This window comes from Amblyraja radiata, chromosome 37, assembly GCF_010909765.2.
Source record: "Amblyraja radiata isolate CabotCenter1 chromosome 37, sAmbRad1.1.pri, whole genome shotgun sequence".
NCBI lineage: Eukaryota > Metazoa > Chordata > Chondrichthyes > Rajiformes > Rajidae > Amblyraja > Amblyraja radiata.
Genome location: NC_045992.1, coordinates 21469347 through 21540185, shown reverse-complemented (window position 1 = coordinate 21540185; position 70839 = coordinate 21469347). Strand labels below are relative to the sequence as shown.

General features: G+C 47.7%; 1 protein-coding gene across 1 annotated transcript; it reads left to right on the top strand.

Moving 5' to 3' along the window:
- The first annotated feature begins 11507 nt into the window (after positions 1–11507).
- Positions 11508–56776, top strand: LOC116966562. The gene is made up of 10 exons (XM_033012936.1): positions 11508–11747; positions 17283–17449; positions 18707–18764; positions 22049–22131; positions 27879–27915; positions 31905–31967; positions 37873–38112; positions 47320–47390; positions 53481–53722; positions 54070–56776. The coding sequence occupies exons 1-10, from the start codon at positions 11637–11639 to the stop codon at positions 54078–54080; spliced, it is 1083 nt and encodes a 360-aa protein (XP_032868827.1). The 5' UTR covers positions 11508–11636; the 3' UTR covers positions 54081–56776.
- Positions 56777–70839: the final 14063 nt, after the last annotated feature.

Genomic DNA, 70839 nt, shown 5'->3' with positions numbered 1-70839 from the left:
TAAATTAAATACACAAGATTTTCAGTGTCATCCTGAATGTTCATTCTAACAATAGGCACTACATGCTGGAGTAACTTAGCAAGTCAGGCAGCATCCCTGGAGAACATGGATAGGTGAGGTTTTGGGTTAGGACCCTTCTTCAGACACTTTTTTTAAATAAACCAGCAGCCGTAGTTCCTTGTTTTTTTCTCTATGTTGATTGTCTGACTTGGTCATAGCCATGGATTCCCAGGATTTGGTGGGAATGATTCACAAAGAGAGTTTGGATACATTTTGTCTGTATTTTTTGAGGATGTAACAAGTAAAATGGATAAGGGAGAGCCGGTGGATGTGACTTTCAAAAAGCCTTTGACAAGGTAATGTTTTTGTCAATAGCAGGAGTGTCTATTTTGGGAGTTTGGTACCCAATGGAGCCAACAGATGGCGATGGTGAGCTCCTCCACCATGTCTGTTTACGCGGAGATATGGCTCCTGAGGAGAGGGGTCAAGTCAAAGTGTGTTTTATTGTAGGTAGACAAATTGCTGGAGAAACTCAGCGGGTGAGGCAGCATCAATGAAGGGAAGGAATTGGCGAAGTTTCGGTTCCAGACTCTTCTTCGGACGGATGAGTGTTTTATTAATAATAATAATACACTTTATTGTCATTGTAAATACATAAAACAAAATTTCAGGCGCACTGCCCGAGCGGAGCTCCAACGTAACAGATAAATAATAATGACAATGGAAACAACAAAAACGGCAAGAAAAACCAAGTCAAGTCAGAATGTACAATATTTCACAGTCTAGTGTTGTGGCTATGGGGGGTTCAGTGCAGAGTTCAGTGGTGATGGCCTTGGGGTAGAAACTGTTCATTAATCTTGTGGTGTGTGATTTGATGGATCTGTAACGCTTTCCTGAGGGCAGAGGCGAAACAAGTGATGCGCGGAATGAGTTGAGTCCTTCAGGATGCGTGATGCCTTCCGCAGGCAACGAGAGCTATAGATCTCTTCCAGGGCAGGCAGGTGTGTTGGTGATCTTCTGGGCTGTATTGATGACTCTCTGCAGAGCCTTCTTGTCTGCTGCAGAACTGTTGCCATACCATAGAAACATAGAAAACAGGAGTAGGCCATTCGGCCCTTCGAGCCTGCACCGCCATTCAATATGATCATGGCTGATCATCCAACTCAGTATCCCGTACCTGCCTTCTCTCCATACCCCCTGATCCCTTTAGCCACAAGGGCCACATCTAACTCCCTCTTAAATATAGCCAATGAACTGGCCTCAACTACCTTCTGTGGCAGAGAGTTCCAGAGATTCACCACTCTCTGTGTGAAAAATATTTTTCTCATCTCGGTCCTAAAGGATTTCCCCCTTACCCTTAAACTGTGACCCTTGTCCTGGATGCCATGTGTCAGGACACTCTATGGAGCAACGGTAGAATGACACTAGCAGCTGTTGTGGTAAGTTGACTTTCCTGAGTGATCTTACGAAGTAAAGCCGTTGTTGTGCCTTCTTTACCAGGGAGTGCGTGCTAGTTGACCATATAACCATATAACCATATAACAATTACAGCACGGAAACAGGCCATCTCGACCCCTCTAGTCCGTGCCGAACACATAATCTCCCCTAGTCCCATATACCTGCGCTCAGACCATAACCCTCCATTCCTTTCCCATCCATATAACTATCCAATTTATTTTTAAATGATAAAAACGAACCTGCCTCCACCACCTTCACTGGAAGCTCATTCCACACAGCTACCACTCTCTGAGTAAAGAAGTTCCCCCTCATGTTACCCCTAAACTTCAGTCCCTTAATTCTCAAGTCATGTCCCCTTGTTTGAATCTTCCCTACTCTCAGTGGGAAAAGCTTTTCCACGTCAACTCTGTCTATCCCTCTCATCATTTTAAAAACCTCTATCAAGTCCCCCCTTAACCTTCTGCGCTCCAAAGAATAAAGCCCTAACTTGTTCAACCTTTCTCTGTAACTTAGTTGCTGAAACCCAGGCAACATTCTAGTAAATCTCCTCTGTACTCTCTCTATTTTGTTGACATCCTTCCTATAATTAGGCGACCAAAATTGTACACCATGCTCCAGAATTGGCCTCACCAATGCCTTGTACAATTTTAACATTACATCCCAACTTCTATACTCAGTTTTACATCCCAACTTCTATACTCAACCACCTGAGACCTGCTGAGATGTAGGTGCCCAGGAACCTGAAACAATACAATACAATACGGTTTTATTCATCACATTGCACATGAAGTGCAAGTGAAATGAATTTGCCATCAGCGGTAAAAATGATAAAGAACACACAAAAACACAATAAAAATATAACACAAACCTCCACCACAGCATTCATCACTGTGGTGGAAGGCACAACATTTGGCCAGTCCTCCTCCATTTTCCCCCGTGGTCGGGACCTCACCCCTCCAAAGTCGCCGCTGCGGGCATCCAGATGAATGAATGTCAAGAAAAGTCCTGAATCGGTGCCCCACCCACCGGAGACCGCAGCTTCAGGCTGGTGTAGGCCGCAGGCCGGCGTTCGGTGATTTAAAGTTCGCGCCGCAGCCAGAAGCACCGCAGACCGCAGGGCCGACAGACGAAGCTCCCCTCCAGGGATCCCCAGCGAGGGACCCCGCTCCCGATGGTAAATCCATGCTGCGCCCGTGGTAGAAGTTGGCCGCAGGCTGGCAGTCGGAGTGGTAGCTTCTTCCTCTCCCGGGTCCCCAGTGAGGGATCCCAGGCTGCAGGCGTCGCACTGGCTGGAGCTCTGCAGACTGCGTCTCCAGGCTGCCGCGTGCCAGCGAAACGGAGCGCTCCCCTCCGGCGAGCCCCAGCGAGGGCTCGCCCGCTCCACGCCGAGAGTCCACGCTGCGCCCGCTGCTGAAGCCCCGGGCGCGTCACAGGGAAAGGCTGCCCGATCCTCGTTGTTAGGCCATGGGGGAGGTGACTGTCGTGGTTTAGAGACTTAAAGTTGGATAAGATGACACAGACACGGAGAATTCTTCAAGAAGACGAAAGCCTTTATTTGCAAACATCAGCTGGAAAATTCAGAGATGACAGATCACCTGTCTGTTCTCTAACTGCTCTCCGTTTCACAGAAACGAGTAGCTTTTATTTCACTCTTTCAGCCTTATCTCTGCTACACCATCTTTCATGCTGTAGTCCTTTGCATCGATCTGTCTTTGATTCTAGTATTCACTGTCTCGCTACCATTACGTCCGACCTTGGTTCAGTCTTATTAAACTTTACATTTCACATCCATAACTCGGCCCTCACTCGCCACCCTTAAATTAACTTCTAATTTCCCAGCTTGTCCTGCCACCATTATGTTTCAGTTAAAGCCAAGGCAACACAAGCCAAGGCTACCCACACCATTTTACATTGTTACATATTGGTTTATATGTTTACACACAAGGATACAAATGTATTTATTAAGAATACAGATACACTGCACAAAAGTAAAAATAAGTAACTTGTTTAGTACCTTGATTACTAGATAAATGTTAAGTGCTGCAAAACTAACAATCACGTGAGTCTGAGTACAATAAGCTGATTACGTAAAATAGCTGACAACTGCTGTGTATGATAGATGTCTTAATCAGCAGTCTCATCAGCCAAAGAAAACCACACACACATCGGCAAGGTCTAATCACCCATAGAGCCCTAAAATGGAGACTCTTTTAATTAAGTTTGCTTAATGCTGTGTAGTGTTCTTTCTCTGGCTCCCTGAGAAACTGGCCGAAAAACCCACTCCCATTACGTGAGGCAGGTAAAAAGACCCAGCCTCCCTCACAGACTTCATTTAGCATTTTCCAAACACTTCTTCACCATCGTAGTAGTATTCTATCACCGAGGTCCACTTCCCTTTAGGGCCGGATTCATCTTCACCCATTAGCATTGGCAGTTGCTTCACAGTAGCTTTCAACAGGAGATACTTAATACAGGGGAAAACACAGCACAACATGATTGCCACTGCAAGTATTATTACGTATGAAGATGAAGCATTGTTCCCCAAACAAGACACATACACCCCTTATTCTGACCTTATTTACACCAGTCTCATAGTCACTAATGTCACCAAAAAAAAACCTCACATTATATTAACCATATAACAATTACAGCAATGAAACAGACCAACTCGGCCCTTCTAGTCCATGCCGAACACTTACTCTCACCTAGTCCCATCTATCTGCACTCAGACCATAACCCTCCATTCCTTTCCTGTCCATATACCTATCCAATTTATTTTTAAATGATAAAACAGAACCTGCCTCCAACACTTCCACTGGAAGCTCATTTCACACAGCTACCACTCTCTGAGTAAAGATGTTCTCCCTCATGTTACCTCTAAACTTCTGTCCCTTAATTCTCAAATCATGTCCTCTTGTTTGAAACTTCCCTACTCTCAACGGAAAAAGCTTATCCATGTCAACTCAGTCTATCCCTCTCATCATTTTAAAGACCTCTATCAAGTCCCCCCTTAACCTTCTGCGCTCCAAAGAATAAAGACCTAATTTGTTCAACCTTTCTCTGTATCTTAGTTGCTGAAACCCAGGCAACATTCTAGTGAATCTCCTCTGTACTCTCTCTATTTGTTGACATCTTTCCTATAATTTGGCAACCAAAATTGCACACCATACTCTAGAATTGGCCTCACAAATGCCTTGTACAATTTAAACATTACATCCCAACTTCTATACTCAATGATCTGATTTATAAAGGCCAGCACACCAAAAGCTTTCTTTACCACCCTATCTACATCAGATTCCACCTTCAGGGAACTATGCAGTTATTCCTAGATCCTCTCTGTTCAACTTAATTCCTCAATTAGCAACCATTTACCATGTGCGTCCAATTTTGATTTGTCCTTGTGGAGCCCCTATGCTGAGTGTCAGTGGTGGGGTCCTATCCTGACTGACTGCGGCTGATCCGTTAGGACGTCCTTAATCCAAAGGCAGATGTTGTGTTCGAAGCCAAGGTCGAACAGCTTGGAGACCAGTCTACTGGATACGATTGTGTTGAATGCAGAGCTGTAATCCACAAATAGCACTTATGCCTATGCTCCCCATTGTTCTAGGCGGAGCAGTACATTATGGTGGGCAGTGGCAATGGCGTCATCTGTAGATCTTGGACGCATATTGGTGTGGATCCAGGGTTGTTGGGAGAGTGGCCTTGATGTGCTTAAGGACCAATCTCTCCAGGCACTTCATGATTATTGGTGTTAGTGCAACCGGCCTGCAGTCGTTGAGGCAGGTTATGGCTGTCTGCTTCGGAACTGGCACTATTTCCGATGTTTTTACCAAAGGGCTGTTTTTCCAAAGGGAGTTGAGGGAATGCTCTGTGTTCTGTTTCACAGAGACATGACTCATCCCCCAGCTCCCCAGACTCAGCTGCCCAGCCTGAAGGGTTCTCTATCCACCGTATGGACCGTACCCGTGGGAAAGGGAGAGTAGGGGGGAGGGCGTCTGCCTCATGGTCAATTCTGTGTGGTGCTCAGACATGGCAATCCTATCCAACTCCTGCTCTCCACACCTCGAATATTTGGCGGTGAAGTGCCGTCTCTTCTACCTACCGAGGGAATTCTCCTACATCATCCTGACCACTGTCTACATCCCACCACAGGCAGACATCCGTCTGGCACTGGAGGAGCTACACGCCGTGGTCAACAAGCACCAGACGGCTTACCCTGAGGCATTTACCACCGTAGCCGGAGATTTCAACAAAGCCAACCTGAAGAAATCGCTCCCTAACTTCCACCAACATGTCCCCTGCAGCATCAGAAGATCAAACACCCTTGACCACTGCTACACGACCATCAAAGATGCCTATCGCTCTATCCCTCTCCCTCACTGCGGAAAGTCCGACCATACTGCAGCTGCTTCTTCCTGCCTACAGCAATTGAAGAGCGCACCCCCAGAGATGAGGACTGTACAGAGCTGGTCTGGGGTGGGGGGGGGGGGGGGGGGGGGGGGGGGGGGGGGCAGAGGAACAACTCAAGGACTGCTTGGAGTCTGTAGACTGGGCATAGAAACATAGAAAAATAGAAAATAGGTGCAGGAGGAGGCCATTTGGCCCTTCGAGCCAGCACCGCCAATCATTTTCATTATGGCTGATTGTCCCCTATCAATAACCCATGCCTGCCTTCTCCCCATATCCCTTGACTCCACTAGCCCCTAGAGCTCTATCTAACTCTCTCTAAAATCCATCCAGTGACTTGGCCTCCACTGCCCAGTGTGGCAGGGAGTTCCATAAATTCACAACTCTCTGGGTGAAAAACTTTTTTCTCACCTTAGTCTTAAATGACCTCCCCTTTATTCTAAGATTGTGGCCCCTGGTTCTGGACTCGCCACACATTGGGAACATTCTTCCTGCATCTAGCTTGTCCAGTCCTTTTATAATGTTCAAGGTTCAATGTTCAAGGACTCGGCATCGGACCTGAATGAATACGCCACAGTCGCTACAGACTTCGTAAGGAAATGTGTGGAGGACTGCGTTCCGACAAAAACCTTCCGAGTGTTTCCTAACCAGAAGCCTTGGATGAACCATGAGATCCGCATTCTTCTGAAGGCAAGATCTCGGGCATTCAGGTCTGGCGATGCAGAGGTCTATAAGAAGTCCAGATACGACCTTGGTAAGGCCATCAAAAAGACCAAAAAGGACTTCAGCTCTAAGCTGGAGGATGAGACGGATGTACCGCAACTGTGGCAGGGCTTGAATGCCATCACCTCCTACAAGGTGAAATCAGGAGACGGCTCAAACGACAGTGAAGCATCACTCCCTGACGAGCTCAATGCGTTCTACACACGGTTCGATACGGTGAACACTGATTAGCCTTCCCGAGTCCCTAATCGCCCTGACAGTGTTACAGTCCTAGTCACAGAGGCCGATGTCAGAAGATCCTTCAGGGGGGTGAACCCTCGGAAAGCGCCTGGACCTGATGGTATACCCGGTCGTGTTCTAAAAACCTGTGCGGACCAACTGGCTGGAGTTTTTACGGACATTTTCAACCTCTCACGTCTGAGGTCTGAGGTTCCCACCTGCTTTAAGAAGGCATCAATTATACTGGTGCCCAAGAAGAGCAAGGTGACATGCCTCAATGACTATCGACCAGTAGCACTGTGGTGATGATGTGCTTTGAGAGGTTGGTTATGGTGCATATCAACCCCTACCTCGACAAGAACCTCGACCAACTACAGTTCGCATACTGCCCCAACAGGTCAATGGTAGATGCAATTTCACTGGCTCTCCACTCTGCACTGGACCACTTGGACAATAAAAACACCTAAGTCAGGCTGTTGTTTATAGACCTCAGCTCGGCATTTAATACCATCATCCCTTCTAAGCTGGTTACCAGGTTGCTCCTGGGCCTGGCCAAGCTGGCCATCCGCGAGTCACGGCGCCAGACGGTGGAGGGCTCTACCCGAGCCGGCTGCCTGCCCCTTTTCCGGGGTTACGTCCGTGGCCGGGTGGGATTAGAAAGGGAATACGCCCTGTCTACGGGCACCCTGAGGGAGTTCCGGGACCGCTGGTCTCCGCAGGGTGTTGAATGTATCCTCAATAAGGATTGTATCATAGTTGTATAGTAGGTTATTACATGTTTGTATTGTATTATGGTGGTGGGTTCTGGCTTGTTTTATTGTAATGTAAATATTATTTTTAATATTTGAATAAATATTTTGATTAAAAAAAAAAAAAAAAAAATCTGGTTACCAAGCTCTCAGAACTAGTCATCTGCGCATCCCTCTGCAATTGGATCCTCGACTTCCTCATCCATAGACCAGTCTGTACGAATTGGAGGAACCACTTCATCCTCAGTAACAATCAGTACGGGAGCACCTCAAGGCAGCGTGTTCAGCTGTACTCACTCTATACCCATGACTGCATAGCCGGTCATAGTGCAAATTCCATCATCATGTTTACCGATGACACCACTGTGATTGGAATCATAAATGGGGACGAGTCAGAGTATAGAAGTGAGATCGACCGACTGACCAAATGGTGCAAGCACAACAACCTGGCTCTCAACATCAGTAAGACCAAGGAACTGATTGTGGACTTTCGTAGGGGAAGAATGAGGTCCCACAATCCTGTTTATATCGATGGTGGAGAGGGTCAATAACTTGAAATTCCTGGGCGTGCATATATCAGAAGATCTTACCTGGACCCAGCACACCGATGCAATTATAAAGAAGACACATCAGCAACTCGCCTTCCTGAAAAGATTACGGAGATTCGGCATGTCGAAGAGGATTCTCCTAAACGTCTACAGGTGCACGGTAGAGAGCATTCTGACTGGTTGCATCGTGGCCTGGTTCGGCAACTTGAACGTCCAGGAGCGAAAAAGACTACAAAAAGTTGTGACCACTGCCCAGTCCATCACCGGCTTCGACCTCTCCACCGTCGAAGGGATCTATCGTAGTCGCTGCCTCAAACGGGAAGCCAAAATCATCAAGTGCCCACACCATCCTGGCCCACACTTATCTCACCACTGGCATCAGGAAGAAGGTACACAAGCCAGATGACTGTAACGTCCAGGTTCATAAACAGCTACTTCCCCACAGCCATCAGGCTATTCAACACAACAAATAAGCTATGAGCTCTGAATTGCAAAAGACTATATTATTATTTGTTATTTGCACTATATTTGTTATTTATTGAACTTTTTCTTTTTTTCCCCCCCCCCGTTATATACAATGTTTAAATATTCACATATTCTGTTGTGCTGCAGCAAGTAAGAATTTTATTGTCCCGTCCGGGACATATGACAATAAAACACTCTTGACTCTTTTAGGCATGTGGGGACCATGCATCGTGCCAGGGATTGATTGAAGATTTTTGTCAATATGTCAGTTAACTCAACAGCACAGTCTCTGAGAACCCATATAACCATATAACAATTACAGCATGGAAACAGGCCATCTCGGCCCTTCAAGTCCATGCCGAACACTTATTTTTCCCTAGTCCCATCTACCTGCATTCAGATCATACCCCTCCATTCCTTTCCCATCCATATACCTATCCAATTTATTTTTAAATGATAAAATCGAGTTTTATCCACTGGAAGCTCATTCCACACAGCTACCACTCTCTGAGTAAAGAAGTTCCCCCTCATGTTACCCCTAAACTTCTGTCCCTTAATTCTCAAGTCACGTCCTCTTGTTTGAATCTTCCCTACTCTCAATGGGAAAAGCTTATCCATGTCAACTCTGTCGATCCCTCTCATCATTTTAAAGACCTCTATCAAGTCCCCCCTTAACCTTCTGCATTCCAAAGAATAAAGACCTAACTTGTTCAACCTTTCTCTGTAACTTAGTTGCTGAAACGCAGTCAACATTCTAGTAAATCTCCTCTGTATTCTCTCTATTTTGTTGACATCCTTCCTATAATTAGGCGACCAAAATTGTACACCATACTCCAGAATTGGCCTCACCAATGCCTTGTACAATTTTAACATTATATCCCAACTTCTATACTCTTGATAAAGGCCTGCACACCAAAAGCTTTCTTTACCACCTACGTGAGATTCCACCTTCAGGGAACTATGCACAGTTATTCCAAGATCCCTCTGTTCAACTGCATTCCTCAATTCGTTACCATTTACCATGTACGTCCAATTTTGATTTGTCCTGCCAAAATGTAGCACCTCACACTTATCAGCATTAAACTCTATCTGCCATCTTTCAGCCCACTCTTCCAAATGGCCTAAATCTCTCTGTAGACTTTGAAAATCTACTTAATTATCCACAACACCGCCTATCTTAGTATCAACTGCATACTTACTAATCCAATTTACCACACCGTCATCCAGATCATTGATGTACATGACAAACAACAGTGGACCCAACACACTGGGACTCCGTCCGGACTTTGGTCCAGACCGGCTGCCTTCCCCATTCCGGAGTGTATGTGACATCAACAGACTGTATGATGAGTGTCTGGCTGTTGGGTGTTGGAGCTGGAGAAGTGGGCATGACCGCCTCTCTCCTCTCATGATGGCCAAAGAAGCGGATGACTGTTCTGCCAGAGAGGCACTGTTGCTGCTGGATGAGTTGGTATTGTTTTGTAGTTCGTGATGTGCCGTATACCTTGCAATATACGCGACGGGAGTCTGAGTTGTTGAAGTGACTTATAAGGCTGCTTTGGCGTTCCTGATGCCACTCTTTAGGTCAGACCTGGCTGCACTATAAAGCTCTGTGTTGCCGGACCGCAAATCCATATTGCAGCCTGTTAAAATAAGTCGGACACCTTTGGTCATCTATGGTTTGTTGTTGGGAGGGGATATGGATGCCTACATTGTCTACACAGCTAAAGGTACAGTAAAAATGTACAGTGGAGGCGTAGGTGTCAATGTCCATGTCCTCAAACAAGTCCCAGTCGGTTCGGTTAAAGCAGTCCCATAATTGTCAGAAGCTCCCTCAGGCCACACTTGAAAGTCCCTCACAGCTGGTTTGACCGCATTGATGAGTGGTCTACATGCTGGAGTTAAAAATAGGGAGATGTGCTTAGATTGGCCCAGATGGGGGAGAGGTGATGCTTTGTACCCATGTTTGATATTGTATAAACATGGTCCAGTATGTTTTTACCTCTTGTGGGGATTGCACACTGTTGATAGAATTTAGTGAGGTCAGTCTTTTCTCTCACTTGGTTGAAATCCCCTGCTATTACAAGGACCCTTTCAGGATGGGCGCTCTGTTGTCTGCTGATGGCAGTGAGCAGGTAGCCCAAAGCACTAGTGGCATTGGCATCTGGCCACTATACAGCTGTGATTATTACAACTGTGAATTCCAGTGGCATATAGAAGGGGTGACATTTTATGCATAAATATGTCCTGAAGCGGAACAATGAAAATTGATACTTGCAGCAGCACAGTAGATAATAGGTGCAAGAGTAGGCCATTCGGCCCTTTGAGCCAGCACTGTCATTCAATATGGTCATGGCTGATCATCCACAATCAGTACCCCGTTCCTGCCTTCTCGCCATGTACCCCACAATGTGGGGGGGGGGGGGGGGGGGGGGGGGGAGGGGGGCAATATGGGGGGGGGGGGGGGGAAATGTGTGGACAGCTGGTGACGAGAGGGATGAGGAAAGTAGGGACAACAGAACGCGGTTGAGTGTTCGAGGAGGAAGACAGCGCGGCTGGAGAGAGACAACCGTGTGGCCGAGGGCGCAGTGGAGCGCGGTCCCCCGTCCAAGGGAGAGCCGAGCATTCATGGAGCAGCCGAGCTTGACCGAGGGGAGTCGAGAGCCGAACGTTGCCCAGTGTTTGCGGAGGAGCCGATGGAGTTCCGAGTGGACCCGAGCACTTCCGAGTGTGCCCGAAGGGAGACGAGTGTTCGGGGAGCGGGGCCGAGCGTGTTCGGGGAGCGGGGCCGAGCGTGTTCGGGGAGCGGGGCCGAGCGTGTTCGGGGAGCGGGGCCGAGCGTGTTCGGGGAGCGGGGCCGAGCGTGTTCGGGGAGCGGGGCCGAGCGTGTTCGGGGAGCGGGGCCGAGCGTGTTCGGGGAGCGGGGCCGAGCGTGTTCGGGGAGCGGGGCCGAGTGTGTTCGGGGCCGAGCGTGTTCGGGGAGCGGGGTGAGGACCGCGAGCGCGGCGGTTGAGCCCGAGCTGGAGCCCGAGGCCGGCGCCGCGTTGTCCGCCCGCCTCTCCCCGGCATGGAGTCTCACAGCCTGGAGACTGAGGAGGACATGGTGCACAAGTCGCCCATGATCCACGGCAAGGAGCAGCTCCGGCACGGACACAAGGCCGCCGTCCTGCTGCCCGTGGTGAGTGTCAAAGCCGGGCTCTGGGCCCCCTTCTCTTCCTCCTCACCCACTCCCCTACCCCCTCTCCTCTCCCTCATCCCCACCCCCTTCACTGCCCCCTCCCCCTCTCCCAATCCCACCCCCTCCCTCATCTCTACCCCCTTCACTGCCCCCTCCCCACCGCCTCTCCCAACCCCACCCCCTCCCTCATCCCCACCCCCTCCCCTCCCTCATCCCCACCCCCTTCACTGCCCCTTCCCCCACCCCCTCTCCCAACCCCTCATCTCTCTCCCCCTCTCCTCACCCCCTCCCCGACCCTCACCCCCTTCTCTCCCCCACCTCATCCCCTTCTCTCCCCTACCCTCACCCCCTCCTCCCCCCACCCACTCCTCTTCCCCCATCCCCTGCTCTCTCCCACCGCCTTCTCTCCCCCACCGCCTCCACTTCCCATCCCCTCCTCTCCCCCACCGCCTCCACTTCCCATCCCCTCCTCTCCCCCACCCCCTCCAACCCCCAGAAAGTATTGTGCATTTTCTAGAAAGCAGATATTGCAGGCACTGGATAAAATTAACATTAAAACAGAATTCAAAATAGACTTTATTCGAGAAATAAATATATATAATACATGATCCTTACAAAACTCCATCGGACATTCTCGGAGGCTATACATACAGTTTCCCCAAAATGAACACTAGCATGGTGGATTGACGACTACTCATGCTGCCTGCTCTGCTTATTGAGTGTTATGACAGCTGCACACATTTGGGAAAGTGGCGAGTTTTCCATGATGTTCCTGACTTGTACCTTGTAGATGGAGAAAAGATTTTGAGGGGGCAAGTCACTCATCTGGGCATCAGCAACCTCATTTCGACTAGAGAATACAGCTAGGAAAAGGCACATTGACCCAGCAAGCCTACGCTGACCAGCGATACATTACTAAAACTCTGATCTTGTTTTCTTCCGATTTGGCGGTCTTTCTATTTGCGCAAAAACGTTTCGCAATAGCGCTACGACTTTTCGCCAGTTCACTCGCCATTCTCCTGTGCTGCGAATGCGCCAAGTTTCGTTCCGACCGGTGAATGTTGTAAAAGTTAGCGGGGGTAGGGTGTTGACGTGGATAGAAAATTGGTTGGCAGACAGGAAGCAAAGAGCAGGGGTGAACGTGTCCTTTTCAGAATGGAAGGCCGTGGCGAGTGGAGTGCCGCAAGGCTCTATGTTGGGGCTGCAACTGTTTGCCATATATATTAATAATTTGGAAGAGGGAATTAGGAGCAACACTAGCAAATTTGCAGATGACACAAAGCTGGAAGGCAGTGTGAACTGTGAAGAGGATGTTAGGAGGTTTCAGGGTGACCTGGACAGTTTGAGTGAGTGGGCAGATGCAGTATAATATAGATAAATGTGAGGTTATCCACTTTGGCGGCAAAAACAAGGGGGCAGATTATTACCTCAATGGGGTTAGGTTGGGTAAGGGGGAGGTACATCGAGACCTGGGTGTCCTTGTACACCGGTCACTGAAAGTTGGCGTACAGGTACAGCAGGCAGTGAAGAAAGCTAATGGAATGTTGGCCTTCATAACAAGAGGATTTCAGAATAGGAGTAAAGAGGTTCTTCTGCTGTTGTATAGGGCTCTGGTAAGACCACATCTGGAGTATTGTGTACAGTTTTGGTCTCCTAAGTGGTCTCCCAGTTTTGTCTCCTATCATCCTTGTGATTGAGGCAGTGCAGGGTAGGTTCACGAGATTGATCCATGGGATGGCGGGACTGTCATATGAGGAAAGATTGAAAAGACTAGGCTTGAATTCACTGTAGTTTAGAAGGATGAGGGGGATCTTATAGAAATATATAAAATTATAAAAGGACTGGACAAGCCAGATGCAGGAAAAATGTTCCCAATATTGGGCGAGTCCAAAACCAGGGGCCACAGTCTTAGAATAAAGAGGAGGCCATTTAAGACTGAGGTGAGAAAAAACTTTTTCACCCAGAGAGTTGTGAATTTGTGGAATTCCCTGCCACAGAGGGCAGTGGAGGCCAAATCACTGGATGGATTTTAGAGAGAGTTAGATAGAGCTCTAGGGGCTAGTGGAGTCAAGGGATATGGGGAAAAGGGAGGCACGGGTTATTGATTGGGGACCATCATTGGGGGATCACAATGAATGGCAGTGCTGGCTCGAAGGGCCGAATGGCCTCCTGCACCTATTTTCTATGTTTCTATCCATCGGTGTGCTGGGTCCAGCAAAGATCTTCATATATATGCATGCCCAGGAATTTGAAGTTATTGACCCTCTTCACCATGTAGACAGGACAATGTTGATGTAAACAGGATTGTGGGACCTCATCCTTCCCCTACTAAAGTCCACAATCAGTTCTTTGGATTTACTGATGTTGAGAACCAGGTTGTTGTGCTGGCACCATTTGGTCAGTTGGTCGATCTCAATTCTATACTGACGTGGAAGCAGCAGAGGATGTGGCTAGGACATTCCTGCCATGATGTTCTGGTGCTGGGCTGAGTGACTTGAGTTCGGACCACCATAGTATAGGAATGGTATTGCAGAGGAAAATCACATAGATAGTTTAGTTTATTTAATTATCACGTGTACCGAGGTACAGTGAAAAGCTTTTGTTGCGTGCTAACCAGTCAGCGGAAGGACAATACATGACAATCAAGCTATCCACAGTGTACAGATACAGTGCCCTCCATAATGGTTGGGACAAAGACCCATAATTTATTTATTTGCCTCAATACACCACAATTTGAGATTTATAATAGAAAAAAATCACATGTGGTTAAAGTGCACATTGTCAGATTTTAATAAAGGCCATTTTTATACATTTTGGTTTCACCATGCAGAAATTACAGCAGTGTTTATATATAGCCCCCCCATTTCAGGGCACCACAATGTTTGGGACACAGCAATGTCATGTAAATCAAAGTAGTCATGTTTAGTATTTTGTTGCATATCCTTTGCACGCAATGACTGCATCGTAGTTGTTGGCAGCTTGCTCCAAATCTCGGCTAGAGCAGTGTCGCTTGTGGCTGAAGAGACCAATGCCAGAGTGACAGTCTCTGTCGCACATTTGTGTGTGGTCTCTGGTTTGTTGAAGTTGCTGCGCTCCTTTCTGTGTGCCAGCTTGTCTGCCGCTGCGTTCAACAGTTTCTCTTCCCCGTTTTGAGATGTTGGTTCAGGGTACCTCTCCACCTCGTGCGGTCAGCTGCAAGGTTCCACATCGATGTCGCGCCTCTTCATATCTCTCTGGCAGACATCCTTGTAACGTAGCTGGGGGCGGCCGATGGTTCTCCCAGATGTCAGCTCTCCATAGAGGATGTCTTTTGGAATAGGTCCATCCTCCATGCGGTGGACATGGACCAGCCACTGCAGTCTGCGCTGCCTGAGTAGAGTACATACTGTGAAGGCCAGCGCGAGACTGGATCTCGGCATTGGACACTCTGTCTTACCAGGATATGCCCAGAATACGGCAGATGCTTCTCAGGTGGAAGGTGTTGAGTCTTCTCTCCTGTCTGGCATATGTAGTCCATGTCTCACTACATACTGCTAAACATACTGCTAAAGCAACAAAAGAGTTTTTCAAAGCTAAAAAATAGTCAATTCTTGAGTGGCCAAGTCAATCACCTGATCTGAACCCAATTGAGCATGGGTTTTATATGCTGAAGATAAAACTGAAGGGGATTTGCCCACAAAACAAGCATAAGCTAAAGATGGCTGCAATACAGGTCTGGCAGAGCATCACCAGAGAAGACACCCAGCAATGTCCATGAATCCCAGACTTCAAGCAGTCATTGCATGCAAAGGATATGCAAATCTCAAATCTGTACAGAGGCAAATAAATAAATGATGGGTCTTTGTCCCAAACATGATGGAGGGCACTGTAGATGATAAAGGGAAAAGTACAAGATGACGTCCGATTAAAGATAGTCCGAGGGTCGCCAATGAGGTGGATAGTAGCTCAGGACTGCTCTCTAATTGGTGATAGGATGGTTCATTTGCCTGATAACAGCTGGGAAGAAACTGACCCTGAATCTGGGGGTTTGTGTTTTCACACTTCGGTACCTCTTGCTCGATGGGAGAGGGGAGAAGAGGGAGTGATCGGGTCGAGACTTGTCCTTGCTAATGCCGGTGGCCTTGCTGAGGCAGCGTGAGGTATAGATGGAGTCAATGGAAGGGAGGTTGGTTTGTGCGATGGTCTGTGCTGCGTCCATAAGGATATTTCCTGGGATGGAATGGTTCAGCTGAGGTTGGGATTGATTTGTTTGGAACGGAGGCTGAAGGGAACCTGATTGCAGATTATGAGGAGCAAAGATAGGGTCGAAGGTGAGAAGCTTTTCCACACAAAAGTATATTTAACCAGGGGCATCTTGTTTAAATTTGTGGGGCGTGCAAAATATTTACACTGCTGTGCATATGTGACAATAAACATAGAGACATAGAACATAGAAACATAGAAAAATAGATGCAGGAGTAGGCCATTTGGCCCGTCGAGCCAACTGATGGCTGATCATCTAAAATCAGTACCCGTTCTAGCTTGTTCACCCATATCCCTTAATTCCTTTAGCGCCAAGAGCTAAGTCTAACTCTCTTGAAGAGCCATTGAATTGAATAAAGAATCATTGAAGATAAGGGGTAGGAACACTGTTTGCCATTCAGCCTGTGGTTGAAATCTGGAATGCACAGCTTGAGAGAGTGGTAGACTCAAGTACTCGCACCATATTCAGGAAGTCAATAGATGAACATTTGAAGCCACATGGCATAGAAAGTATTGGGCTGAGTGCTGGAGAATAGGATTGTTACAGGAAAGTATTTGATGACCAGCAAGGTCATGGTGGGCCAAAGGGCTGTTTCTATGCACTGACTCAAATCTTGTTGGAAATCTTGTTGGAAATGTTGAAAATTGTAAGGAAGATGAGCAATTTATAATCTAATTGACCCAATAGCTTAACATTCCAAACACGTACAGGTTTGTAGGTTCATTGGCATGGTATATAAATATAAAATTGTCCCTAGTGTGTAGGATAGTATAATGTGAGTGGGGATCGCTGGTCAGCTCGGACTCGTTGGGCCGACAGGCCTGTTTCCACACTGCATCTCTAAACTAAACTAAACCTTGGGTTCTCTCAGAGTGTTTCCCAGTGCACACTGTTCAGGCCTTGAATAAGCCGACTTGTTCGAGAGACTCACCACTGATCTACGAGATGTTTTATTTTGTGTCAGTGCATATCTGAGCTAGGCCCCAAGTAAACCAGATACTACAGGTATAATACAAAATTCCCTCCTACAAAAAATTACGATATCGATCCTATCACACTTCATCCAGGCTAAGAATAGAATTTGTATTTGCCTGTCATTTACATGTCTCTTAATAGTTTTACCAGAAAAGTTTAGAAAAGGAAGTTGGTGTGTAACCATGTGTCTTTTGGTTTTGAGTTATTAATACAAAGCATTTGTGCTCTTCTGTTAAAATCAGACTCTGTTCAGGATATTAAGTGTTTATGAAGTCATTTGTATTAGTAGGATCTACATTTGTTTCCCCTTTGAACAGTCTGCAAGCAGTCATTCTCCAGAGACGTCGCTATCTCCGATAGACACCATGAATTCCCTCTCAAATTTTGAATCTGAAATGGATCACGATGGACAAGGGAATTATTCCCTTTTCCCAGCCCTTGATAATGTGACCATCTTGCCTGCAACCAGCGAAGCACTGGAAACGTAAGTTTTATCATCACTACTTTCATATGGATGGGGGGGGGGAGTTACCACAAACTCTCTTAATTGGAACTTTTAGTGCAACTTCTTGTGTTTCTTAATTACCCATTTTCCCTTGTGTTTATACGGGTATGATCAACATAACTTTCCATCAGTGGCAGTTCACAGGGCTCTATGCATGTAGCAGGATCTTACTGTCTAAATTTGCAATTATGTTTTACCATTCAATTTGTGACCACATTAGGACATTTTGGATACTTTTATGTAAAATGTCCTTTTATTCTATTCCTTTACACCAATATCTATCCAATATTAAGTATATTTAGTTTAGTTTAGAGATACAGTGTGGAAACTGGCTCTTAATCCTATCGAGTCCATGCCGACCAGCGATCCCCGCACACTAACACTATCCTACACACACTCGGGACAGCTTTACCAAGCCAATTAACCTACAAACCTGCACGTCTTTGGAGTGTGGGAGGAAACCGGAGCACCCGGAGAAAACCCACGCAGGTCACGGGGAGAACGTCCAATCTCCATACAGATAGTACCTGTAGTCAGGATCAAAACCAGATCTCTGGCACGTAAGGCAGCAACTCTACCGCTGCGCCACCGTGCCGCTGTGCCACTGTGTCGCTGCGCCATCGTGCAGCTGCGCCCCTGTGACACAAAGAATTTGAAAACCCAAAAGCAGACATTTTCCCAAACATGAGGAAATTTGAGGCTCATTTGAGGTTGTTGACTTGTTGGGCTATTATGCTGCCTGTTTAGAATTGAGCATCATCCATTCATATCTGATGCTGCCCCGCACATGAAACGCAGGGCAGACCTTGCTAGAAAATGTCGCAAAATTGCCTCATGTCCTCCTGTGTAAATTCCCACGGGATAAGGCGAAGAGTAGATGGGGTTAATATTAATCGTAGCATCACACATTGTGGAAACACTGTTTCCTGCACACACAGGGACAATTTACAATTTTACAAGCCAATTAACTTACAAATCTGTACGTCTGTGTAGTGTGGGAGGAAACCAGAGATCCTGGAGAAAACCCACACAGTTCACAGGGAGAACGTACATATTGTACGGACCAGCACCCATCGTCAGGATCAAACCCGAGTCCCTGGCGCTGTAAGGCAGCAACTCTACCACTCTATGTGTTATCATCACTCTTGACGTGCAGATTATTTTGAATGTATTCTCATGTCATTGATGAGGGAATGAACACAAAACAAAGTGTTTATTTTGATTTCTTCCCCCAAGTGAAACAACGACTGACGTGAGTGACAAGCCAAGCATGACGTGGCTGGATGCTGCTCAGGTAACTGCTGTTAGTTGGTCAACTTTTCATCTGTATTGTAGGTTGCTCTTAATGCTGAGCCTATGCCCGCTATCTCTACCCTGGGGAAATGCCCTCGTAATCTTGTACACCTCAATAAGGTCATCCCTTGGCCTCCTATGCTCCAAAGAGAAAAGTCCCAGCATATTCAACCTCTCCCTATAACCCAAGTCTGCAAGCCCAGGTAACACCCTGGGAAAGACACAAAGTACAGAAGTAACTCAGCGGGCCAGGCAGACTTCTCTGGAGAACATGATAGAAGAAGGGTTTCGGCCCGAAACGTCGCCTATTTCCTTCGCTCCATAGATGCTGCTGCACCCGCTGAGTTTCCCCAGCAATTTTGTGTACCTTCGATCTTCCAGCATCTGCAGTTCCTTTTTGAACATGATAGTTGAATTTTCTGGTTGGGATCTTTCTTCAGACTCCTACGTCGCCTATCCATGTGCAAGGATGCTGCCTTATTCGCTGAGTTACTCCAGCATTTTCTGTCTCTTTGGTAAATAAGCATATGCAGTTCTTTGTGTTTAACATCCTGTGAATCTCTTCTGTATTCTTTTCAACTTAATGACCTCCTTTATTTCATTTTGTTTTCTATATAGGTGCTGGAGGAGGCCATTCAGTCCTTTGAGCCAGCGCCACCATCATGGCTGATCGTCCCCAATCAATAACCCGTGCCTGCCTTCTCCCCATATCCCTTGATTCCACTAGCCCCTAGAGCTCTATCTTAACTGTCTTAAATGCATCCAGTGATTTGGCCTCAACGGCCCTCTGTGGCAGTGAATTCTACAAATTCATAACTCTGGGTGTAAAAGTTTTTTCTCACCTCAGTCGTAAATGGCTTCCCCTTTATTCTAAGACTGTGGCCCCCTATTTCTGGACTCGCCCAGCATTGGGAACATTTTTCCTACATCTAGCTTGTCCAGTCCTTTTATAATTTTATATGTTTCTATAAGATAACCCCTCATCCTTCTAAACTCAAGTGAATACAAGAAAAGGAAGTATTTTCAATCTTTCCTCATATGACAGTCCCGCCATCCCATGAATCAATCTCGTGAACCTACGCTGCACTGCCTCAATCACAAGGATGTCCTTCCTCAAATTAGAAGACCAAAACTGTACGCAATACTCCAGATGTGGTCTCACTAGAGCCCTATACCAGAGCCCTATTTAGTTGGGTGACCAGAACTGCACAATGTACACAAATTGCGGTCTCACCAACAACTTTGTACAGCTGCATCGTGGTGTCCCAACTTGTCAAATGCTTTCTTCACCACAATATCTACCTGACTTGCCAGTTTTCGGAAATGTGCACCTTTCCTCCCAGATCTCTCAGTTCTGCAACACTCTCCAGGTCTCTATCATTTACTGTGCCTTGATTTGACATAAAGGTCTCTTCAAATAACTATTTGATTAGCGAGCCACCATTGGCCAAACACAAAGGCATGCTGACTATCTCTAATCAGTCTGTTCCTATTCAAATGGTGCAGTCCCTGCCCCTAATAATCCTCTCCAACCACTTTCCCACCACTGACGTCAGGCTCACTGATCTATAGCTCCCTGGCTTGTCCTTGCTGCCCTCAAATAACAATACAACATAAATCACCTGTCTTCTAGAACTACACCTGTGGCTTATAATGATCCATATCTCTCTGCATGGCCCTCCCAATTTCCCACAAGGTCCAAGGATGTTGGTCAGGCCGTGGGGATTTATCCATCTTCATTGGCCTTAAAACCGCCAATCCCTCCTCTTTGGTAATTCGTATATGATCTGAGACATCAGAACCCTTTTATCTCATTTCCTTAGCTTCCATGATCTTATCAGTAACAGATGATGGGAACTATTCATTTAATATCTCCCCCAATCTATTATGGATTTGCAAAAAGATGGATATGCTGACCTTTCAAGGGATCTAATCTTTCCCATGCCACTTTTACTCTTAAGAATCCCTTGGGGTGTTCCTTTAGTCTGGTGGCCGACTAGGAAAAGGGGAGATGCAGCGAGACCTGGGTGTCATGGTACACCAGTCATTGAAAGTGGGCATGCAGGTGCAGCAGGCAGTGAAGAAAGCGAATGGTATGTTAGCTTTCATAGCAAAAGGATTTGAGTATAGGAGCAGGGAGGTTCTACTGCAGTTGTACAGGGTCTTGGTGAGACCACACCTGGAGTATTGCGTACAGTTTTGGTCTCCAAATCTGAGGAAGGACATTATTGCCATAGAGGGAGTGCAGAGAAGGTTCACCAGACTGATTCCTGGGATGTCAGGATTGTCTTATGAAGAAAGACTGGATAGACTTGGTTTATACTCTCTAGAATTTAGGAGATTGAGAGGGGATCTTATAGAAACTTACAAAATTCTTAAGGGGTTGGACAGGCTAGATGCAGGAAGATTGCTCCCGATGTTGGGGCAGTCCAGGACAAGGGGTCACAGCTTAAGGATAAGGGGGAAATCCTTTAAAACCGAGATGAGAAGAACTTTTTTCACACAGAGAGTGGTGAATCTCTGGAACTCCCTGCCACAGAGGGTAGTCGAGGCCAATTCATTGGCTATATTTAAGAGGGAGTTAGATGTGGCCCTTGTGGCTAAGGGGATCAGAGGGTATGGAGTGAAGGCAGGTACGGGATACTGAGTTGGATGATCAGCCATGATCATATTGAATGGCGGTGCAGGCTCGAAGGGCCGAATGGCCTACTCCTGCACCTAATTTCTATGTTTCTATGTCTATGTTTACTTTGCCTGCCAACTCTATTTCATGTCCTCTTTTAGCTATCCCGATTGCTTTCCCAACACTTCTTAGACAAGTGGAGATTCACTTGATCTTGACCACCTAAAGCTTCCTTTTCCTGACCAGAGCCACAGCATTTCTTGTCAACACTAGTGTGAGGTGTTAAACTATAAAAGGGAGGACCCTTAAGATCATCAATGACTGGCACAGACGTTGTGGCCAAAGGGCTTTTTTCTGTGGTGTCCTTTTATATTTTTGTGTTCCTGTGTCATAAATTCTTAGATTTTTTTTAAAGGCTTACAATCTCTCCATGCCCATCAATCCGACCACGTGGCTTAGTCCTGCCCTATCAGTACACTGTAAGTCTCTCCTAGTCTGTTGTGCTGAATGAGTTATATCACTCCAGTGGGACAAGCCCTGTTGAAAGGCTGAGAACTTTAATAAGAATGTTCCTCACTGTAATACTTGCCTGTTATTTTTACTGTTATGTATTAATGTTGTCACTCAAAGCTGCTGAAAAGGTTCAATTGTTTTTGCTGCAGATAGTTCTGGAGGAAGCTGGGAGACCTCTGCACATCAAAGAGATCAAGCAGCGGATATTGGACGGAGGACTGGTGCAGTCAAAGTGAGATCAATTATGAGTTTGAGTTTAGTTTATTGTCATGTGTACCAAGGTAGAGTGAAAAGCTTTTACTGTATGCTAACCAGTTACCGGAAAGATGATATATGATTACAATCGAGCCATTCATAGTGTACGAACACATGATAAAGGGAATAACGTGAATGATGCTTAGTGCAAGATAAAGCCAGTAAAGTTGTGGTAGGATGGTTCAGTTGCAGGGGTTACTTCAGTTACTCATGCCACTGGGTTGTAAGCTTCCCAAGCGAGATATAAGATGCTGTTCTCCCAATTTCCGATTAGCCTCACTCTGACAATGGAGGAGACCTAAGACAGAAAGGTCAGTGTGGGAATGGGAAGGGGAATTAAAGTGTTTGGCAACTGGGAGGTCAGGTAGGTCCAGGCGGACTGATCAAAGGTGTTCAGCAAAACAACTGCCCAGTCAATAGACAGTAGACAATAGACATTAGGTGCAGGAGTAGGCCATTTGGCCCTTCGAGCCATTCAATGTGATCATGGCTGATCATCCCCAATCAGTACCCCGTTCCTGCCTTCTCCCCATATCCCCTGACTCCGCTATTTCTAAGAGCCCAATCTAGCTCTCTCTTGAAAGCATCCAGAGAACCTGCCTCCACCGCCCTCTGAGGCAGAGAATTCCACAGACTCACTACTCTCTGTGAGAAAAAATATTTCCTCATCTCCGTTCTAAATGGCTTACTCCTTATTCTTAAACTGTGGCCCCTGGTTCTGGACTCCCCCAACATCGGGAACATGTTTCCTGCCTCCAAGCCCTTAACAATCTTATATGTTTCAATGAGATTCAATGATCCCCTCTCATCCTTCTAAACTCCAGTGTGCACAAGCCCAGCTGCTCCATTCTCTCAGCATTTGACAGTCCCGCCATCCCGGGAATTAACCTTGTAAACCTACCTGCACTGCCTCAATAGCAAGAATGTCCTTCCTCAAATTTGGGGACCAAAACTGTACACAATACTCCAGGTGTGGTCTCACTATGGCTCTGTACAACTGCAGAAGGACCTCTTTGCTCCTATATTTGATTCCTCTTGTTATAAAGGCCAACATGCCATTTGCTTTCTTCACTGCCTGCTGTACCTGCATGCTTACTTTCATAGACTGATGTACAAGGACCCCCAGTGAGTGGGCGGGGCGGGGGGATGTGGGGGCGGGAGGGGGTTGTGGGGGCAGGGGATGTTGGGGGAAGAGGGGTGTGGGCGGGGGGTTGTGAGGGGAGGGGGTATGGGCGTGGGGGTTGGGGTCTTGGGTTGCGAGGAGGAGGGTTGTGGGGGAGGGGGGAAGTGAGCTCGGAGAAAAGACGGGGAAGAGACATCGGGGAGAGGGGGGTATCACGGGGGAGGACAGGAGCCAGCGAGGGGGACCAGAAGTGAAGGGGCTAGAGCTGGCGGTGCGATGGGGACTCACAGCGGGCGCTGGTTGCTGGTCGTTCTCCGCCGGGATCAGTCCCCGCTTTCCGTTTGTTGACATCTCCGACTCCGAGCTGCTTCCGGTCCCTCCGAAAAGTGTGTGGAGACCTCCGCCGACCATCCTCAGCTCCAGTAAAGATGCGATGGCGCAGGAAGTGGTAGACCATCCCGGGAAGTGACAGGAGAAGAGACCAGGCAGGAGAGGAGATCGATCTGCGCACGTGCGGTTTTTAATATTTTTAAACCTCGCTAACTTTTACAATATACCACCGATCAGCACAACACTTTTTGCACTCGCAGCACTGGGGAACGGTGAGTGAGCGGGCGAAAAATCATAGTGCTATCGTGTACCGTTTTTGCACAAATAATAAAACTGAAAACCGGAAGAGCACAAGATCAGAGTTTTAGTTATTTACTAGACCAAGTGGGACCCGTTGGGTCCCGTCCCCTCAACGCGCGGTTGCGGGGGGAGGGGCAGCCTGCTGGCGTCACACACACATTAACCACCCCCCACACACACGGGGGGGAGGGGCGGGATGGGGGGAGAGGGGGAATGGGCGGGGTAAGGGGGTGGGAGGGGAGGAGGTGGAGGGGGGCAGAGAGGGGGAGAGAGAAAGGAGGTGGAGAGAGGGGAAGGGAGGAAGAGTGGGGGGAGAGGGAGAGAGGAGGGGCGAGAGGGGAGAGGGGAGGGGTTCAGAGGTAGGGGAAGGGAGAGGGGGGAGAAGAAGGATGCGCGGCGGAGGAGGGGGAGAGGCGAGGAGGGGGAGAGAAGGAGGAGGGGGGAGAGGAGGATGGAGAGCCGGGCAAGCGAGCGAATGTGGGCTGCGAGCGAGGCTGCGGGGGGGTGATCGAGGCGTGCTGCGAATGGGTGGGGCGGGTGAGCGAGCGAAGAGGGCAGCGAGCGGCGCGGCCCGGGCGACGTCACTCGCAGCGCGTGGACACAGCGTGCAGCCATTGTGATGTCAACGTCATCAGCCAAAACCAGCAGTTTTATTTTCTAAGATATTTGAGATTTTTGTACATCTTGATTAATAACGAGAAATAATGCATGAATCTTTTTAGATAAGGCAATTTTTGACTTCACAGGATAAATCTCTGCAGGAATATGTAAGAATTTTACCGGTGGGCGTCGTTTTTTCGAGCACATCTGTTCACACACACACACACACACACACACACACACACACACACACACACACACACACACACACACACACACAGACATACACACACACTTTTATGGTTATAACGACAGATAGATTATTTCAATAGAGAAAAACTGGAAAGCTGTATTTGGGGGGTCCTTGTGCACAAAACACGTGAATGGCAGGAGAATAAGGAAGAATAATATATTGCTGGTCATTATTTCAGTTTGGTTGCAGTCTAAAAATAGGAAACTAATGCAAATCAAATAAGCCCATGTCTATAATATTGCGAGCAGCTTAAGCCCCCTGTTTAGTTTAGAGACACTGTGTGGAAACAGGCCCTTCGGCCCACAGAGTCCATGCTGACCAGCTATCCCTGTATACTAGCACTATCCTATGCATTAGGGACAATTTACAATTGACAAGGTTCAGTACAATGCTCCTGAGTATGGGTGGACTGCCAACCAGGTAAATGAAACAAGTGGGTCTCCCCTCATTGGAGTTTAGAAGAATGAGGGCCAATCTTATTAAAACTTGTGTTGTGCTTGTGGAGTAGACAGGGCAAACGCTGAGAGAGCTTCTCCTCAGGGGAGAGTTCAAAGCATGGGCACATGGGGTTATCCACTTAAGACTGAGGCCAGAAATGGTTTCTTCTTTCAGAGCATTGAGTCTTCAGAACTACGGGGCGGCACAGTGAGCAGCGGTAGAGTAGCTGCCTCACAGCGCCAGAGACGGACCGTGTAGGTTTTCTCTGGGTGTTCCGGTTTCCTCCCACACTCCAAGGACGTACAGGTTTGTAAGTTAATTGGGTTTGGTAAAAAAATTGTAAATTGTCCCTCAAGTTCAAGTGAGTTTATTGTCATGTGTCCCTGTATAGGACAATGAAATTCTTGCTTTGCTTAAGCACACAGAAAATAGTAGGCATTTACTACAAAACAGATAAATGTGTCCATATACCATGATATAAATATATACACACATGAATAAATAAACTGGTAAAGTGCAAGTAACAGAAAGTGGTTATTAATAATCAGAGTTTTGTCCGAGCCAGGTTTAATAGCCTGATGGCTGTGGGGAAGTAGCTATTCCTGAACCTGGTTGTTGCTGTCTTCAGGCTCCTGTACCTTCTACCTGAAGGTAGCAGGGAGATGAGTGTGTGGCCAGGATGGTGTGGGTCTTTGATGATACTGCCAGCCTTTTTGAGGCAGCGACTGCGATAAATCCCCTCGATGGAAGGAAGGTCAGAGCCGATGATGGACTGGGCAGTGTTTACTACTTTTTGTAGTCTTTTCCTCTCCAGGGCGCTCAAATTGCCGAACCAAGCCACGATGCAACCGGTCAGCATGCTCTCGACTGTGCACCTGTAGAAGTTAGAGAGAGTCTTCCTTGACAATACGACTCTCCGTAATCTTCTCAGGAAGTAGAGGCGCTGATGAGCTTTCTTGATAATTGCGTTAGTGTTCTCGGACCAGGAAAGATCTTCAGAGATGTGCACGCCCAGGAATTTGAAGTTCTTGCCCCTTTCAACCATCGACCCGTTGATATAAATGGGGCTGTGGGTCCCCCTCCTACTCCTTCCAAAGTCCACAATCAGTTCCTTGGTTTTGCTGGTGTTGATGGCCAGGTTATTGCGCTGGCACCATATGGACAGTTGCTCGATCTCTCTTCTGTATTCTGACATCCCCATCAGTGATATGCCCCACAATAGTGGTGTCGTCAGCGAACTTGATGATGGAGTTCGCACTGTGGTTCGCTACGCAGTCATGGATATAGAGTGAGTACAGCAGGGGGCTGAGCACGCAGCCTTGAGGTGCTCCCGTGCTGAGTGTTATCGAGGCTGACACATTTCCACCAATACGAACAGACTGTGGTCTGTGGACGAGGAAGTCGAGGATCCAGTTGCAGAGGGATGCGCACGGACCCAGTTCTGCGAGTTTGGTAACCAGTTTGGAGGGGATGATTGTGCTAAATGCCGAGCTGTAATCAATGAATAACAGCCTGACATATGAGTTTTTGTTGTCCAAGTGGTCCAGTGCGAAGTGGAGGGCCAGCGAGATCGCATCCACCGTTGATCTGTTGTGGCGGTACGCGAACTGCAGTGGGTCCAGGTTTTTGTCGAGGTAGGAGTTGATTTGCTCCATGATCAACCTCTCAAAGCACTTCATCACCACCGGCGTTAGTGCCACTGGTCGATAGTCATTGAGGCACGTCACCTTACTCTTCTTGGGCACCGGTATAATTGATGCCCTTTTAAAGCAGGTGGGGACCTCAGACCTCAGAAGTGAGAGGTTGAAAATGTCCATAAAAACTCCCGCCAGTTGGTCCGCACAGGTTTTTAGAACACGACCGGGTATACCATCAGGACCAGGTGCTTTTCGGGGGTTCACCCCTCTGAAGGATTTCCTGACATCGGCCTCTGTGACTGAGACTGAAATCCCATCACAGCGAATGGGGGATCGGGAAGGCACATCAGCATTCTCCCTGTCAAAGCGTGCGTAAACTGCATTGAGCTCGTCAGGGAGTGATGTTACACCGACATTCGAGCCGCCTCCTGGTTTTGCCTTGTAGGAGGTGATTGCATTCAGGCCCTGCCACAGCTGCCGAACATCTGTCTCGTCCTCCAGTTTGGAGCAGAAGTCCCTTTTGGCCTTTTTGATGGCCTTACCTAGGTCGTACCTGGTCATCATGTAGGCCACTGTATCATTGGAGGTGAATGCCCTGTGTCTGGACTTCAGGAGAGTGCGGATCTCAAAGTTCATCCTCGTGTGCATAATAGTGATAGTGTATGAGGTAATCGCAGGTCGGTGCGGACACGGTGGGCTGAAGTGCCTGTTTCCGTGCCCTATCTGCCCACTGTAGGGCATAGTACTTGGTTCCAAAGGTTGAGATAGATTTCTATTTAGTAAAGCATCAGTGATTATGGGGAATTGGGCAGTGATTATTAGGCATGATCATTGAATGGTGGAGTAGACTTGTGAGGCTGACTGGCCTCAATCATTGGGTTGTAAAGACAGTGAAAGAGGCCATTTGCCACACTGAGTCCTTATCAGGGCTTGGTGGAGAAATGTCAGCATTCATATTCTGCTGCCAAAATGTAAAGAATCTGTACCAATGTCAGTGTGAAGTGCATTAATTATTGACCGAGTCATCTCTTCCATCCTTCTAGCTCTAAATCCAGCCTGGAAGCTGTTCTCTATCGAGAGGTAGGTATTTTTTAGATTTATTTCTGTTTAAATTTACACCAACACTGTGTTCATTTCCTCTAGTCAAAGGTGCTGTTTGTAGTGTCCTAGCATGGTGGCTTGACCACAGTGGGCATGGAATGGTTTCCGGTCCCCTGACCACAGAAAGGATGATGTTTCCCATGAGAGGGACAAGACTGAGGCCCTGGTATTTCTATGAATATCCCAACATGAAAGTGGAAAGATTGATGAAAATACATATTTTGAAAATTTCCTGATGATCAAATGCTTCAAGATAACCCAAGGAATAGGTATGTAGGAAGGAACCTCAGAAGCTAGTTTACACCGAAGATAGACACAGAATGCTGGAGTAACTCAGCAGTACAGGCCGCGTAGGTGGAGAAGGAATGGGTGACATTTAAGGTCAAGACCTTCACATTGTTGTTGCGCAAGAATTGTCGAGGCCACTGTCCAACCACCCACTATGATCAGCTGCTTCACCTTCCTTCTATCGTGAAATAAAAAGTGGGATGTTTGTTGGTGATCGTGCAATATTTGGTTCCATTCACAACTCCTCAGAAAGTGAAGCAGTCCCTGCCTGCATGCTGCAAGCCCTAGATACAGGATGGTGAGTGGCAAGTACCATGTTATAGGAAAGATGTTGTCAAGCTGGATCGAGTGCAGAGAAGATTTACACGGATGTTGCTGGGTCTGAGGCCTGAGCTATGGGTAGAGGTTGAGCAGATTAGTGCTCTATTCCTTGGAGTGCAGGAAGATATGGGGTGATCTGAAAGAGGTGCACAAAATTGTGAGAGGAATAGATCGGGTAAACGCACAGAGTTGGGGAATTGGGAACCAGAGGACGTAGGTTTAAGCTAAGGGGGGAAAGATTTAATAGGAACCTGTGGGGTAAAATCTTGACACAAAGGGAGATGGGTGTATGGAACGATCTGTCGGAGGAGGTAATTGAGGCAGATACTAGCACAATGTTTAAGAAATATTTGGACAGGTACATGGTTAGGATAGGTTTAGAGGGATATGGGCCCAATGCAGGCAGGTGGTAGTAGTGTAGATGGGGCAGGTTGGGCCGATGGGACTGTCTCAACACTGTATGACTCTATGACTAAGTTACATTCACAGCACAAATGTGCTGGACAGCGACCAAATCAAACATGAAACAGTGTGACCAACTACCCATGGCTTTCAGTGGCAATACCTTCACTGAAGTCTCCCAGTGTAGACAGCAAAAAACACACCGCTGCAGGAACTCAGTGGGTTGAGCAACATTTGTTGAGGCAGAATAATGGTCAGAGCTTGTCGGCCATGTTGCAGGGTCTCGGCCTGAAATGTTGACCATCCACAAATGCTGCTGAACCCACTGAGTACCTCCAGCAGCAGCTTTGTTGATCCAGATTCCAGCATTTGCAGTCTCTTGTGTCTCCCATTAACCAGAAACATAACAAAGTCGTGTGTGTGTGTGTGTGTGTGTGTGTGTGTGTGTGTGTGTGTGTGTGTGTGTGTGTGTGTGTGTGTGTGTGTGTGTGTGTGTCTCTCTGTCTCTCTGTCTCTCTGTCTCTCTGTCTCTCTGTCTCTCTGTCTCTCTGTGTCTCTGTGTCTCTGTGTCTCTGTCTCTGTCTCTGTCTCTGTCTCTGTCTCTGTCTCTGTCTCTGTCTCTGTCTCTGTCTCTGTCTTATGTATACATACAGTGCCCTCCATAATGTCTGGGACAAAGAACCATCATTTATTTATTTGCCTCTACTCCACAATTTGAGATTTGTCATAGATAAGATTCACATGTGGTTAAAGTGCACATGGTCTGATTTTATGTATTTACACATTTTGTTTCACCATGTAGAGATTTCAGCAATTTTTATACATAGTCCCCCCCCCCATTTCAGGGCATCATAATGTTTGGGACACAGCAATGGCATGTAAATGAAAGTAGTCATGTTTGGTATTTTGTTGCATATCCTTTGCATGCAATGACTGCTTGACTTGAAGTCTGCGATTCATGGACATCACCAGTTGCTGGATGTCTTCTCTGGTGATGCTCTGCCAGGCATATTGCAGCTGCCTTTAACATCTTTAACTTTTCATGCAGTCCCTGCAAACATGTACTGTCCCTGCCTGCTTCAAAGTCTCCACTATTGCCCCTGTACCCAAAAAGAAAAGGATTACTGGTCTTAATAACCACAGGCCTGTGGCACTGACCTCTGTAGTCATGAAGACCCTTGAAAGGCTTGTACTGGCCGAGCTGAAATATATCACGAACCTCCTGCTGGACCCTCTGCAGTTTGCATATGGGGCCAATAGATCTGTGGATGATGCAGTCAACCTGGGCCTGCACTTCATCCTCCAGCACCCAGACCCCAGTTTGCATATGGGGCCAATAGATCTGTGGATGATGCAGTCAACCTGGGCCTGCACTTCATCCTCCAGCAAGGATTTTGTTTGTGGATTTTAGCTCTGCATTCAACACCATTGTGCCAGAGCTACTACACTCCAAACTTTCCAAATTGACTGTGCCGGAATCCCTCTGTCGATGGATCACCAGCTTCCTGACAGACAGGAAGCAGCATGTGAGGCTGGGAAAGCACATCTTGGACCCACAGAGCCTCAGCATAGGAGTACCGCAAGGCTGCGTACTCTCCCCTCTCCTCTTCTCTCTCTACACCCATGACTACACCTCCACAGACTCCTCTGTCAAGCTTCTCAAGTTTGCGGATGACACAACCCTGATTGGACTGATCCAGGATGGGGAAGAATCTGCCTACAGACAGGAAGTGACAGCTGGCGTCCTGGTGCCATCGCAACCTGGAGCTCAATACTCTTAAGAGTGGAATTGATTGTGGACTTTAGGAGAGCTCCTACTCCCCTCACCCCACTCACCATCAACAACACCACAGTCACATCTGTGGAGTCTTTTAAGTTCCTGGGAACCATCATCTCCAAGAACCTTAAGTGGGGGGACACCATCGACTCCACAGTTAAAAAGGCACAACAGAGGATGTACTTCCTGCGGCAGCTGAGGAAACACAATCTGCCACAGGCAATGACGGTCCAATTCTATACGGCCATCGTAGAGACTGTCCTCACCTTCTCCATCATGGTCTGGTTTGGCTCAGCCACCAAACATGACACCCGGAGGCTGCAGCGAATCGTCCGATCAGCTGTGAAGGTTATTAGCTGCAGCCTTCCCTCCATTGATGAACTGTACACTGCAAGGGCCAGGAAGCGAACGAGTAAGATCATCTCTGACCCCTCTCACCCAGGCCACAAACTCTTTGAATCACTTCCCTCTGGAAGGCGACTCCGGACTGTCAAAGCTGCCACAGCCAGACATAAAAACAGTTTTTTTCCCCACGAGGAGTAGCTACACAATAACCAAAAATCCGTAGACTCCTTTTGCTCTGGTATTTTATTTAATTTACATGTTTAATCAATAATGTTTTATTAATGTTTAACGTTTTATGTGTCATTCTTAATTGTCACTATGTCATATTGTCACTTGTGAGCGCAGCACCAAGGCAATTTCTTTGTATGTGAACATACTTGGCCAATAAACGTATTCATTCATTCATGCTTGTTTTGGGGGTTAATCCCCTTCAGTTTTCTCTTCAGCATATAAAAGGCATGCCCAATTTTGTTCAGATCGGGTGATTGACTTGGCAACTCAAGAAATGACCCTTTTTTAGCTTTGAAAAACTCCTTTGTTGCTTTAGCAGTATGTTTGGGATAAACACTGCTGTAATTTCTACATGGTGAAACCAAAATGTATAAAAATGACCTTAAATGAAAGCTGACAATGTGCACATTAACGACACGTGGTTTTTTCCTACACAAATCTCGAATTATGGAGCACAGAGGCAAATAAATAAAAGATGGGTCTGTCCCAAACATTATGGAGGGCACTGTATACATCAGCATGTATTTAGAATGATTGGCAGTGGTTTGTGCATGCGCTAGCTGAGAATGTGTTCAGTGTGACTATCTCTGCTGCTCTATTACAGACTCAGAAAGGCAGCAGACGATTCAAGAGGCTGGAAAACAAAAATGGAGTGTTTGCTCTACAGGTACGTCCATTCCCCTGTGTTACTTTCATTGCCTGGATGTGTTTGGCCTTTGTTTTCTTCCTCCTCTCCTGGAGGCATTGATGAGGCATTTCCTCACTGGATATCCATTTCACAGATAGAAGGCATTGAAATATTGTAATACTGAGACCTCCCCCATGATAGAGATCCCTGGGGAACATTGCATCGCATTCCAATAATCATAGGAATGTTTTATCCCCACTGTGTCTCCTATCCCAGGTTCTCTCTTCATGACATGTTATGCCATGTGTGGAACCTCCTTGCACACTTTGTGAAAGCTTGTACAGTCAAGAGCCAAGATCTATTACCACTATCGAGTCAACATGATCAAACTGTGAACTCTTGACATTCACCCGATTGCCCAATCTCCTGCAGTCAACGTCATTAGGGGCAATATAAACTCAACACACAACACCAATGTTACAAAAAGCAGAATTGACAGGCTGAATATTCAACAGTATGGCTGTCCCATGGATCAAAATATGTCACAATAGACAAAAACATGACCAAAGTGTACTGGAACACTCTTCACATGCTTGAATGAGTGCAGTTCCAACAAAGCTTAACTCAATGACATCTAGTCCAGCATTACCATTCAATTTGGCAACCCGTCCAACTCCTTCAATCACATTATCATGGGTGACTTTAATCTACATTTAGATTGGGCCAAACAAATTGGTAGCACCGCTGAGGTGGAGGATTTCCTGGAATGTATACGGGATGGTTTTTTAAACCAATATGTAGAAGAACCAATATGTAGAAGAGGGCAGGCCATCCTAGCCAGGGTATTGTGTAATGAGGAAGGATTAGTTAGCGATCTTGTTGTGCGGAGCCCCTTGGGCAACAGTGACCATAATATGGTGGAATTCTGCATTAGGATGGATAGTGACAACGGTTAATTCAGAGATGTGGGTCCTGAACTTAAAGAAAGGAGACTTTGAAGGTAAGAGACGGGAATTGGCTAGGAAAGACTGGGAAATTATACTTAAGAAGTTGATGGTGGAGATGCAATGGCAAAGATTTAAAGACCGCATGGATAAACTCCCAGAATTGTTCATCCCAGTTTGGCGAAAAAATTAAATGGGGTAGGCGGCTCAACCATGGCTAATGAGGGAAATCAAGGATAGTGTTAAATCCAAGGAAAAGGCATACAAATTGGGCAGAGGAAACAGCAAACCAGAGGACTGGTAGAAATGTAGGACTCAACAGAGGAAGACAAAGGGTTTAATTAAGAGCTAAATTAATTAAGAAAAAAGTGCATGAAAGAAAGCTTGCGGGGAATATATAATCTGACTAAAAGCTTCTTTAGATATCTAAAAAGGAAAAGATTAGTGAAGACAAATGTAGGTCCCTTACAATCAGAGACAGGTGAATTTATAATGGGAAACAAGGAAATGGTAGAACAGTTGAACGAGTACTTTGGTTCTGTCTTCACTAAGGAAGGCACAAATAATCTTCCAGAAATAATAAGGACTGAGGATCTAGTGGGAGGGAGGAACTGAAGGGAATCCACATTAGTCAGGAAATGGTGTTTGGTAAACTGTTGGGACTGAAGGCAGATAAATCCCCAGGGCCTGATGGTCTGCATCCCAGAGTAATCAAGAAGGTGGCCCTGGAAATCGTGAATGCATTGGTGATCATTTTCCAATGCTCTCGACTCTGGATCAGTTCCTGTGGACTGGATGGCAGCCAATATAACTCCACTTTTTAAGAAAGGAGGAGAGAGAAAACGAGAAATTATAGACCAGTTGGTGCATCGGTAGTGGGGAGGATGCTGGAGTCGATAAGCGAGTTTGGTATTCCGAAAAACGCAAGGAATCATTGGATTTGTGAAAGGTCCCTCATGATAAACACTCTCTAGGTATGTTACAAAACTTACCTTCAGCGGCGCTGTAATTCTGCCACTGGCCGTGTGCACGATTTTGGCGCGTTTGAGGGGGGGGGGGGGGGGGGGCGGGGTTAAAACGGGGTTTTTTCCCGACCTGGTCCTGAATTATAGTTGTTGGAGTACAAGATTTTGCTAAAGAATCGTTCCTACGGCCGTTCTGTGTGTTTTTAAAAAAAAATCACCCGACAAGTTAATCGCTGGAGTCATTTTAAAAGTAGCTTCTGAAGCCGTCAATGCCGACAACAGGGACGGATTTTATGCAGGACCAGGTAAAAGAAAGTTTATTTTTATGTATAAAAGTGTTGCTTAAGATGTATTTAATTCACATTTTACGTTGCGAAACGGTGATTTATTTGCTGCAGATATGGGGGTATAAATTCACCGCATCTGAACGTTCTAAATGGTCGCGTTCCAGTAAAACCCACTCGCAAGCTGATTTAAATGGCCATTAATTTACAGATATTAAAGGTTCAAAGGTTCAAAGGTTGATTTATTGTCACATACACCTAGATGTAGTGAAATTCCTTTTGCCAATGCAGCACATAAGAAAGAATACAAACATAACAATAATAAATAGCTTTAACATAAAAACATCCCCCCACAATGGTTCCCATTATGGGGGAAGGCACAAAGTCCAGTCCCATCCCCAATGTCCACCCATAGTCGGGCCTATTGAGGCCTCCACAGTTGCCTCTACGGAGGTCCGATGTTCCAGGCCGTTCTCGCCGGGTGATGATATTCCGGCGTCGGGAGAGTCCTCTCAGCGGCATGGCAACCCTGGAACGGCCGCCTCCCTACTCGAGACCGTGGCTTCCGGAGCCGACAAGGCCGCGCCGAATGGAGCTCAACTGGCGATCTCGTCGAGAGATCCCAGGCTCCTGATGTAAGTTCAGCGCCGCCGCCCGCAGCTCCGCGATGTTTTTAACGCCGTTCCCAGCTCACCGGAGTTCAAGCGCGGCGACTCAGGCAAGGCACCGCCCGCCCCGCAATGGCGCTCCAGCGCTGCACCACCGTCCTCAGACCCGCAGCTCCGCCGGTGCCGCCGCCGCCGGTGCCGCCGCCGCCGATGCCGAGGCTCCGGGCGGTCCCCTCGCTCCTTGGACCCGCAGCTCCGCAGCCGCCGCCGATGCCGCCGCTGCTGATGCCGAGGCTCCGGGCGGTCCCCTCAGGAAATGCCGCTCCAGGCCCGCTGGTAGGCCGCGAGGACGGGTCGAAAGTGCAGCCCGGAGAAAAGCTGCATCTCCGACCAGGTAGGGACCCTGAAAATTAGTTTCCCACTTCCCCCCCCCTCCCCCCTCCCCCACACATAAAAAAGCTAGAACTCCTTAAAAACAAAACACTAAACTAACTAAAAATAAGAAAAAAGAAATGAAAACACAGCTGCAGGCTAGGCAGCCATACCCCCTACAGGTCGGCGCCATTAAACATTAAATTCCTTCCATTTGGCCTATAAACCCATGACAATGAGATTTAAAAATTATGTTATATTCTGAATTATTGTGTGAATGTTATTTGGACACTTAGGCTATTTAAAAATGTTAATCTATTCTTAAGAAATGGATAGATGTTTAGATCTAGTAATTGAATTTTGTAATTAGCTACAATAACTAATTATATTCTTTAATTTCAAGTCATCTAAGTAAGATTGTTTCATATTTGTTTCAGAATGCTTCAATCTATAATAACTGAAAATTTCTTTCAGTTCTCTTAAATTTTAAGAAAGTTATCGGCCTTTAAATGTTCTCGATCACAGCTTTTGTGTTAAGTCAATGAAAAAGCAATAGGGAACAAGATGCCAATTTCCGAGTATGAAAATAACCATAACTTTTTTAATACTGAAGATATGAAAGTGAATTAGGTGTCAAATTAAACTTATTTTTATGCTTTATCTGAAGGGATAAATTAAAGACTTGATTTTTTTAATCTCAAAATTTTGTAACATTGCTACACTCTCGGCAAGCATGCACACAGACCTGCACATCATCCGCAGCCAAGATCGAACCCGGGTCTCCGGCACCACAAGCTCTGCCGAACCGCCACTGGACCAACCCCGTCCCCTCTTGAGTGCCCCACCCCTGTTCTGGGGCGGCCGGAGACGTCCGGGGCGACCCTGGACCGACGGAAGTCTGACGGTGGCGGCGGCCCAGGCCCACAGCCAGCGCAGACAAGAAGCGCTAACTCCACTGCTCCGGGCTGGTGTCCCGTCAGTCCAGTGCTGTGTTTAACCCAGCGGGACAGGCAGAGCTGTTGGGAGGAGACGGGAATGGTCCAGTGGAGGTTCAGCAGCGCATGTGGCGCCAGAGACCCGGGTTCGATCCTGACTACGGATGAAACGCAGGTCTGTATTCATGCAGCAGCACAGTTTCCGAGAATGTTTATCGCGAGTGACCTATGACCTGGGCAGTTGGAATACCAAACTCGCTAATAGTTAGAGATGTAATAGCAGCGCATTTGGAAACCAATAAAAGGATCGGCCAAAGTCAGCATGGATTTATGAAGGAGAAATCATGCTTGACTAATCTTCTGGAAATTTTAGAGGATGTAATTTTTATTAGAATGGTAAGGGAGAGCCAGTGGATGTGGTGTATCTGGACTTTCAAAAAGCCTTTGACGCACATGAGATTAGAGTACAAAATTAGAGCATAAGGTATTGGGTGTAGGGTACTTGACATGGATAGAGAGCTGGTTCGCAGACAGGAAGCAAAAAATAGGAATTAACAGGTCCTATTCAGAATGGAAGGCAGTGATTAGTGGGGTGCTGCAAGGCTCTGCTTGTGCCCCAGTTATTTACAATATATATTAAAGATTTAGACAAAGGAATTAAATGTAACATCTACAAGTTTGCGGATGACACAAAGCTGGGTGGCAGTGTGAGCTGTGAGGAACATGCCATGAGGCTGCAGGACGACTTGGATAGGTTGGTTGAGTGGGCAGATGCATGGCAGATGCAGTATAATGTGGATAAATGTGAGGCTATCAAGAAGGCAGATTATTATCGGAATGGTGTCAGATTAGGAAAAGTGGAGGTGCAGCAAGACCTAGGTGTGCTGGTACATCAGTCACTGAAAGTAAGCATATTGGTACAGCAGGCAGTGAAGAAAGCTAATGGCACGTTGGCCTTCATTGCGAGAGGATTTGAGTTTAGAAGCAAGGAGGTCCTACTACAGTTGTATAGGGCCGTGGTGAGACCGCACCTGGAGTAATGTGTGCAATTTTAGTCGCCTAATTTGGGGAAGGACATTATTGCTATTGTGGGAGTGCAGCGTAAGTTCACCAGGTTAATTCCCAGGATGACAGGACTGACATATAATTAAAGAATGGGTCGACTGGGCTTATATTCACTGGAATTTAGAAGGATGAGAGGGTATCTTATAGCAACATATAACATTTGTAAATGATTGGACAGGCTAGATGCAGGAAAAATGTTCCCGATGTTGGGGGAGTCCAGAGCCAGGGGTCACAGTTTAAGAATAAGGGGTAGGCCATTTAGGACTGAGATGAGGATTTTTTTTTTCACCCAGAGTTGCAAATCTGTGGAGTTTTCTGCCACATATGGCAGTGGAGGCCAATTCACTGGATGTTTTCAAGAGAGATTTAGCTCAGGGTTACAGAAAAGGGGTACTGATATGGGGAAAAAGCAGGAACGGGGTACTGATTTTAGATGATCAGCCAAGATCATATTGAATGGCTCGAAGGGCCGAATGGCCTACTCCTGCACCTATTTTTCTATGTTTCTGTTAAATTTGCTCCAGAGCACTATAACTGCAGTGTATAATCTACCAGTACACTTGTACAAGATGTTGGTGAAGCTGCACAAGGGGTGTTGTGTTCAGTTTGCTTATCCTGTTATAGGATGGCACAGTGGAGCAGTGGTAGAGTTGCTGCCTTGCTCCACTTTCACTTTAGACTGACTCTATTTCATACGGGTATGTGTGCACTTGAGGTTTTGCTGCTCTCAGTACTCGGCACGGTGTAATCATGTTTGTCTTTGTCTTCCAGATGGAAAAGGAACACCAGCAGCTCCTCCAGACCTACACGGCCCAGTCTTTCCTCGTGCCCGTGACAACCCCGACAGAGTATCCTAATCCACAGCTGATGGATCATCTCTCCAACTTTCCTTCCCCCTCCATGTTCCAAGACTCCAAACCTAAACCAAAGAAAGTCCAGAAGAAGGCCCTGAACGAGAAGTACAAAGCCAAGTACCTCCGACTGCGGAAGACCGTGAAAGCCCTCATATTCGTGAGTATTTGCACCAGCTGCCTTGTTGCTCAGATTGTGCTGCCTTTGTTTCATCATGAGACTTCAAAGAATTGGTTATAAAAGCGGTAGAGTTGCTGCCTCACAGCGCCGACTCTGACTAAGAGGGTTTAGTTTAGTTTAGAGATACAGCACGATTACAGGCCCTTCGGCCCACCGAGTCCGTACCAACCAGCGATCCTCGCAAATTAGCTACACACAATAGGGACAATTTACACATACACCAAGACAATTAACCCTCAAACCTGTACATCTTTGGAGTGTGTGAGGAAACCGAAGATCTCGGAGAAAACCCACACGGTCACGGGGAGAACGTACAAGATCCGCATAGTCGGGATCGAACCCAGGTCTCCGGTGCTGCAAGTGCTGTAAGGCAGCAACTCTACTGCTGCGCCATCGTGGCCGCCCTTAACTTTGTACAGACAGCACCAGTAGTCGGGATCGAAACCGGGTCTCCGGCGCTGCAAGTGCTGTAAGGCAGCACTCTACCGCTGCGCTACCGTGGCCATCTGAACGCCACGTTGTCTGTTGTCAGAACGGATTTCATATGTTCTCCCCTGGGAAGGTTTTTTCTGGGATCTCCAGTTTCTTCCCACACTCCAAAGACGTACAGGTTTGAAGGTTAATTGGCTTGGTATAATTGTAAATTGTCCCTTGTGTGTAAGATAGATAGTTTTAGTGTGAGGGAATCGCTAGTTGGCACAGACTTGGTGGGCCGAAGGGCCTGTTTCTGTGCTGTATTTCTAAACTAAACTAAACTAGTTCTATCCAACAAAGTAGTGCCGATTTACAGAATACATTTTACCTACAAACCTGCATGTCTTTGGTCCTGTCCAACAGGCTTGAGCTTGGGTAGTCATGCACTCTCTGAGGTGGTGCTACCTTTTCCACCACATTCTCTTGCTCACTGTAATTCAGGAGACACCACGGGAGGTGAAGCACAAACACCTTATGGAAGAAGCTTAAGGGCCTGTCCCACTTGGCTGTCATTCGCGCGCCATTTACGCAAACTGCTAGCGTGTGGGTAGCACGTGGGTTGCGCGGGACGGGCGCATGGAGTGGTGTGGAGGAGTGTGGCGTGGCGTGGAAGAGTGTGGACTTCGTCCTGCACAAAATCTTCGCACGCCAACAGCCTATCGCATAACTGACGGCGAAAGTGGGACAGGCCCAAGAACCTGGTGCGGCGCAATGTCTCACCTCCAACAGCAGCAGAAGCAGGCAAACGATCGCCGGGCTCGGCCTGGGCCTCACGGCCGTTGCGGATGCGGACCTGCCCCCACTCCTACTCACAGAGCGGGGCCAGGTGAGGAGCTGTTCTGCTGGCGGGGAGGATTTGATGAACTTTTCGGAAGGATTTGTTTGGCGGGGAGAAACAAAAGCAGTCAGACTTTGCAGTTCAGAGCTTTGTCGATCTGCAAAGAATTTCTTTGTTCAAAGATTCCTCTAATTAGTGAGGATTTGTCCGTGTATCTGGAAAGTCGTAGGAGCGCCCTGTGGTTGGCGGAAGGCCAAGTTACACTTGTACAAGTCGGAGCTGAGTCTGGAACGGTGTTTGTGGTCAGTAACATCGGAAAGCTCCCTCCTACACCGACTTGCCCGGTCCAGGTGTGCTGGGTAAGAACGGCAACAGTGTCTTGGATTTCGTTGAAGCCGGGAAGGCGACGGACACCTGGGGAAGAAGCCTCTGGAAGCTCCATTTTTAACGACGGGGAGGATTGACACGGACATTCCTATCTTATCAGGAGAAGACTGCTTCTGTTGCTTGCCAAGAAAGCCTTCACAGGACTATTTAACTGCTGCAAAAGAGTGGAGGTACAGCAACAGCAGAAAGACTGCTTTGATTTATAAAGTACTGACACTTTCTGTGTTGTGCCACGCCCTAAAGATGGCGGCCCCTCAGAGTTATGCAGCTGTCGCACGGTCGGTAGTCTCGGAGACTGAGGGTCACGAGTTGATGTGGTGTAAAAATGTACATGCAGAGCAACCTGCCCTTCAAGGCCTTTCTAGATGCGCTGGGTGAGACTGTTGGCAAGAAAGCCATAGTCTCGGGCGCGGTGGTCAGTGGGAAGGTTGTTGTTCTACTAAAGACTGAACAGGCGGTGGCTCTGGCTCTGGAAAGGGGGGTAACAGCAGGCGGGAATTTGGCGGCGGTGGACCCATGGGGGGGGGGGTCCCGTTTTGCCGGTCATTCTGTCCAACGTTCCCACTTTTGTTCTGGATGCGCTCCTGATCCCACATGTAAGGAAGCTGGGGGAGGTGCGGTCATGGCTCACCAAACTGTTGTACAGGTTTGACGATCCTGAGATGCAACATATATATACTTTCAAGCGTCGCGTGTATATACAGTTGGCACAGGGGACGGACACGGAGGGGAGTTTTGAGGTGGAGGTGGATGATTTCTCCTATCGCGTGTTCTGGAACGCGGGCCAAGTGCGTTGTCACGCTTGCAAAAAGGTGGGGCATTTTCGCAGGAATTGTCCCAGGACCCGGGCTGCCAGTTCCACCACGATGGCCCGGGAAAGCACTACTGGCCCATCTGGGGTTGCTGGTTTTACCACGGTGGCCCGTGAAGGTTTTACTCCCCTAACCCCAACCCCCATCCCCCCACCACCCCCATGTCCCGTACCTGTGGCGGTGGATGCCGGAGAAGTGCGTGGGGTGGATGGGAAGATTTGGGAGCATCAGAGGGGGAGGAAAGTCAAGAAAAAGAAGAAACATCTCCAGGCGGGTCCCCTAGAAGATGATCACCTCCAAGCGGGACCCCTGGCAGCAGATAATTTTGTGTTCGCATCTGAGATAGATGGTAGAGCGGAGGTAGAGGCTTCTGCAATGGAGCTCACCATCCCACTGACCACCGCGCCCGAGACTATGGCTTTCTTGCCAACAGTCTCACCCAGTGGTTGGAAGAGGAGGAGGCATGGGTCCTCCGATACAGAGAAGGGCCCTGAAGGTCAGTGGCAACCTGAAGGGGAGCCTTCCCCTCCTGTTGAGGTGGAGAACCCAGGGCACGCTTCCTCTGAGGGGGACCAGGGGCAGCCTGAAGGGGAGGACTTGGGTGAGGGGGTGGGTCCCCAACATGAGCTCCCTGTTGAGGCTACAAGCCCAGTTGAGGGGTGTGATGCCCCACTGGTTGAGGGAGCAGGGGAGACTCCAGTAACATTGGCCCCTGAGGGCCACAGTGAGGTGATTCACCTGGTGGAGGGGGACGGGGACTCTCTGGGTGATGGTGCAGGGGCGGGTACCCTGGGTGAGGAGGAGGGTAAGATCGTTTTGGATCGTGTCCTTCGGTCGGACTCCAGACAGGCCCGCTTACAGCAAGGCCCGGAGACTTGGTCCGACTTCACTGTTCCCAATCCGGTTACAGAGGGCGGTGGGAGCGTGCAGGAGACTGGCCAATTGTCAGATAGCTTGCCGCAGTCAGAGGCACTGGTACCTGCCCCTGTCATTGATCCTGGGGGTGGGATGGTGACAGAGGAGGGACTGTGTGATGTGGCTGAAATGCCCACCTCACAGGGAGGGGTGAGCGAGGCGGCTGAGAGTAGTAACCTTCCAGACTCGGGCTCGGACATTGAGTGCGAGGAGGAGGGGTACGTGGAGTCCATCGACAGTGAGTTGACGGACTGCTCCACCCGCGGCCCCGTGTCTCGACTTGTCGAAGTCTGGGAAGTTCTTAAAGGACACTAGAGGGAGTAGGAACAAGGTGGATTTGGCTGTCGACCGCTGGTCGGATCTGAGTGCGCCCATGCAGTCCATTTATGCCATCCTTCAGAAGAAGGGGAATGAAGCGGGGCTAATAAGAAATGAGAGGCGCCAGTTCCAAGAGCTTTTTAAGGTCCTAAAGAGAGGGCAGAAGGTTAGGGGCGGCTCCAATCCTTCACCGGGGGCGGGTAAAAGATCTAGTGTGCTTTCAAAATGAAGCTCACTATAGCCAGCCTGAATATCAATGGGGGCAGGGGGTCTCTCCGTAGGTTTCACCATCTCTCAGTGCTCAGGGATGGGAGGTATGCGGTGAGCTTCCTGCAGGAAACACACACTGTGGCTAGTGATGAACCCACCTGGCTCCTGGAGTGGGAAGGGGGGGGTCTACATGAGTCATCTCATCTCCAATTCGAGTAGAGTGGCCTTCCTGTTGGCCCCGTCTTTCCAGCCGGAGATCCTCAAAGTGTAGGACATTGTACCAGGCCGTTTGCTGTATCTGGCCGTGCGCTTGGATGGCGTGCCATTACACTTCATTAATGTGTACGCCCCCAAGATCGGCGTAATGCAGACGCGCTTAACAAGAGAAGTGACCACGTTGTTGAATACTATCGACCGTGCGAAGTGTGTTTTCCTTGGGGGAGATTTTAATTGTGCCCTCGAGGCAAGAGATCGCTCTGGCGTTCAGCGTGACCCGGGTGCAGTAAAGACTTTAAGGGAGATGGTGGACTCTTTTGAGCTGGTAGATGGTTGGCGGAATTTCCATTCCGACTCGTAACGCCTTCTCGTACAGGTTTGAGGGTGGTGGTTCCCGTATTGATCATTTATACGTGTCCAAGGCCTATGTCTCCTGTGTTTCGGCGGCCTCCATGCAGCCGGCACCATGCTCGGACCATTGCCTTGTGCGAGTGGATTTTATCCCGATGCGCACACGGGCTGGGTCCGCGTACTGGCATTTTAATAGCCAGCTGTTGGAGGATCGCCGAATCCAGGATTCATTCAGGCAGTTCTGGGCGAAGTGGAGAGAAAGGCAGGGGCGTTTCCTTTCCCTAAGGCAGTGGTGGGACGTGGGGAAGGCCTACGTCCGTCTGTTTTGCCAGGACTACGCGAGGGGGTCGACCAAGGGGCGGGACTCCAAGATCGGACGACTTGAGAGAGAGTTGCTCGACTCGGAGGCACGTCTGGATCAGACTGGTGGGGCTTCGTGTGAGTGGGAGGAGTACCAGGAGAAGAAGGGAGCACTGAGGGACTTGCAGCTTAGGAGGTCCCGGGGTGCGTATGTGAGGTCGCGAGTCCAGATGTTGCACGATCTGGACCGCGCCTCCCCCTTTTTCTTTTCTCTGGAGAAGGGGCGAGGAGCCCGCAGGCAGCTTGTTGAGTTGCTTGCGGATGATGGCTCCTCTGTCACAGATCCAGAGAGCATTGGTGCCTCAGTTCGGTCTTTCTACAGGACTCTGTTCTCGGCAGGCACATCGAGTGGGAAGGCGCAAGAGGGCCTGTGGGAGGGCTTACCTGCTGTGTGCAATGATGTGGCTGAACACCTGGATGATCCCCTGCACCAGCTCAAGGGGGGCAAGTCTCCAGGGTTGGATGGGCTGACTGTGGAGTACCTTAGAGCCTTCTGGGATGTCCTGGGGGGTGACTATATGAAGGCCCTGGGGGAGAGCCTGGCGACTGGGGAGATGCCCTTCTCGTGGCGCAGGGCAGTTGTCCTGCTGCCCAAGAAGGGCGATCTCCGCCTTTTGAAGAACTGGCGCCCGGTCTCTCTCCTCAGCACGGACTATAAAGTTTTTGCACGGGCATTGGCGAATCGCCTGGACCCCGTGCTGTCCCCGGTGATCCACCCTGACCAGTCGTACACAGTCCCGGGCCGGTCCATCCAGGACAATATTCATCTGGTCCGGGACCTGATCCATCTGACCCAGGGGGCTGGTCAGTCAGTTGCCTTTCTCTCCCTCGACCACACTTCGTGGCCTGGGTCCGACTTTTATACACTGCTGCAGAATGCCTTGTTAAGGTCAACGACTCTTTGTTGGCCCCCATTACCTTTGGGAGGGGGGTTCGTCAGGGATGCCCCATGTCCGGCCAGCTGTATTCCATCTGTGTTGAGCCTTTCCTGTGCCTTCTTCGGAGGCGGTTGACAGGCCTGGCTTTACCGGGGCCGGGGATGGAGGTGGTCCTCTCGGCCTACGCCGATGATGTCCTTCTGATGTTCACTGACCCTGTTGACCTGCGGAGGATGCATGAGTGCCAGCAGGTTTTCTCGGCTGTTCTGGTCTCTTAGTGGGTGGGTGGCAGGTGGACTCCCTGCCGGAGGAGATGGCAGGTTTTGCGTGGAGTACCACGCACCTCCTCTATCTGGGAGTCTACCTGAGCCGCTGAGGGGGGGTGGCCGGCGAACTGGCAGGAGCTGGAGGCGAAAGTGGTCGCCCGGCTGGGACGTTGGTCAGGCCTACTTGGTGTGCTCTCTTACCTGGGCAGGGCTGTAGTTATAAACCAGCTGGTGGCCTCTCTGCTGTGGTACCGGATGGCCACTATGGTCCCGTCCTCTTATTTTATAACCATGTTACAGAGGAGATTGGCCAACTTCTTCTGGGGTGAGAGGAACCACTGGGTCTCTGCTGGGGTTCTGAGTCTCCCATTGGAGGAGGGCGGTCAGGCGCTGGTCTGTATTCGTACCCAGGTGGCGGCACTCCGACTCAGGACCCTGCGGAGGTACGTCTACTCGGACTACCCTCCTAAATGGCACGTGCTGGCGACGTACTTTTTCCGCCACGGGTGCTGCCTTCAGGAGGGCTCACGGCTCCCGGTAGCGGGCATGAGTCGACGCGCTAGGCGGGAGTAGCCTGGCTTTTACCTTGACCTCCTGAAGGCCAGGAATTTGGTCACCTTCAGCCAGGGCCCTGCTCCTCAGGGGGAGGGGGGTGTCGTGGCTGCGACGGTGGGTGTCGAGGAGAGGCGTGTGCATGGAGCGATTCCGGACGAGCTTACCCCCGCTCAGTCGGAATTGTTCATAGGGCCCACGGCCCGGGTCCCTCCCCGAGAGCCGGCCCCATGCAACATGAGCCGCCTTTCCGAGATGCCCAGCATGCCGTTCTGTGACGCGGATAGGCGCGTATTGTACAGGCTGCTCTTGCACACTCTCCACTTCCTCGCCCTTGTCTTCCATCCAGACACACCCTGGCGGTCCGTGTTACCACCTGACGAGGGGAGCTGCCCCAGTGGAGGTCTCTCTACAAGGGAGTCCTCCCCCTTTACATCGGGGACCTGGGGTGGAGAGTGTTGCACAAAGCCGTGGCCTGTAATAGGTATTTGAGCCGGTTCACGGACTCTTCCCCTACTTGTCATTTCTGCGGTGAGGAAGGGACTGTGTTCCACGTGTACATAGAGTGTGAGAGGTTGCAGCCACTGTTCGAGTATCTGAAAGGGCTGCTCCTCAAATTTTGGCTACATTTTAGTCCAACGCTATTAATTTATGGGCACCCGGTACAGAGGGGGGAGGGTTGGGAGGGAGGAGGAGGTCTCCCTGTCGGTCTGCTCCTGGGCCTGGCCAAGATGGCCATTCGCGGGTCCAGGCAGCGGGCAGTCGATGGCCGCACAGCGGTCGGCTGCCTACCCCTTTTCCGGGGTTACGTCCGTGCCCGCGTGTCCCTAGAAAGGGAACATGCGGTGTTCTTGGGGACTGTGGAGGTCTTCTGTGAACACTGGTCACCACAGGAGATTAAATATATTATAGATAAAAATGTTAATATTTTAATTTGATAATTTTGTTTAAGTATTTTTTAAATTGTTTGAGCTTTCTACCTTCCCTTATAAATTGTACATTTGTTTCAAAATCTAATAAAAAACATTTACGGGGGGAAAAAAAAAGGGGGGGGAAAAGGGCGGGGCCAAGACGATTGGAGATAGACACTAAATATTGGAGTAACTCAGCGGGACCGGCAGCATCTCTGGAGAGAAGGAATGGGTGACATTTCAGGTCGAGACCCTTCTTCAGACTGAAGAAGAGTCTCGAACTGAATTGAATTTCCTTTATTGTCATTCAGACCTTTCGGTCTGAACGAAATTTCGTGCCTGCAGTCATACATACAATAATACAATAATAAACAACAGTAAACACAAATTAACATCCACCACAGTGAGTCCACCAAGCACCTCCTCACTGTGATGGAGGCAAAAATCTTAGGGCTGCAGTCTCTTCCCTCCTCTTCTCCCTCTGCGCTGAGGCGATACCCCACCGGGCGATGGCAAAATCAGTCCCACGTCTCACCGAGCTCCGCGAACTGGCCAGCTCAAACACCGCGGCCCGGGGTGGTCGGATCTGCCGCCCTCCAGTCCAGCGGACGCAGCCGCTGACGACGTCGTCGACTGGCCCGCGGCTGAACCCGCGGTCACCGCCGCCAGAACGCCGCCTCAGCCACCGGAGCACCGTTCCAGCCCCGAGCCGGATCGCCCTCACGTGAGTGCCGATCCACCCTCGGGCTGGGCCGCCCCGACGGGAGCGCCGTTTCCCTCGGGCTGGGCCGCCCCGACGGGGGCGCTGTTTCCCCCGGGCTGGTACGCCCCGACGGGAGCGCCGTTTCCCTCGGGCTGGGCCGTCCCGACGGGAGTGCCGTTTCCCTCGGGCTGGGCCGCCCCGATGGGAGCGCCGTTTCCCTCGGGCTGGGCCGCCCACACGGGAGTGTCTTAGCCCCTTGCCAGGCCACCCTCACGAGAGCGTCACAGCCCCTCACGGGAGCACCGTTCCAGCCCCGAGCTGGGCCGCCCTCACGGGAGCGAGCCCAGGGCGAGTCCTGACTGGCTGCCTCCGGAGCCTCGAGGTCGCCAGCTCCGCCATTAGGCCTCAGCGCAGACGGAGGCAGGGAAGGGGGATACGACAAAAAAGTCGCATTCCCCCGAAGGGAGAGACAGCAAGCCCTGTTTCAACCCCCCCACCCCCCACATAAACACTAAAAAAACAAAAACTTAACTAGCTAAAACGAAAAAAACAACACAAAAAAGTAAAAACAAGGACTGTAGGCGAGCTGCAGCCGTTCACCAGCGCAGCCACTCCTCCGGAAACCTCATCCAGAACTGTTTCCAAGTGATTACTCGCAATAATCAGGCGCCGCTATCCCTTAAACACATCTAATACTTTGACGTGAGTGGCCATTGAAAATTTACATGCAATTTACATGCACTTCTATTAACAGTTGGGCAGTTCCTCTGGAAAACAATGTAATTACAGAATTTAGTATTTTTAGCTTGCAGCAACAAAAATAAAGACCTTTAGTTTTGAAAATCCTATAGGATCTGTGAGTGAAACTCTCTCACCCTAACCCTCTTGCCCTTGTTGACACAGCTTTCTTAGAGATGCAACTAACACATTATAGCAGGACAGAGTGTGGCATTACCCGGCATATCCCAGCACCGTCTGAGTTAGTGCATTGCTAGAGTAATTCAAGGAATAAAGTGTTGGTGTGTCTGTTTATTGGTACAATGACTCTGTTTCAGGAGAATGCTGCTCTGTGTGATGAAATTGCTTACATGGAGCTGAAGTTTTTCCGAACCAAAGAGGAAAGAAGGTAGGGTGTACTTCTCCATCGCAGGGGACAGACTTCTGACCGACATACACTACAAACCAACTGACTCACATGGCTATCTGGACTACACGTCTTCCCACCCTGCCCCCTGTAAAGACTCCATCCCCTACTCCCAATTCCTCCGCCTACGCCGCATCTGCTCCCAGGATGAGACGTTCCACACCAGGGCATCGGAAATGTCCTCGTTCTTCAGAGAACGGGGATTCCCCTCCGCCACCATAGATGAGGCTCGCACCAGGGTCTCATCCATACCCCGCAACACTGCTCTCTCTCCCCATCCCCGCACTCGCAACAAGGGCAGAGTCCCCCTAGTCCTCACCTTTCACCCCACCAGCCGGCAAATACAACAAATAATCCTCCGCCATTTCTGCCACCTCCAACGTGACCCCACCACTCGCCACATCTTCCCATCTCCCCCTATGTCTGCCTTCCGCAAAGACCGCTCCCTCCGCAACTCCCTTGTCAATTCTTCCCTTCCCTCCCATACCACACCCTCCCCGGGCACTTTCCGTTGCAACCGCAAGAAATGCAACACCTGTCCCTTCACCTCCCCCCTCGACTCCATTCAAGGACCCAAGCAGTCGTTCCAGGTGCGACAAAGGTTCACCTGTATCTCCTCCAACCTCATCTACTGCATCCGCTGCTCTAGATGTCAGCTGATTTACATCGTGGAGACTATGCGGAGGTTGGGCGATCGTTTCGCCGAACACCTCCGCTCAGTCCGCAATAACCTATCTGAACTCCCGGTGGCTCAGCACTTCAACTCCCCCTCCCATTCCCAATCCGACCTCTCTGTCCTGGGTCTCCTCCATTGCCAGAGTGAGCAACACCGGAAATTGGAGGAACAGCACCTCATATATCGCCTGGGTTGCTTGCGTCCGGATGGCATGAACGTTGAATTCTCCCAGTTTTGCTAGCCCTTGCTGTCTCCTCCCCTTCCTTAACCCTCGAGCTGTCTCCTCCCATCCCCCCGCCCTCGGGCTCCTCCTCCTCCCCTTTTTCCTTCCTTCCCCCCCCCCCCCACCCCCCATCAGTCTGAAGAAGGATTTTGGCCCGAAACGTCACCTATTTCCTTCGCTCCATAGATGCTGCTGCACCCGCTGAGTTTCTCCAGCATTTTTGTGTACCTTCGATCTTCCAGTATCTGCAGTTCCTTCTTGAACAGGGTGAACTGTTATATGACAGAACCAAATGTTATACCTCAGCTGCCTTGTTTGGTTCAGTTTAGATACAGCACGGAAACAGGCCTTTCGGCCCACAAAGTCCGTGCCGACAAGCGATTCTCGCACACTAACACTATCCTACACACATTAGGGACAATTTACAAATTTACCAAGCCAATTAACCCACAGACCTGTACGGCTTTGGAGTGTGGGACAAAACCAAAGATCCTGAGGAAAGCCCACACAGGTCACAGGGAGAACAAACAAACTCCGCTCAGATAATACCCGCAGTCAGGATGGATCCGGGTCCCTGGTGCTGTAAGGTAGCAACTCTGTACCACCAGTCTTGTGGCAGAAATACAGGCTATTCAGCTCATACTTTCTACTGACCAGTTACTGCTTAAACATCTTGCTACTGCTGTCCTCCATTCTTTGTGTTTCCTTGTGACGAAGAAGGAGGCCATTTAGCCCATTGAATTTATGCTGGCTCAAAGGCACGGTGGCGCAGCGGTAGAGTTACTGCCTTACAGCTAATGCAGCGCCAGTGACCCGGGTTCAATCCCGATTACGGGTGCTTCTGTATGGAGTTTGTACGTTCTCCCCGTGACCTGCGTGGGTTTTCTCCCACACTCCAAAAATGTTCAGATTTGTAGGTTAATTGGCTTGGTAAAATATAAAAATTGTCCGTAGTGGTTGTTGGATAGTGTTGGTGTCCGGGGATGGCTGGTCGACGCGGACCCGATGGGCCGAAGGTCCTGTTTCCGTGCTATATCTCTAAACTAAACTAAACTAAAAAAGCAATCACATCAATTATCCGCCACCACTTATTTTCTTTTAACTCTTATGACATAACTTTTAACACTTCCACTAAATCTACATCCCACCTGCACAGCTGGTACAGCTGCTGCCTCACAGTGCGAGAGACCCGGGTTCAATTCTGACCTCGGAGCATGTTCTCCCTGTGTCTGTGTGGGTTTCCTCTGTGTTCTCTGGTGTCCTAATGTTCCAAAGACATGCGGGTTTGTAAGTTAATTGGCCTCTCTAAATTTGTAGGGAGTGGATGAGAAAATGGGATAACATAGAACTAGTGTAAACGGGTGATGGATGGTCAGCATGGGCTCGGTGGTCCCGATGAGGTTGAGATCGGCCGCCTCATCTGGCTTAAGGGCCACATTTTGAATCCAAAATTAGCCTGGCAGTAAGAGACCAAGAATGATGGTGTAGGTGGAAATGAGGAACTGCAGATGCTGATTTACCAAGGAAAGACACAAAATGCTGGAGTAACTTAGCGGGTCAGGCAGCATCTCTAGAGAACATGGATGGGTAACATTATGGGTAACATTAGGATAGCTTCCCACCCTTGCAATCAGTGAGAATAAGGGTCCCTCCCAAAACGTCACCTACCCAAGTTCTCCAGGGATGCTGCATGACCCGCTGAGTGACTCCAGCATTTGGTGATTGGATGAAACATAGAAACATAGAAAATAGGTGCAGGAGGAGGTCATTCGGCCCTTCGAGCCAGCACCGCTATTCATTGTGATCATGGCTGATCATCCCCTATCAATAACCCGTGCCTGCCTTCTCCCCATATCCCTTGACTACACTAACCCCTAGAGCTCTATCTAACTCTCTCTTAAATCCATCCAGTGACTTGGCCTCCACTGCAGGGAATTCCATAAATTCACAACTCTCTGGGTGAAAAAGTGTTTTTCTCACCTCAGTCTTAAATGACCTCCCCTTTATTCTAAGACTGTGACTGTGGCCCCTAGTCCTGGACTCACCCAACATTGGGAACATTTTTCCTGCATCTAGCTTGTCCAGTCCTTTTATAATTTTATATGTTTCTATAAGATTCCCCCTTATCCTTCTAAACGCTTAGTCTTTTCAATCTTCAGATGCCTGTCACTAGTGGTATTTCACAGGGATTGTTGCTGGGATCCCTGCTGTTTCTAATTTATCTGAATGATTTGGATGTAGGCAGCTTGATCAGGAAGTTCCCAGTTGACACAAGGTGTTTGACAGTGTGGGCGGTAGTCAGGTTACAGGGTGATATCGATGAGTTGGTGAAATTGGCTGAGAAACGGCCGGTGGAGTTTAACCCTGATAAATGGGATGTGATCCAGCATAGGAGTACTGATGAGGCTAGGATATGTACAATGAATGGCCCACCCCTCTGGTGTATTGAAGAATGGATTCAATGTGCAGGAAGGATCTGTAGATGCTGGTTTACACCGAAGATAGTCGTGGACCCATTGGTGATCATTTTCCAATTTTCTATAGATACAGAATCAGTGCCTGTGGATTGGAGGGTAGCTAATGTTATGCCGCTCTTTAAGAAAGCGGAAGATGCTGGAGTCAATTATAAAAGATGAAATAGCGGCACATTTGGATAGCAGTAGCAGGATCAGTCCGAGTCAGCATGGATTTACGAAGGGGCAATCATGCTTGACTAATATTCTGGAATTGTTTGAGGATTTCTTGGGACCGAGATGAGAAAAACATTTTTCACACAGAGAGTGGTGAATCTCTGGAATTCTCTGCCACAGAAGGTAGTTGAGGCCAGCTCATTGGCTATATTTATGAGGGAGTTAGCCCTTGTGGCTAAAGGTATCAGGGGGTATGGAGAGAAGGCAGGCACAGGATACTGAGTTGGATAATCAGCCATGATCTTATTGAATGGTGGTACAGGCTCGAAGGGCCGAATGGCCTACTCCTGCACCTATTTTCTATGTTTCTATGTACCTCGGAAAATGGACAAGGGAGAGCCAGTGGATGTAGTGTACCTGGACTTTCAGAAAGCATTTGATAAGGTCCCACAAAGGAGATTAGTGGGCAAAATTAGAGCACATGGTATTGGGGGTAGGGTACATGGATAGAAAATTGGTTGGCGGATAGGAAACAAAGAGAAGGGATTAATGGGTCCCTTTCAGAATGGCAGACAGTGACTAGTGGGGTACTGCAAGGCTCGGTGCTAGAACCGCAGCTATTTACAATATACATCAATGATTTAGATGAAGGGATTAAAAATAACATTAGCAAATTTGCAGATGACACAAAGCTGGGTGGCAGTGTCAAATGTGAGGAGGATGCTATGAGGATGCAGGGTGACTTGGACAGGTTGCGTAAGTGGGCAGATGCATGGCCGATGCAGTTTGATGTGGATAAATGTGAGGTTATCCACTTTGGTGGCAAAAACTGAAAGGCAGATTATTATTTGAATGGTGTCAAGTTGGGAAAAGGGGAAGTACAACGAGATCTGGGGGTCCTTGTTCATCAGTCACTGAAAGTAAGCATGCAGGCACTGCAGAAAGTTTTTTCACACAAGGTTGTGAATCTGTGGAATTTTCTGCCTCAGAAGGCAGTGGAGGCCAATTCTCTGGATGCTTTCAAGAGAGAGTTAGATAGATCTTTTAAAGATAGCAGAGTCAGGGGATATGGGGAGAAGGCAGGAATGGGGTACTGATTGTGGATGATCAGCCATGATCACAGTGAATGGCGGTGCCGGCTCGAAGGGCCGAATGGCCTACTCCTGCACTTATTGTCTATTGTCAAAACGTTGGAGTCACTCAGTGGGTCAGGCAGCATCACTAGAGAAAATTTGTTTTCTGCTGCCTGACCCGCTAAGTTACTCCAGCATTTTGTGTACATCTTCAAGGAATAAAGGAAGCTTGATGTACAACTTCAGACATCCTTAAATGTGGCAGTGCAGGTAGATAACATGGTTAAGAAGGCATGTGGGATTCTGGTCTTCCAGCATTGGAGCACTGAATACAAGAGCAGAGAGACTAATGTTACAGCTTTATAAAGCATTGGTCAGGCCTCAACTGGAGTACCTAGTGCATTTCTGCTCACCACACTATATGAAAGTTGTGATAGCGTAGGAGGTGGTGCAGAGTAGATTCACCAGGATGTTGCCCCCCCCCCCCCCCCACCAAGACCACTGTTGGTCCATCAAAACTGATAATCCAGAATGTCTCTGGAACCAAGGGTACTGGGAAATCGGTGTTGGCCTGTCGAACAAAATAATGTGAAACTCAAATTCTGGACTGATATTTGAACAACTATTCCATCAGAATTCCAGCTTCCAATTTTAAATCATTAAATATGAAGGTTTCTTTTAGATTTCCGAAACAATTTGCACAAAGAAACAAAAGATCCCTCTAAACCGTTCTTATCCATGTACCTATCCACATGTCATTTAAATATTGTTATTGTACCTGCCTCAACTATCTCCTGGCAGCTTGTTCCATATATATGGGTCCATATGTGCTATCCATATTAAATCTTTCCTCTCACATCTTAAGCCCTCTATTTAGTTTAGTTCAGAGATACAGCACGAAAACAGCCCACTGAGTTCAACGTCGATAACACTCTCCCACGCACACTAGGGGCAATTTACAATTTTACTGAATCTAATTAACCTACAAACCTACAGTCTGGGAGGAAACTGGAGCACCCGGAGAAAACCCACGTGGTCAAGGGGAAAACGTACAAACTCTGTGCACACAACACCCGTAATCAGGATTGAGCTCGGGTGTCTGGCATTATTACTGGATGCTTCAGCAACCCTACTGCTGCACTACTATGTTGCCCTAATTTAGATTCTACTTAACTGGAGAAAAAGACAGTGTGTATTCATATTCTCCGTCTCTCCCTCACCGTTTCACCCTCTACGTCTCTCCCTCTCCGTCTCTCCCTCTCCCTCTCCGTCTCTCTCTCTCGGTCTCTCCCTCTCCCTCTCCCTCTCCGTCTCTCCCTCTCCCTCTCCGTCTCTCCCTCTCCGTCTCTCCCTCTCCGTCTCTGTCTCTCCGTCTCTGTCTCTCCGTCTCCGTCTCCCCCCTCTCTCTCCCCCTCTCTCTCTCCCCCTCTCCCTCTCGCTCCCCTTCTCTCCCCCCTCACTGTGCCTTAGGTTCCTGCTAAAGAGGTTGCTGCAGCACCAGAGCTTATCTGATGGGATTGAGCTGGCTGGAGGCACTTCTACGGGAGTTGTCCCTGCTGTGTACAGCGTGCCTGCAGGGGGCAGCCTGGTGCCAAACATTTCCAGCCTCCCCACTACGCAAGTCGCCGGTATTTCCGCTGGAGAGGAGGCTGTGGGGAAAAAGTCAAAGAAAGACAAGAGGGACAAAGGAAAAGATAATGGCAAAGATGATGGTAAGCATTCGGATTCAGTTTAGTTTATTTTCATTGTACCGCAGTACAGGAAAAACCTTTTGTTGCATGGGTCTGCTGTGTGCACTGCAGGTTTGATGCAGAACGGTTCAACCACAAGCCTGTGTCAGACAGATTAATGTGTGTGATGCTACAGTGCTCAATGCAGTTAGTAATTCCCATCAGGGATTACCACCATCAGGGGCCAACTTACTTCATGTGCCATGTGTGTAACTGAAAGCATTGTTTTACCAGTTAGACACCAATCGGCACACAAGGTGGAATTAACTTGAAGGTTCTATTGAAAGGTCGCTGAGCTGAAACGTTAACTCTTGTTTCTCTCTCCACAGATGCTGCCTGACCTGCTGAGCATCTCCAGGCACTATCCTCATTCGAGGAGGGAGACATTATGTTAGTTGCAGGGCAGGGCAGCACAGCCAAGACTACAGGTGGGGCCCTAGTGCACAGTGGATGGACATGTTTGGAAATGGTGATCGTAGCAAAAGGATGGTCGGAATGATCGTAGCAAAGTTTCAGTGAAATGATGCTTTAAATTTTTAGAAAACTCGACATATTTGCTGAACTCGGTCCTGCTGGAAGACTGGGAAATTGTGACGGTTCAGGGCATTAGGCGGGAAGTCCTCTTATAGCCAACAATGGACAAGCAATATGTGTTCAGTATTCCTGCCATTTGTTCCCATCGCAAACCTCTGCAACTGACTTTGAGGACCCCTAGGCCATAACCTCTGGTCCCAGAAACGGATAATGCAGAAAGAGTCTGGAACCAAGGATGTTGGACCTGTAGAACGAAAAAATGGGAAATACAAAATCTGTAGAGACAGACATTTGAACAACCTCTTCCATCAGAATTCCAGCTTCTAATTTTAATTCAGTTTTAATAACCGGAGTCCTCAGTTATCCCCATTCCTCTCCTACCATGAATTTGCTGACCACTACTGTTCAATGAATGTTACCAACCCTTGGGTACTTAAAGGTACGCAAGGTCTGGGAATATTCTCTGTGAGTGAGGCTGGATGTAGATAGAGTCAGAGTCACATGTTGAGCACCAAGCATCCATTCAGACAAACACTTATTTTCCCCATTACCCCCAGACTCTCTCTCTCACCGCACATTTCGGGAGCAATTCACAGTGGCAAATCAGTCCGCATGGTTTTGGGATGCAGCAGCAAAAGGGATTATGCTGGGAAATCTCGTAGTCACAGTGGTAAATGTATGTAAATCCATATAGACAGCAGCGGGGTGGTCAGGACTGAAGCCGGGTCACTGCAAGTGTGACGCAAACTGCTCCATTGTCCGGGGATCGCTAGTTGGCGCGGACTAGGTAGGCCAAAGGGCCTGTTTCTGTGCTGTTTCTCTAAACTCCACTAGCTCTGCCTCTGTACTATCCTTGTGCAGGGGGCACCACAGCTACTCTTGATATGACCTGCATGTTTTCCCATGGCTGTGAAGAAATCAGGAGTGTGAACCTGAGAAGATCTCTGTTTCATTGAATGTTTGTGATGTTTCAGATGCAGCACTGTGTTTGGTCACCATGGTATTTGTAAGCTGCTTCGTGTGTGAGTAAGTTAGTGACTGGGCAAGCTTCCGTTCTTTTTGTCTTTAATTAATGCTGAGATCTTTTAGTAATATTGTGAAGCAAGAGTGGACATTCTGTGTGAATCCAGTGGCCTATTAGCATGTCACTCTTTCCCGAGGCAACTTGCCAACTGTGGCCAGGAGTCCACAGCCTCATAGACATTAGGGATGGGACAATGGCTCAGCTGGTAGAGCCGCTGCCCCACAGCACCAGAGACCGGGGTTTGATTCTGACATTGGAGGCTGTCTATGTAGAGTTTGCACGGTTTCCTCTGGGTGCTCTGGTTTCCTCCCACATCGCTAAGACGTGCAGGTTTGTAGGTTAGTCGGCCCTCTAGGTTGCGTCTCATGTGGGGAGTGGATGGGAAAATCGGATAACATAGATGTAATGTGAATGGGTGATGGATGGTCAGTGCGGACTCAGTGGGCCGTAGGGCCTGTTTCCTTGCTTTATCTCTAAACTAAGGTAAACGTAATGGAATTAATCTGTGGCATTCAAACCCACAGGCATGTCTATTGACAATTAAGTGGTGCTTCGTGGTACTGAAAGTAGTTGCACTGTGCAGCGAACCATGCTCCAACCTCAAACCTCCAATCTCCACTGCGGCTCTGCAGCAAACGATGCAACAATCCAACCTCCACTGCAACTCTGCAGCACCCTTTTCACTGAGTCTCGAGGTTCTGGAATCAAATCCCTTTACTGAATCATGCTTAGAAACTGAGACTGACGCATCAGTGCATCGCTGGAGATCCGTTTTGCCGGACCAACAAATGTCACGGCCTCTGAGAGGAGTCCAACGGTACTGGAACGGTCCGCATGTCGGCTGCTGAAGTAGGCTCTGGGAACGTATCTGCCGGCTCAGGCCGGGCCGGAGTTCTAGAGCCCCGGCTGCAGGGGGCAAATTTGACCCTGAAGAAGGGTTTCGGCCCGAAACTTTGCCTATTTCCTTCGCTCCATAGATGCTGCTGCACCCGCTGAGTTTCCCCAGCAATTTTGTGTACCGGCAAATTTGACCTGTTGATCGGAATTCCCGATGAGGTCGACATCGGCCGCCTCATCCGGCCTAGGCCCCACATTTCGGGGGGACTTCTGAGGGGGGGGAGGTTTCAATGGAGATCTCGTAATTTTGTCCTAAATAAAGAAGGTGCCGGCAACCAGACTTTCGAAGACAGGATCGAACCCGGGTCTCTGGCGCTGTAAGGCAGCAACTCTAGCGCCGTGCCATCATACCACCCATTAGTCTCAAACCTTTACTAACCCCAGGCAAAGACATTAAGCACCTGTTGGCAAGAATCTAAAAAGAAATTGTGCACAGATTTTAGAAATTTAGTTTAATATTTCAAATTTATTATTTTCTTTACAGGAAAAAACAGTTGACATTTATTATAAATAAATCCATTATCTGCTTCTATTTATTCCTGTATTTGTCTATTGTTCAATAAATTAATTTAGCCTTTGAAGCCAAAACAAACAGGTCTGGTGTGGTGATATTCTGCAGATTCTCGGAGGACATGCATAGACCTAAGGCATTTGATCAAGTAGAATGGCAGTATTTATACAAGGTACTCCAAAAATTCAATATGGGAGAGAATTTTATTAGATGGGTTAAACTACTTTACGATAGACCTACGGCAAGAATATTAACTAATAATACGCTATCTCCAAAATTTTACTTATCAAGGGGTAATAGGCAAGGGTGTGCCTTATCACCATTGCTATTTGCCCTTATGATAGAACCGTTGGCCGAAAGGATTAGAAATCACCCGAATATTCACGGATATAACACTAAGGATTCAAAGAATAAAATTTCACTATATGCTGATGATATTCTTTTATATATTACTAATACACAAACGAGTATACCCACCTTATTAACACTAATTGAGGAATTTGGCTCTTTTTCAGGATATAGAATAAATTGGGATAAAAGCGAAATTATGTCTTTAAAACCACAGGATTCGAGACACTTACTAAAATTCCCCTTCAAAATTGCAACAGAAAAATTCAAGTATCTGGGTATTCAAATTACAAGAAGACACAAATCATTATTTAGTGCCAATTTTATACCACTATTAAATAAACTGAATGATATGATTAAATTTTGGAAAACACTTACGCTCTCATTGATAGGTAGAATTAACGCTATAAAAATGACTTTCTTACCACAATTAATATATTTGTTTCAAGCGATCCCAATATATATTCCAAAATATTTTTTCAAAAAACTAGATTCCACTGTCACTAATTTTATATGGGATTACAGAACACACAGAATTCAACGAAAGCATTTGTGCAAATCTAAAGAAGTTGGGGGTTTATCATTACCTAACTTTATGTATTACTACTGGGCAGTGCATATTAAGAACATAATGTACTGGCTGGATAGTTCCACTCAGCAGTTGGAGTGGATAAGAATGGAGAAAGAGGAGTGCTATCCGCACGATATAGGAACGATCCTGCTCTCACCGATAAAATTGAATAGTATAATATATAAGAAGAACCCAATTATTCACAATATAATAAGAATTTGGAAACAAATAAAAGTATCCAAATAACAGTTAGTATCAGTACTAACCCCACTATTGAACAACCCCGCATTCAAACCTGCTCTCATCGACAACACATATCAACAATGGGATAGATTGGGGATTAGGAAAGTAGGGGATATGTATGAATTGGGTAAACTGTTATCATTTCAACAATTAAAATTAAAATTTAAATTGAAGGATAATCAATATTTTAAATATACACAGGTATGTGACTTTATGAAGAAATATATACATAGATTTCAAACTATATTTTTAGACCCTTTAGAAGAAGCAATGAATATTAAGGCTGATTCACAAAAATTAATTTCATACTTTTATAATAATATATTATATAGAGAATCACCCTCAACAGAAGCACTAAGGGAAGATTGGGAACATGAGCTAATGATAAAGATCTCGAAGGATAGATGGGAAAAGTATTTGATGAATACACATAACTGTTCTATTAATACAAGACATAATTTAATTCAATTCAAATTATTACATAGACTATATTATTCAAAAACGAGGTTGAATAAATTTTATCCAAACGTCTCTCCCAGATGCGATAAATGTTTGTTTCAAAACGCTAATTTAACACATTCATTTGTAGGATGTACAAAGTTGAATAAATTTTGGAGTGATATATTTGATATATTTACAAAGCTCTTCAAGTCAAGAATAGAACCCAAAATGGAATGGGTTATATTTGGAATAATAGGAGAAGATACCAATTTAAATAAAGACCAAAATGTTTTTTTTAATTATGGGTTAATAATTGGAAAGAAATTGATACTTAAATTTTGGAAAAATACAACCATACCAACTGTTAAAATGTGGATTAGGAATATGATGGACATAGCACGCCTTGAAGAAATGAGACTCCGACTAATAGATAAATATGACCAATTCTTAAGGAGTTGGTCTCCTTTCATCGACTTTTTGGAATCATGTGATGCAGCGGTACCATAAAGATTGCTGATTTCAGTTCATGACGTGGATAGATCTACATCTCCGAATATAGATTTGAAAAATTCTCTTTTAAGGGGCCTTTTCTTCTATTTCTACTTTCCACCTTTTCTTTTTTATTTTATTTTTTTATTTTTATTTTTTATATCCACACTTCACATTTTTCTACTCTCTACCATCTATTTTTCCACTCTTTCCCCTTTCCCCTTTTTCTTGTCTTGCCTACTCATAACATAAAACTAGAGGTTGTACATAGAATGGATTACGGTATGACATAGTTGGCACCTAAAATTAGGTGCCACTGTATTGTTTTGTATTGTATTAACTTCTAATAAAATAAACAAAAAAAAAACAAAAAAAAGAAACTGAGACTGACGCATCAGTGCATCGCTGGAGATCCGTTTTGCCGGACCAACAAATGTCACGGCCTCTGAGAGGAGTCCAACGGTACTGGAACGGTCCGCATGTCGGCTGCTGAAGTAGGCTCTGGGAACGTATCTGCCGGCTCAGGCCGGGCCGGAGTTCTAGAGCCCCGGCTGCAGGGGGCAAATTTGACCTGTTGATCGGAATTCCCGATGAGGTCGACATCGGCCGCCTCATCCGGCCTAGGCCCCACATTTCGGGGGGACTTCTGAGGGGGGGGAGGTTTCAATGGAGATCTCGTAATTTTGTCCTAAATAAAGAAGGTGCCGGCAACCAGACTTTCGAAGACAGGATCGAACCCGGGTCTCTGGCGCTGTAAGGCAGCAACTCTAGCGCCGTGCCATCATACCACCCATTAGTCTCAAACCTTTACTAACCCCAGGCAAAGACATTAAGCACCTGTTGGCAAGAATCTAAAAAGAAATTGTGCACAGATTTTAGAAATTTAGTTTAATATTTCAAATTTATTATTTTCTTTACAGGAAAAAACAGTTGACATTTATTATAAATAAATCCATTATCTGCTTCTATTTATTCCTGTATTTGTCTATTGTTCAATAAATTAATTTAGCCTTTGAAGCCAAAACAAACAGGTCTGGTGCGGTGATATTGTGCAGATTCTCGGAGGACATGCATAGACCTATGTAGGTAAACTTCAAAAAATAATCTGAGAGGGTTTCTATTTGTTATCACTGATAGGGTTGAGGTACTTCTCCTATGGGAGGGCAATAATCTACAGAGATTCAAGGTATGAAGAAGGGTCTTGACCCGAAACGTCACTTATTCCTTTTCTCCAGAGATGCTGCCTGGCCCGCTGAGTTACTCCAGCTCTTTGTGTCATGAGATTCCACCTTCAAGGAACTATGCACGGTTATTCCCAGATCCCTCTGTTCAACTGTATTCTTCAATTCCCTACCATTTATCATGTACGTCCTATTTTGATTTGTCCTGCCAAGGTGTAACACCTCACATTTATCAGCATTAAACTCCATCTGCCATCTTTCAGCCCATTTTTCCAAATGGCCTAAATCACTCTGTAGATTTTGGAAATCCTCTTCATTATCCACAACACCCCCTATCTTGGTATCATCTGCATACTTACTAATCCAATTTACCACCCCTTCATCCAGATCATTGATGTACATGACAAACAACAAAGGACCCAACACAGATCCCTGAGGCACCCCACTAGTCACCTGCCTCCAACCCGACAAACAGCCATCCACCATTACCCTCTGGCTTCTCCCATTCAGCCACTGCTGAATCCATCTTGCTATTCCTGCATTTATACCCAACAGTTTAACCTTCTTAACCAACCTTCCATGAGGAACCTTGTCAAATGCCTTACTAAAGTCCATATAGACAACATCCACTGCTTTACCCTCGTCAATTTCCCTAGTAACCTCTTCAAAAAATTCAAGAAGATTAGTCAAACATGACCTTCCAGGCACAAATCCATGTTGACTGTTCCTAATCAGACCCTGTTTATCCAGAAGCTTATATATATTATCTTTAAGTATCTTTTCCATTAATTTGCCCACCACTGAAGTCAAACTAACAGGTCTATAATTGCTAGGTTTACTCTTAGAACCCTTTTTAAACAATGGAACAACATGCGCAGTACGCCAATCCTCGGGGACTATTCCCGTTTCTAATGACATTTGAAATATTTCTGTCATAGCCCCGGCTATTTCTACACTAACTTCCCTCAATGTCCTAGGGAATATCCTGTCAGGACCTGGAGACTTATCCACTTTTATATTTTTCAAAAGTGTCAGTACTTCTTTTACTTTGAAACTCATAGTATCCATAACTACTCTACTCGTTTCCTTTACCTCACATAATTCAATATCCTTCTCCTTGGTGAATACCGAAGAAAAGAAATTGTTCAATATCTCCCCCATCTCTTTTGGCTCTGCAGATAGCTGCCCACTCTGTTTCTCCAATGGACCAATTTTATGCCTCGTTATCCTTTTGCTTTAATATAGCTGTAGAAACCCTTTGGATTCACTTTCACCTTACTTGCCAAAGCAACCTCATAGCTTCTTTTAGCTTTTCTAATTTCTTTCTTAAGATTCTTTTTACATTCCTTATACTCCACAAGCACCTCATTTACTTAATGCTGCCTATAATTATTGTAGATCTCCCTCTTTTTCCGAACTAATAAGGAAGAGTTAGTTAGCAGTCTTGTTTTGCATGGCCCCTTGGGCAAAAGTGGTTGAGTTCTTCATTAGGATGGAGAGTGACATTGTTAATTCAGAAACAAGGGTTCTGAACTTAAAGAAAGATAACTTTGAGGGTATGAGACGTGAATTGGCCAAGATTGACTGGCAATTGATTCTTAAAGGGTTGACGGTGGATGTGCAATGGAAGGCATTTAAAGACTGCATGGGTGAACAACAACAATTGTTCATCCCAGTTTGGCAAAATAATAAATCAGGGAAGGTTGTGCATCCGTGGATAACAAGAGAAATCAGGGATAGTATCAAAACAAAAGCGCACAAATTAGCCAGACAAAGCAGCCTATCAGAGGACTGGGAGAAATTCAGTCCAGCAGAGGAGGCCAAAGGGGTTAATTAGGAAAGGGAAAATAGATTATGAAAGAAAACTGGCAGGGAACATAAAAACTGACTGCAAAAGTTTTTATAGATATGTGAAGAGAAAGATATTAGTTAAAACAAATGTAGGTCCCCTGCAGTCAGAAACAGGTGAATTAACATAAATAATCTGCCGGAAATAGCAGGGTACAAATGAGATGGAGGAACTGAGTGAAATCCAAGTGAGCCGGGAAGTGGTGTTAGGTAAATTGAATGGATTAAAGGCCGATAAATCCCCAAGGCCGGATAGGCTGCATCCCAGAGTACTTAAGGAAGTAGCCGCAGAAATAGTGGATGCATTAGTGATAATTTTTCAAAACTCTTTAGATTCTGGAGTAGTTCCTGAAGATTGGTGGGTAGCTAATGTAACCCCACTTTAAAAAAAAGGAGGGAGAGAGAAAACAGGGAATTACAGACCAGTACAGAAGGAGTACAGAGAAGGTTCACCAGACTGATTCCTGGGATGTCAGGACTTTCATATGAAGAAAGACTGGATAGACTCAGCTTGTAATCGCTAGAATTTAGAAGATTGAGGGGGGATCTTATAAAAACTTACAAAATTCTTAAGGGGTCGGACAGGCTAGATGCAGGAAGATTGTTCCCGATGCTGGGGAAGTCCAGGACAAGGGGTCACAGTTTAAGGATAAAGGGGAAATCCTTTAGGACCGAGATGAGAAAAACAATTTTCACACAGAGAGTGGTGAATCTCTGGAACTCACTGCCACAGAAGGTAGTTGAGGCCAGTTCATTGGCTATATTTAGGAGTGAGTTTGATGTGGTCCTTGTGGATCAGAGAGTATGGAGAGAAGGCAGGTACAGGATACTGAGTTGGATGATCAGCCATGATCATATTGAACGGCGGTGCAGGCTCGAATGGCCGAATGGCCTACTCCTGCACCTATATTCTATGTTTCTATGTTTCTATGTTACACTCCAGAGCTTCAAACGGCGATCCAGGTAAGGCATCGCCCGCTCCGCGGTGAATCCAATATGTATTTTAAGCCCGTCCTTTCACCCATTTTTATTTTTACTTTTAGTCCTGCTAAAAAACAAAATGTTAGTTGGAGGTCTTTTATGTGGGGGATGGGGGGAGGGGAAGGGGAAACTTTATTTCCTAGTCCCTACCTGGTCGGAGAGGCGGCATCCCTCTGAGCTGCTTATTCTTCGCCCCTTCCTTGCGGCCTACCATCGGACTGGAGCGGCGTATCCTGTCGGGACCGGCCGGGACTACAGCTTTGGTGGCTGCACAGCGCTGGGACACCATCATGGAGCTGGCGATGCCTTACTGGGTCGCCGAGCGGTAAGCTCCGGAGTGCTGTGACCGCCGACTCCAACATCCGAGGAGCTGTGGCTGCGGCCGTCCAGCCGCGGGCGGCGCTGGATTTAAGACACCACGGATCCTGGGATCCGCGATCGCCAGAGTCGGAGCTCCAACCAGCGCAGCCTGAGGACTTCAGGAGCCGCGGTCTCCAGGGAGGAAGCGGCCGCTCCAGACATTCCAAGCCGCTGAGCAAGAGGGCCTGAAAACATCGGACTGGCTGCGGAGGCGACCCGGGTGATCACAGAGGAAGAGGACTTGACTTTCTGGTGCCTTTCCCCACAGAGGAAAATTTTGATTCTGTTGTGGGGGGACGTTCATGTTGAATTCTATAATGTGTAGTGTCATTTTTCTTATTTTAAAAATGTTCTATGGATGTAAGGAAACGTCATTATTTATTTTATGTAAAGCACTTTGGTTTCAACGCGAGTTGAATTAAACGTGCTATATAAATAAAGTTTACTTACTAACTATTTAATGACAACATACAGTAGGATCTAAAAGTGTCACATTGTCACTGTTGGGTAGTCGTGGTCCTCTAGTCGTGTGGGTGGGGGATTGGGAGGGGGGGGGGGGGGCTCACAAATGAAATAGCTCTTCATCTAAATCCGGCCCTGCCTCTAAGCCTCCGACGCTCCGTTGAAAATGTGCCCAATGTTCCTTACAACTAATATACACTATTCATGGTAACCCTCACGTGCACCCGCACTGGAGCCACCCCATTCCTTTATGTAATAAAGCGACCAGACCGGCACACAGTATTGTAATTCCTCAAGCATACCAAACCATATGCCTTCTTTAACGCTCCATCGACATTGTTGCCAAGGGAGCTATTAACCGGGACCCCACGACCCCTCTCCACATCAATATTGCTAAGGTTCTTGTCATTAACTGTATAGACTCCCTCTACTTTCGACCTCCCGAAGAACGAATGGGCGCAGCGGTATATTGCGCTGAGGTTTCTCGGGTTACCCGGTTTCCTCCCATATTCTAAATACGTGCAGATTTATACGTGACTAGTGCGTAGATAGTGCTAGTGAGCTGTGCGATCCCTTGATGAAGGTGGCCACAAAATGCTGGAGTAACTCAGCGGGTGAGGCAGCATCTCTGGAGAGAAGGAATGGGCGACGTTTTGGGTAGAGACCCTTCTTCAAACTGATGTCAGGGGAGGGGACGGGACAAAGATAGAATGTAGTCAGAGACAGTGAGACCAGTGAGAGAACTGGGAAGGGGAATGGGATGGAGAGAGAAAGCAAGGGCTATCTGAAATTAGAGAAGTCAATAATCATACCGCTGGGTGCAAACTACCCAAGCGAAATATGAGGTGCTGTTCCTCCAATTTGCGCTGGACCTCACTCTGACAATGGAGGCCCAGGACAGAAAGGTCAGCTGGGAATGGGAGGGGGACTTGAAGTGCTGAGGCACCGGGAGCTTAAGACGGACTGAGCGAAGGTGTTGCGTGAAGCAATCGCCGAGCCTGCACTTGGTCTCGTCGATGTAGAGAAGTTGACACCTGGAACAGTGGATAGAGTAGATGTGGTTGGAGGAGGTGCAAGTGAACCTCTGCCTCACCTGGGAAGACTATTTGGGTCCTTGGATGGAGGGCGAGTTAAAGGGACAGACGTTACATCGCCTGTGGTTGATGGGGAAAGAACCTGGGGACGGGGTGGTTTCGGTGGGGAGGGACGAGTTGACCAGGGGGTTTCGGAGGGAACGGTTTCTGCGGAAAGCAGAAAGTAGCGGGATCCCATTGGAGGTGGCCAAAATGTTAGAGGATTATATGCTGATCGCTAATCGACGTGGACTCAGTGGGCGGAAGGGCCAGTTTGTACGCTGAATCTCTAGTTTTTCAAGTCTCAACCAAAACTCACACTTGGTCGAAATAAACTGCATCTCCCATTTCTACCACAATTTCTGTAGCTGACCAATATCCCGCTGTATATATAGACGCCTTCCTTACTGTCCACAACTCCACCAATATTGGTTTCATCTCTAAACTTACCAGTCAACGCATTTACATTTACCTCCAGGTTGTATATACATGTAAAATCCAACACAGGTCCCAGCATCGATCAAAAGCGGCTAGCAGAATCAAGGGATATGGGGAGAAGGCAGGCATGGGTTATTATGGATGATCAGTCATGATCACAATGAATGGCGTTGCAAGCTCGAAGGACCAAATGGCCTCCTCCTGCACCTATGTTCTATATTTATTTGTTGCTGAAAGGAAATGCTCTGTTCCCGGACCGCCAGTCAGAATAACACTCTTCCAATATTCCACTGACAATATCCAGTGCAGACAGTCACGGGATAGAACGCAATCTCATTCGCTCAGTTAATGCCAAAATAGTTGTGTAAAATGAACTGAGTCGGCCCATAATGGGATATGAATCAACAATTTCCGATACCAATGGGAACATCGTCGGCATGAAACTAACAAATTTTATAATTTGTTTGATAACAATGCAACGGTAATTGTGATCCTAAGTGGTGGGGGCGCTGCAAGTCAGCTGCCCTGCCAGCAGCGTGTTCTTTATTTTGACGTTTTTTGTGTGTCTAATGTTAGTTTGGGTGTCTCTTGATGTGTCTTGTGTAGGGGGTGGTGGGGAGGGGAAAGGGGGCAACAGCTTTTGGTCGCCTCCTCGACGGAGAGGTAACTTTTTCCATGTCGCCTCCCTCGCGGCCTAACACGAAGGATTGGAGCGGCCTTTCCCGGAGTCGGGCCCATCGGCAGCAGGCGCAGCGTGGACTTTCCATCGCGGAACAGGCGAACCCTTGCCGGGGGTCGCCAGAGAGAAGTGCTCCGATCGCTGGCCTGGTGACTTTGGCACCGTGGGGACTGTGTTCTGTGGAGCTTCTAGCCGTAGATGTGGCGTGGCCTGGGATTTCCAGAGAAGCGCTCCGACTGTCGGCCTGTGGCCTATAACATCCTGAAGCCGCGGTCTCCAGAGCTTCTAGCCGCGGGCGTGGCGTGGACTTACCATCCGGAGCCAGGGAGGCCTATTGCATCCTGAAGCCGCGGAGTGTGCTTGACCGTCCCGACGTCCGAGTTTGGATCATCCCGACGAGAGGGCCTATACATCCGGCCATCCGTAGCGGCGACTAAGGAAGGTCTATGGCCCCGACCACGGGTGAACAGAGGAAGAGGACTGACTGAACTCAGTCTGAAGAAGGGTTTCGGCCCGAAACGCTGCCTATTTCCTTCGCTCCATAGATGCTGCTGCACCCGCTGAGTTTCTCCAGCATTTTTGTGTACCCCCCTGACTGAACTTTGTTGCCTTCCACCACAGTGAAGAATACTGTGCTGGATGTTTGTGTTAAATCTTATTGTGTATTGTGTGTTCTTTTTAAGTGTATCGCTGCTGGCAAATTCATTTCACTGCACCTTCGGGTGCATGTGACGAATAAAATTGACTTTGATCAATTGCCACCAAAGAGAAAGGATTTAGAGCCTGATGGAATGGCATTAGCTATCGGGCCAAAGGTAAAGTGCATTCCAGATGACAGACTATTGTCCGGGCGCAGAGTCGTGGAACTCAAAAACAAATCATGGACAAAAAAACCCCAAGGGATCCAGCATCTCGCTGATTCAGGCGTAACGAGGGCATCCAGCGTGGACACAACTGGCTGCGTTCCAAATATAGACAAACTCATCCGAAGTCGGATGAAGCAATCGTGACTGATGGATAGAGCACTTTGAATAGCTGATAAACCGCGACAAAAATGTTGACATGGACCTCATCAGCCAGAGGGTGATGGACGGGTTAATGGCAGATTATCCAAGGTGGCAGGATGCATGTGAAGTCATTCTGAAGACAAGGGACATCAAAGGTACGGGCATTGATACGGTACGGGCATTAAGCGCCTTGAGTATTAGAAAGGCGCTATATAAATCCCATCCATTATTATTATTATTGATGGAATCCCAGTCGAAATTCTAAAGGAACGCGGAGCCGAGCTGCTGCACCACATCCATGCCGTGTACTAGAGAACCCCCATGTTAATAACCTCGCTGATTGCACACTCAGACAAGCATCCGCCCTTCGGTACGACAGTGAACCTCAGGAGATGGAGTCTGGAATAGGGACACGGTGGTCAGCTCTGCGCCATGCACAGTGAACAGTTTTATTGATGAACAGAGGCACTGAGGTCACGGGATACTTTACTACACTCTTCAACTGCTCCCCGAACATGGACTAAATAAATATGTCGAGCAGCAGTTGGCATTTCTCTAAAATCACCGGGTGGCGCGGCACGATGGCAGCCTCGCCAACAGTCTGTCTCGTCAATTTCTTCTTTTGCTGCTTTTATCCGTTGTTAAATGTATGTTTTAGTGTATCTTTAGCTTTGTATGATGTGGAGGGTGGGGGAAACTTTTTTTGTCTCTCTCCTCGACGGAGATGCGACTTTTCCCGGCTTTTTGATAGTCCAGATACACCACATCCACCTACATAGGATCCTCCCTTATCCAATCTACTTGGTACATCCTCAAAACATTCCAGAAGATTAGTCAAGCATGATTTCCCCTTCATAAAACCATGGAGACTTTGACCGGTCCTGTCACTACTTTACAAATGCGCTGCTTATCACTGCTATTACATCTGCTATTACATCTTTAATAATCGACTGAAGCGTCTTCCCCGCTACCGAACTCAGGCTAACTGGCCTATAATTTCCACCTTTCATAAAAGAGTGGGCTTACATTAGCTATCTACCCTCCAGTCCACAGGAACTGATCCATAGTCTATAGAATAATAGAAAATGATCACCAAGGCATCCATGATTTCTAGCGCCACCTCATTCAGTACTCTGGGATGAAGACCACCAGGACCTGGGGGTTTATCTGCCTTCAGTCCCAACAGTTTACCTAACACCATTTCCTGACATGTGGATTTCCTTCAGTGCCTCCCTCCCGCTTGATCCCTGTTCCCATAGTATTTCTGGGAGATTGTTTGTGTCCATGTACTGGATTAACTGGTCTGTCATTTCCTTGTTTCCCATTGTACATTAGATTAGATTAGAATTTAATAATCCCCTTATTCAGGGGAAATTCAGATGTCCTTGCAGCACACTAATAAAAAATACAACATAGTATTCAAAAAGAAGTTCAACACCAAAACACAAAAACATCCCCCCACAGTGGTTCCCACTGTGGGGGAAGGCACAAAGTCCAGTCCCCATCCTCTTGTCCGCCCAAAGTCGGGCCTATTGAGGCCTCCACAGTCGCCGCCACGGCGCCCGATATTCTCGCCGGGTGATGATGCTCCGGCGTCGGGAGAACCCCCAGCGGCTTGGGGTACCAGGAACGGCCGCCTTCCCACCGGAGACCGCGGCTTCCAAGCCAACAAACCGCGCCGGACGGAGCTCCACACACTGGCGATCTCGGCACGAGATCCCAGGCTCCGGGATGTAAAGTTCAGCGTCGCAGCTGGCCGCTCCACAGAGCCGCGGCTCCACGATGTTCTCATCGGCGGTCCCAGCATACTGGAGTTCCAGCGCTTCGACCCAGGAAAGGCATCGCCCGCTCCGCAACAGCGCTCCAGCGCTGCGCCGCCGCCAAAGCCGATGTTCTGCGCCGCCGCCAAAGCCGATGTTCTGGCCAGCTCCCCTCAGGGAAACGTCGCCCCAGGACCCGCTGGTAGGCCGCAAGGACAGGTCGAAGACGCTGCTCGGAGGAAGGCAACCCCTCCGACCAGGTAGGGACTTGAAAAGCAGTCTACCTAATCCTTCTTCGTTCCACAATATCCAGTCTTCGAATGTTACTCCTTACTATTGCATTAATCTACTCGTTAACCAGCAATGCCACCTCATCTCCTCTTCCTTTCTGTCTATCCTTCCTGGAAATGTAATACTCCTGCATGTTGAGCTCCCAGCCTTGGTCACCCTGGCGCCATGTGTCCGTAATCCCAACTATATCATATCCTTTAACAACTAACTGCGCATTCACTTCATCCACCTTATTACGAATGCCCCTCGCACTAAGGCACAGAGCTTTGAGGTTTGTTTTAACATTCTTAGCCCTTATAGAAATATGACGTGTGGCCCTTTTTGATTCATGCTACTGATCTCTCTGCCATCCACTTTTACTTTTCTCCCTTCTATCTTTAGATTCAGTCCTCACTTTACGGCCCTCAATTCCCTGCATTGGTTCCCACCCCCCTGCCTTATTTAAACGCCTCCCAACAGCACTAGCAGAAGGGGGTCTATTGCGGGACACAAAGAACCTCAATTGCTGGAATCTTGAGCAAAGCACGTAATCTCAGGATGTAACTTGATACAGTTATGCTGGCACTTTCCGGAGCAGGAGGTCTTTCTTATGGGAGCAGGAAATTACGCTGTGATTCGGAGTGAACTACCCGTGATATCAAAGGAGTTACTCAGCGGCGAGACGAGTGAGTGGAGAGGCCGCGTGGGTGACAGTGGGGTACGGGCTGGAGAAGGAACAGCGATTCAGGTCAGTGCTTAATATGTAAGTGGTACATAGAAACATAGAAAATAGGCGCAGGAGGAGGCCATTCGGCCCTTCGAGCCAGCACCGCCATTCATTGTGATCATGACTGATCGTTCCCAATCAATAACCCGTGCCTGCCTTCTCCCCATATCCCTTGATTCCACTAGCCCCTAGAGCTCTATCTAACTCTCTCTTAAATCCATCCAGTGATTTGGCCTCCACTGCCCTCTGTGGCAGGGAATTCCATGAATTAACAACTCTCTGGGTGAAAAAGTATTTTCTCACCTTAGTCTTAAATGGCGTCCCCTTTATTCTAAGACTGTGGCCCCTGGTTCTGGACTCGCCCAACATTAGGAACATTTTTCCTCCATCTAGCATTTCCAGTCATTTTATAAATTTATATGTTTCTATAAGATCCTCATCCTTCTAAACTCCAGTGAATACAAGCCAGACTTTTCGATCTTTCCTCAGATGACAGTCCCACCATCTCAGAGATCAATCTCGTGAACCTACGCTGGACTGCCGCAATCACAAGGATGTCCCTCCTCAAATTAGGAGACCAAAACTGTACACAATACTCCAGATGTGGTCTTACCAGAGCCCTACACAACTGCAGAAGAACCTCTTTACTCCGATATTGAAATCCTCTTGTTATGAAGGCCAACAATCCATTAGCTTTCTTCACTGCCTGCTGTACCTGTAAGCCAACTTTCAGTGAACGGTGTACACGAACACCCAGGTCTCGCTGCACCTCCCCCTTACCTAACCTAACCCCATAGTGATAATAATCTGCACCCTTGTTTTTGCCGCCAAGGTGGTTAACCTCACATTTATCTACATTATACTGCATCTGCCACGCATCTGCCCACTCACGCAACCTGTCCAGGTCACCCTGCAACCTCCTAACATCCTCTTCACACTGCCATCCAGCTTTGTGTCATCCGCAAACTTGCTAGTGTTGCTCCTAATTCCCTCTTCCAACTCATTAATATGTATGGTAAACAGTTGCGGCCCCAACACCGAGCCTTGATGCATTCCACTCGCCACTGCCTGCCATTCTGAAAAGGTCTCGTTCACTCCTACTCTTTGCTTCCGGTCTGCCAACCAATTTTCTATCCATGTCAACACCCTATCCACAATACCATGTGCTCTAATTTTAGTCACCAGTCTCCCGTGCGGGACCTTATCAAAGGCTTTCTGAAAGTCTAGATACACGACATCCACTGGCTCCATTTTA

What these genes read in the sequence shown, in the direction of transcription:
- LOC116966562 (XM_033012936.1), top strand. Translation starts at nt 11,637, where the DNA reads ATGGAGTCTCACAGCCTGGAGACTGAGGAGGACATGGTGCACAAGTCG. An exon ending in ACCAGCGAAGCACTGGAAAC is followed by an intron (nt 17,450 to 18,706) that starts GTAAGTTTTATC and finishes TCTTCCCCCAAG; the next exon opens with TGAAACAACGACTGACGTGA. An exon ending in CGAACCAAAGAGGAAAGAAG is followed by an intron (nt 47,391 to 53,480) that starts GTAGGGTGTACT and finishes ACTGTGCCTTAG; the next exon opens with GTTCCTGCTAAAGAGGTTGC.